Genomic DNA, 72089 nt, shown 5'->3' on the forward strand with positions numbered 1-72089 from the left:
TTGTTTTGTTAAGTACCTAAGTTTGGATGATATGTGTGCTATTAGTGAGGCAGAATGGAGAGAAGAACTCACTAAGGATGTGCTTCTGTGTGAAGTCACAAATTGCATTAAAAAAGGATGGCCATGGGAGAATACTGTTCATTGTTCTCTGCAAACATTTGTGAAGGTTGCACATGAGCTCTCTATTGAAGGAGGAATTTTAGTTCGAGGTGATAGATTAATTCCTCCGGAAGCTCTCAGAACTAGAATTGTGAAGGGTGCACATGAAGGTCATTTGGGAAAATCTTTAACCAAGAGAAGGGTCCGTGAGCATTTTTGGTGGCCGCAAATGGATATGGAAATTGATTTGGTCATTGATGAATGTGTGGTATGTTCAAGTGCTGAGAAGAGTTAAAAAATACGTTCTCCACCTCTTCAACCAATCCCTTTTCCTTGTAGACCCTGGGAGAAAATCGGAATTGATTTGGTTGGTCCGTTTTATGGTTTACCTTCTTCCTCAAGGTTTGCTATTGTCGTTATCGACTATTACTCTAAATGGCCAGAGATTTGGCTCATTGGAGAACCTAACTCTAAAAATGTGATTGATTTCCTGAAAGATTTGTTTTTACGTGAGGGTTTCCCCTCCTCTTTAGTGAGTGATAATGGGGTGCAGTTTGTGAGTAGTGATTTCAGTCTGTTTTTAAGTCAAGGTGGCATTAGTCACTCTAGAAGTGCCCTCTATCATCCTCAAACAAATGGTTTGGTCGAGCGTATGAATAGGGTGCTGAACAGCTGTGTGCAATGGGCTCTGTCTCAGAAATGTAATGTCCAAAATGCAGTCAGGTCCATGTTATGGTTCTATCGCACTACACCCCACTCTTCAACTAAAGTTTTTCCTTATGAGCTTCTTCGCGGGAGGAAACCAGGTTCCAAAATTTGTCCTGGATGGATGTCACAATGGGTGAAAACTAATTCTTTAGGAAATGTGTACGACGTAGTGAGACACAATGTTTCTCAGGCTCAAAACAAACAGAAATTGCTGTTTGATTCTAGGAAAAGAGCCATTTCACAACCTTTTGACGTTGGGGATGAGGCCCGTATCAAGATACCTTCTCATAGAAGTAAAGGTGTTTCCAAATTCTCAGAGATTTTCACTGTTGATAAGGTTTGTGGAAATGCTAGAAGAGTGAATTTTAAGAATTGGTGGAATGTTTCTAGGGTTGTAAAAGTTAGCAAACGTCCTGTTGATTCTATCTCTTCCGATGTTGTTCATCAAAAAGATTCTTCTTGTTCTTTTAATTCCGGCTCAACGAGGTTTCCTTCTCCTTGTAATGTTGAGCAATGTTCAAATGGTGGCTTACGCAGAAGCACTCGACAATGTCATGTTCCTGCAAGATTTCGCTGATTTTGTTTAGTGTTTATTTTTCTCAGTTTTCACATCTGTGTTTTTTTGTCCTTTTGTTATTTTGTTTTATTTTTCTATTATAAAGGGAGGGGATAATGTAGTGTTCTAGTCTTTTAACAATGTTTCCTGTTTGTTCCATTGTATGGTTCCATTGTAATGTTCTAAATGGAACTGTATTTTGAATGTGTCATTGGGCAGTTGCTGAAGCTTGCTGCTGGCTGCTGGCTGCTGCGCTGCACTTGTGTCGAATAAACATCATCTTATCAACTTCTACTATGTCATGGACTTAATCACTACACAGAGCTGTACTGTCAACTCAGACCTAAAAGGGGCCTCCTTCCATGAGCTGACCAACCGTCCAAATTTTGCGGACAGTTTTGTAAAAATGGTGGCATTTTTACAAAACTGCAGATTTTGCGATTTTTTTGCAAATCGCGAAATCCTGGAGGGTCTGTTTAGGGGTTGTGGAAATGCCCTGTGTGTAGTTGTGCCTTGTGTGTGAGATGAGGTGGGGTGAGTACCCACTGTTTAAGGGTGAGTAGTACCCTGTAGTTGCTTTGAGTGTGAGGCGAAGTGGGGAGGTTAACCACTATTTGAGGGGTGATAGATGTTGTGAGGCAATACTCTGAGAAGGGAGTATTTTAGGTTCACTTTATTGAAGACTTGAACCCAGAAACAGCATTGAGGAGACAAGTACAGACACCTCCTCACAGCCTGGTGATCTCGCCTCTGGTGACCTCATAGCATTCAACAGCCCGAGGAAGACCGGAGCCCTGGAACCCCATGAGCTCACCAGCAGGCTCAAGCTCACAAACACAATAGATACCCTGTGTGTATTGTTGTGCTTTTAGTGTGAGTTGAGGTGGGGTTATTACCCACTGTTTAGGGGTTGTGAAGATGCCTTGTGTGTAGTTGTGCCTTGAGTGTGAGGCGAGGTGGTGTGATATACCCACTGTTTGAGGGGTGGGAGATACCCTGTGTGTAGTTGTACTTTGAGTGTGAGGTGAGCACACACTGTGTTAAGGGTTGGAACTTTTATTTTGTGTTTTTCCTAGATTGTAAGTGCATGTAGTTCTGATGAATTATAGTGGACGTGTTGTTTGTGCATTTTGTCATCTTGCATTCTCATGATTTACTATAATGTTCTTAAGGGGAGATGTGTTATAATCTACTTGCTAGGATAATGCATTCTCCCCATTGCTGTTCTCTGCCTTGCTGCTCAGCCAGTGGTGAGGTCATTAAAATGCTGGAGTGTTTGTGCTTGAAGGAGGTGAGTCAGTTGGAGTATATGGGCATTACATGGAACTTACCATCTTCCTATAACCTGAGACCATTGCATACTTCTTTTTAACAAGCTTTCTGTATCTTAATGCTGGCCGTGCATTAACAATGGTAACATATATGGTTCTCTGGAATGCCCTCCCTATAGCGCTGCGCCACATTGAGGACTTAAGATGCTTCAAGAAGCTCCTCAAAACTCACCTTTTTAAGCAGGCCTACTAATTCATTTTCTCTTGCCATCTGTTTACTACCGCACCGCGCCAGTATACTCAAGAGTAGTTGTGCGCGCTACAAATTCCAATATAACATAACACACACATATAGTATATTGTGCACAAGCATAGTATCATGGTGCTAGAGCACAAACGTAAATAATTTTGAATACACCATAGTTCAAGCAGGCTCAGAGAAGAGAATTAGATCAAGTGAGCATGTTAAGGTATTTTCTAAGGGTATACGCTCTCCCCAAATGTAGGATTTATAGAATTTTGCCTAAACCTGTGTTTTGGTGAGAGGTTTGGCCAATGTGAAATTTACTACATTCGTTCATGTTTGTTTATATTGTCTGCATAGGACTCGGTAAACGCAGCTTGTAGTCCATCGGTAAGGCCTCATATAAGGAGTTACCTAACAAACGCAGTATATAGCTTTATTGCAGCTGGCACCTCTACTCTGTTGCGCAGCTTGCTGTGCGAGCCTGCCATGCTAACCAATACCCACGGCCACTTGCTCAATTCGGAGAGCTCTGGCCCAGTCTTCTGGTAATTTGCTCTCAATTGCCTTTGAACCATGAATGGAGCAACGGCCCCGCCCTTGTCTCCCATATATGGGTAGTCGCTTCTGGTTTGGAATGTAAACCCTAGTTGTGACTGGCAGCTCGAGACTGATTGGCAGAAGTGCTGCTTCTTTCTAGTACGTGTGGGGCGGGGTTTGCGATGAGTGGCAGCGGCGATGACTAGTGGATACTCTGGGCGGTGCTTCCTGCTCCCAGAGGGCGGAAGTCCGTGGGTCCGCGAGGTTGCTGGATAAAGATACCGAGCTCATTGTGTGCGACTTAAAGGGACCGCGGCCGTCGGAACGGAGGCTGGAAACCCGAAAGTGCGCTGGGCCTCACCCGGGGAGGAAGTGACGGAAACAAGCGGGGGAGCCCCGGGATCTGCTGGGAGGTTGAGTCGCACGAGTAGGAAGGAACGGGAAGCTCCCGGAGGAGAACCACGGGAGTCCGGGAAGAAGACGGAGGAGAGCTTCAGGGAGCACCAGGCCGCTCCCGGGGAGGGGAGCAGGAAGTATCTGGGGGACCTAGAGCTCGGGAGAGCCAGGGTACCACAACCCCCGGAACTTGGCAAGACTAGGCCGCAGCGGAGAGTGGGGAAGCGGGCCTGCATTCTACAAGAGCCCGGGGATCTGCGGGGCAGTAGGCCGCGCCCCGGGGAAAGAGTGAAGCCGGAGGAAGAGCGGCCGGAACGGTGCCAGGCCCGCGGGAGACGAGCAGCCTGACCACCATGGAGCCCCCGCCTTGTAAACGGCGCTGCCAGGGGGGCTCCTCGGAGGTGAGGGGCCGGGGGAGGCTGGAGAGTCTCCTGGACCTGAGTGCCCAGAGCGTCGCCGAGAGCTGGGCCTACGAGCAGGTGAGACCCAGGGTGCAGAAGCTTGATTACAAGGGGGGGGGGGGACATAGGGTCTGTGCCACGAATTGCTGCGACCCAGGCAGGGAGGATGTATGGTGTACATGGTCCGTGCTATAATCGGGCGAGTAGTGTGTCACGGTTCGGGCTGCAACCTGGTGTTTTCGTGGAGATTTGACGGTGAGAGAGTAAAATCGCTCTGTTTTAACTTGATGAGGCCTGGGGTACAGGACATGTGCTATGAGACCCGGCGGTGAAGAGGGCACCGGGCAGACCGGAGGGTTACAGGAAGTTACATTTTTCAGTGTACTCTGAACTAGGCTAAAGTAGCGACTAAAGCTCATACATCACTGTTTGCTTCATAATACACGACGATCCCGAAGGGGAATCCCAAAGAGTCTCGTGAGCCAGGAATTTGCCACTACTCTTAGGCAGACGTAAACCCTATGGGAAATGAGCACGAGCAGAGGTCGGCAATCCTCTGACTACACAAATATCTACCGACCCTATCAGCTGATGGGTCCCTTTATGCTAGACTGCAGACCAAGCAGCAATAGAATGTTGTATTCAGTGATGCTTTCAACTTAAAGGGCTTCTAAACGAACATCCTATACTTAAATAAAACTAAAAGGTTCGGATAGTCGGTCCATGAGGTCTGAGCACAAGTGGGGTGTGGGTGGGGGGGAAGTGGGCACATATATTGGCTTTTCTGTAAAAAGTATATCATTATAAGAAATCTTTAGCAAAGAAGTAGTGCCTAGTTGGGAACTAGAGCGCCTCGCCTACCGCACAGCCTGGGAACGGTAGCCCTCGGTCTAGGTCGGAAGATCCATAAATGACGTATTGGCAATCTGCGGACAGAGATAGGGGTTCGCCTAAATTGAAATAATCCCCATGGCATCAAAACGGAGTAGTGCGTGTGGCATTGTTTGAAGGGGTGGTTTTTATGAGTCTTCCCTCACTGACCCAACTGAATAGAAATGTGTGTAGTTTGCAGCATGCTCACGTCACAGGCTTCGTGTATGTTCATATATATCCTTCGTTCTTGCAAGATACCATGTCAGATGTTACCTGGAATTTTATGGCCAGTATTCCACCCTGGCTACAGTTACGGACACTCGGTGTGTGTGTTTTTATGTTTTTTATAGTGACTGTTGGCATAGCTGACCTATAAAACCCTACAATGCCATGAACGGGTGCTCGTTATTCTATAAAAGTTGCTAAAGATCAGTAAGAATCTTTCTTGAGCACTTATTAATTGCTGTTACCATCAAGCGCTGTAAGTCATTATTCCACAAGACTATTCAGCCCAAACACAAGAAATCACATGTAACCAAATATACATCTTAACACAGTCCATATTGCTAACTGTGCTTGTGTAGTGTAACGCCGACGGCTAGACTACTTTGTGTTTACATCAAATGACAAAGATCTTCCAATCCCCCTTGTTTTTGGGAGTGCTCAGGTTTTCAGTGGTGGGCGCTTCTGTTTCTATTTAAAGTATATTCCTTGTGATTCGTTGTGTTATGCACGGCTCGGCGGGTTGATGCTGGTGGAGCTCTCCCACTTAGGTTGGTGGGAACGTGGGTGGTTGGCTGCACAGAGCAAGATAGATTTACAGTGAGTGGTTTGTTTGGCATGTGACAAGCTCCGAGCTGCTAAAGCTTTGACCATTCAGCATGAGGGATACTGGAGCTCATTGTCTGGAAGTTGGAAACTCCGCTTAGAAATGGTTTAGCTGTGTGTTAACTGGTTTCATTCATCCTCTGAATTTCAGCTCTTCCTTGAGTGCTGTTAGCCTTACTCATAGGATGTCTGGTACCTGATGTCACCCATGGTGCAGTGATGTCATTTACTGTTGCTGAGCCTGTGTTAGTGGGTAAAGGACTACACCATAATATAGACCCAGTGAACCTCAGTTGCTGCATCTAAGTGCTTGTCCAGATGTCAATTTTTGTTTGTAGACCTCGGTTCCTGAACTTTGAGTGTAGTGCCAAATTCAATTCAGCTATTGCTTAATCATACACATTCTACAATCAGAAATTGGTTGTATTGCTTTTGTCTATAATGTCAAATAATTATTTTCTTTTACCACAGAAAAGGTTCTCCTTATAACGACCTTCTTTTTCCAGATAAACTTAGGGAATGATCTACTCAAATCAACATCCAGGCAAAGGTCTGTTCTTTCCTCCAGCCCTGAGCAACCTTACCCAGTGCTATTCTGTTGGGTGGTCATGGATTCCATTGACCTAAGTAAATGCAAGTTACATTTGCTTTGTCTACAAGCATTCTTTGTGGTACCTGTCCCAGAAGTAGTATATCTGGTCACCTGGTGGGTAACCATTCTTGAGTATATTCGTTGGTGCTCTGCTGGCTCTTTTAGGATGTTATAGGAGTACTTTGTTTCTGACCTACGTGTTGCATCTCTTTCTTCACTTACAGGTAGAGGAGCGGTTCTCCCGCGTCCCAGAGCCGGTGCAGAAGCGCATTGTGTTCTGGTCCTTTCCACGTAGCGAGCGGGAGATCTGCATGTACTCGTCTCTGGGCTACCATCCACCTGAGGGTGAGAGGGATGCCCGCATACCCTTCAACCGCGGCCTACAGCTGCTGCAATCAGGTGCCGTTGGCCGCGTCCTGCAAGTGGGTAAGTCTGAGCTGGAGTTATTTAAGCAGTTTCAAGTGATAATGCTCCATGCTTTAGGTGGGCATCGTCGCTAGATAGGATACCAAGATATGATTCTGCTCTCTGGATTTCTTATATTCCATTAAGTATTTCTCTCTCCTGTAGGTTTGTGTGGATGACTCCGCCAATTGTTCCAGAGAAAATGTGTCTAATCTATTATTCCCATGTTTCTGTATTGCACCAGCGTGTCCTCTTTTTATTACTTTGGTGCATCAGGGGTGCTATTACATATAGGGATTGATAAAGACCAGATTTGGGTTGCTATGTTCTGTAGGTTAAAGTTTGTCTCGTCCCTGATGGAGGAGTTTTGGAATTGGCTATGAAGTTGGTTGGGGTATTTTGAAAGTTAAACACTTTTTTATAAAAGGTTTGTATTTAAGAGCTGAATGATATGTTAGTTAATAATTCACCTTAAACCTCACAGGGTCAGCCCTGGACCGAAGGTTGGCAGGTGTGAAAATTGTATTAGGTGACCTGCTTCACCCCGTAAAATGTTTTTTTGGTTCTTTGATACCTAGAAACCTTGCCCACATGCAGTGTGTTTTCTTAAAAAAAAGTTTTATTATGGTTCAGGCACTTGCATGCGTTTAAAATCCCAAGTGGTTATATTCAGTCAACTTGAGATTTGCATGCAAATGGTGAATGTTAGTGGTGAACACGATAACCTTAGTGGTCCATGATAACTTCTGGACGAGTCTGTGGATCATTTTCGGATTAACCGAGCCTAGCCATACAGAAACAAATGGATCTTATCCAAGTGTGTGAATCCACTTTATTTTTAAGAGTTTTTGGTACGATGTTGTTGACCCCAAGCTGCAGCTTGATGCTACTTTCTCCCTTTCATAATGAGCTTCAATGGGTCTCTAAACCATGGCAATTAGTTATGTCATTTGTGTGAATTGGCAAGTTCCTGTTATCCTCTGACGTTGATCCAATATCTGTCTGTGATGCCGTATTTCAGGGCGAACTATGTGTTCCTTCGTAGTATGACCATCACTTGCCTCAATCGTAGGGGACGATTCGCCCCCACCCCCTTTTAGGGATTTATTTAAGTGTGTGATCTCGAGTGTGAGTGTTTGAGCAACTTCCTTGACGACGGGATGCTTTAGAAAACCCAATTAGTATGGATGAGGCTTTCATCTTTTTGGCCCACTTCATAAATACTGTTTGCAACGTTTTGAAGGTCGAGAGGTTTGCATATATGGAGTGTTGAGAGGTTTTTGGGTACGGGAGAGATTAAGGCATTTTTCTTTATTTGTTGCCTTGCCAATGTTGCTTGCTTAATTCACCTTTTTGCCACCTTCGCTTCTCCGTGGGACTCTTTCCTCAAGGTCTTCTATCGCACCTTGTCTTTATTGCTGTGGTTCCTTGACATAGTCATTCAAGCTTTCCTGCCTTCTTTTTGGCATGCTCATTAACCCACTTGTTTGATACTGCGCGTCCTTATGTTTTTTTGCTTTTATTGGGAGCAATTCTGATTATTTGACATCATATGGGAGCGTGTGCTGTCAATTCTGTTGAGTTGCCTGCATCTTATGTTGAAGTTGTAGCTTGAGCCGAGGATGGTATTCCTGTTTAATACATGGGAGGTGATTAGGAGAAGAAATTGCCATATTTTTAGATATTACGGTATTCGTCATGAAGATTTGGCTCATAACCGAGTCATGTCCCCTTCAAGGCTTTGGATTGGATTCAGTTTGTACTGAATAGAATGCGTCTGTCTAGACTTTCTGAGTGGGCGTTGATTAGGCCGTTTCTGATATTGGAGTTTCTTTGGGCGTGTGGAGCGTAGTAGTTTGTTAATGTTTCTGATTCAGCCAGCCAAATGGAACTAGATATTACTAGACAGGGTCATTTGTGGGCTGCTAAGGAGTTTTTAAGCAGACGCGTTAAAAACTCTGCCGTGATTGCTGTTGGGCGAGGAGGGTTGTGAACAGTTACTTTTGTTTAAATGCATGTTACAACTCCATGTGAGGAAGCCGCTGCTGCAGATACACATTTGTACCCCTAGAAAAGAAGACATCATCTTCCCGTTTCTCAAAATTCCCCAACTGCTGTTTGCTCTTTAACTTACCTGGTGGCTCAGCGTGCTTTGTTCCACCTTATCATGGCACTGGGAATGCTAGCCGTGCTGGCTCTGAAGTTTGTCTCCCCCTAAACTCGATGCTTCTTGCTACTAAAGCGATTGCTGTTCCGTAGGAGCTGGATCCTGGTGTCTTACATTTTTATTTGCACTTAAATCTGGTCTGTAAAGATTTCTTCGGAACTAAAGTATACATTATATCTGTCTACCTGGAAAGTAATTTCTTTGACTTGACTTGGCTACTTGCGCGTTTGCCTGATGCCAGCTAGTTGACATAATTTGTGGGTTGCATGTGTGCACCCTGTGACCCAAGGCTTGCATTGTCCTGATGCTGCCTGTAAATTCAAATCGCAAGTTGCTAGGTGGCCAGAAGCTAACCTTCCCTTTCAGGAAGGGACACAGTATACTGTTGACTCCCTCGCTTTCCCATTGCTGCTTGAGTGTTTGGTGACCCATAGGCACGTTGGCGTGGAAGGTTCTTCTCACGTTGGGGCTCCTGCCCACAGGCCTGGTGATGAGTTTCCTGCTGTTGGGTTGTCCTGCTAAAGGTGAGTAATATGATCTACCCTCTTCGCCTCAGGGGGATCTGCTACAGCGGGTTAGCATTAACAAGCCCATTCTGACCCTGTTTGAAAGCTCGGTCCCAAGATTTGAGCACTGTCTTTCTCTGCTCCAACGTATTGAGATTCCGGCGTAAATTAACCCTAATAACTAGCAGTGAAGAAACTTAGAAACGGTGGTAGTGTGTATTAGAGTCTTTTTCTCATGTACTTTAACCAGTCGTATTGGTAGCTGATCTGGGAAGATCTGCTCAAAGGTTGGTTAAAATCTTGCAAGGGCAGTTGTTTTTGTAGTGCTAATTCCCCTTGAAATTAATTGTGGCTGCTTCTGGGTTACAGGTGTGATTGGATGGTGTGAAATTACGCTGTTCATGTGCTGCCATAGACCATTGTCATCCTCATTGGCTATTGCCCGATGTGCTGCTTCTTGATTATGGAGCAAGCACTTGTGGTGTGCAGAGCTCTTGTATCTCTCAATTTTTACACAAACTCAGTACTGACTGCACAGCTGGGACACTATTGGTGTTGTGCAGGATTCTGGAATCTTAGTTGAAGCACAGGCTGTGTTGCTAAAGCTTAGGATTTCTCATGGTTGAGGTGCAGGCCCTGTGTTGGCCACGATGCGGTATAGCTCAGTGGTGGTGCACGCATGGACACGTCTTGGTGGGCTCCAGGCCTCTATATCCACCTGGTTGGGTGCAGGTCTGTGGGCAGAGCTCAGGGTTCTCTTGGTTGATGTGGAGGCATCAATAACCTGTGGAGGCGTCAATAACCTCCTGCTGGCTGAAGTGCAGGTCTGTGGGCAGAGCTTGGGTTCTCTTAGTTGAGATGCAGTCCCTGTGTTGTCAGAGCATGGACACATCTTTTTGGCAGTTCTGGTCTCTATAACCGCCTGGTTGCGGTGAAGGTCTGTTGGCAGAGCTCTGGGTTCTCTTGGTTGAAGTGCAGGCCCTGTGTTGGCCACGCTTTGGTATAACTCAGCGGTGTTCCAGGCATGGACACGTCTCGGTGGGGCTGCAGGCCTCTATAACCTCCTGGCTTGGGTGCAGGTCTGTGGGCAGAGCTTGGGGTTCTCTTGGTTGAAGTCCAGGCCCTGTGTTGTCAGAGCATGGGCACATCTCTTTCCCGTTGCAGGCCTCTGGAACCTACGGGCTGGGTGCAGGTCTGTGGGCAGAGCTTGGATTCTCTTGGTTGATGTGCAGGCCCTGTGTTGGTAACGCTTGGTCATCACTTGCTCTGTGTGGAACGCCTTGTACATCTCGCGGGGGAGAGCTGCTGGGCCTTGTGTTGGCACGCCTCGGTTATCTCTGTGTTGAGAGGCCCCTCGTTGCGGGTAGAACTCGGGCGCCTCTCACTTTGAGGTCCTCCAAGACCTCGTGGCGTCGGGCGATTTCGAGCCTTTTGTCGTTGGCAGACTCGGGGCTCGTATTACCCTTCGGGTGGGTCGTATTTGCTGGGGGGTTTGGATTCTTTGTGTGTTCTGATCTGGACACGCTTCAGCTTGTGTTTGAGAGGTTCAATGGGCATTGCATGGTCCCCGGTCGCTCTCCTCCCCCCAGCGCATATGCACCTCCTTCCTCGCCCTCTGCCCACTCCCTCCTCACCAGTGCACAATACAAACAGCCCTTCCCCTGGGGTGCCCATTGTTCAGAATCCATCCATCACAGAGGCCTCTGTCTGCATTATTTAGGAAACAAGCCCCTTTCTGTTGTTCCTCCCCCACCCCGGAGCGAAAACCAATATACCGTCTTTTGCCGCAAGCGAGATATTTATTTTAAGGAGTCCCTAGCATCTACGCGTAGGTACACGTACTTGAGGGCAGTCTTTCTCGTCCCAGACAAATAGCACGGGCCAAGGAATCCCGAAAAAGGCAATGTGTTTTTTTTTTTTTTTACACAACTGATATACATACCCGTTTTGAGCTCCAGCCGCCTCAAGACTGATGAAATTTCACCGCAATACTAAGCCAATTGCAGTGTAATCTGCGATCCTGTTCAGAAGAAAGGCCTTGTTACGCGAGTCGTGACCCCAAGATAAAAAGATGCATCTACAGTTTAGTAAACGGTCAACAAAGCGCCTCCAACCACGCATGCAGATGCTGCCTGCTGGTGCATATTGAAAAACGTTCCCCGAATTTAATGTTCGCGGCGCTACAGAAAGTACTGGCATTTGAAAGACAAAAATACCCCAGGAGACTAGTGAGAGCCCTAAGTGTAGGCAAGGAGTGAAACTCGTTAAAGTATGGCCAGTAATGGCTTCCTGCAGAGCCGCCTGCCGTGAGCAAAGCGCTGTTTTGGAAGCAAGGAGGGAAAACTTGCGTTCAACGCAATACATGAATTTGTAGAGCTGGTTCCCACCATTGGATGCCCCCAAGCTCTTTCAGAAGCATGTGCCCGACTGGAGTAGGCGATGTGCTTATATTGTGCGTCAGTGTACTTCCTGTATGTGAATGTATAGAAGCGGTGCTCCGTACACCGATGTGTTGGCAGCACTTCGTTGAATCATGCCAACGACCGTTATTGAGAGTTCTGTCTCTGCCGCAGGTGTGGCTGCGTGTGCTTCTTACTGGCCAGGGTGCTAAGGACTCGTTCTGAGACCAAGATGGCCGTCCGTGCTTCTCACCTCTCGGGCCTAGCGTGGACAAGCAGTAGAGGCCTCCCTCGTAGGCTGGTTGCGACTCGATGCAGAGTTTACAGTTGTTGCAATGCCTGTAAACTGGCCTGCCCACTTATGTGGCAAGGAAGCTGGCATTGCTACTGCCGGCGCCCTATTTGTGTTGTGCAGATGTCCGTCACGCACCTGAGGGAAACCTTCTCTGCGTCGCCTGATGTGTGGTTTATACGGGAATTCCCTGCTAGTCGTGAACATATATCCTGTGTGTATATTTGTGTCTTTCTGTACTGCTGCCTGTGATGTACCTGTTTATTCCTGTGGAATGTTGTGCTGCTTTTGCCGTGCTGTGGCGCTTTGTGTGAGGAAAACCCGCACCACTACTGCCTGTGCTTCGTTCGTTCTGAAGAAACCCGCCCTGCTAATGCCACCGTTTTCCATGTATTACTGACGCTTGAGAAACCCAAAACCTTATTATTATATAAAACCCCGAAGCATTGTCTGCTCGGTTGCATTGTGCCTTCCCTTTCTTCTTTTGTATTGGGAATGGTTGTGGTGGGTGGGGGCTGCGGGTAGTTCTGTGTAAGCACCTTTTGTCATGGCCTCCATGTTTAATGATGCTATCTCTCGGGGTGTGAAAGGGCGCCAAGCCCCTCAGCGTTGAGGTGTGGTCTGACAATAATGGCAGCGGGTGGTGCCCGGCTCTGCACACTGAGGGGCTGGGACTCGGGCCTTGCATTTAAGCCCAGTCACAGCGCATCCTATTGATGTGATGGCTGGTCTGGGTTTAGCCCCCACTCCTTGTGTAATGTCTGGGAGGTTTCAAGATTGTGCTAGATTCCGCCTGCTGTGTGTAATGTTTGTCCCCCAGAGAGGTGTCGGAGGGACTCCTCCCTCCCCATCCGTCCTTCGTCTTGAGGGGAAGCTGGCAACTAAGTCTTGCTTATTGTGCCCAACACGGGATTTAATATCAAACGTTCTTGTGATGGGGGTTGCCCTCTGCTGATGGCTTAGCGGATTAACTTGTTTGGGGGATATAGACTGCTCCGATTTCATCGTTTTAGTGAAGTACGCTGTTTTGTGTACCACGGACAAATGCCTCTTGCGTCGATGCGCTTTACAGTAGTTTGGGGATGTCTTGTTTTAAAAGTAGCAAGGAATCCAAAGGTTAGCACTTTTAGGCTGCAAAAAGAAACTGTTACAGCAAAGAAATAATTTATGGAATGCTGACAACGCAAACATTCTCCCCAGTCAAAAGATCTGGGTTAAATCCATCGTTCTTTTGCCCACTACACCACCCCAGTTTGGACACAGCCATATACAAATCAGACTTGACCCTGTGCCTCATGGGAACAGTCCAGACCGAACTCCCAGGCCAAGTCCTCCCTGGACCGGAAACACGCATCCCAGGACCGGTTTCAGGGTAGAAAAAAAGAAACTGGACATATAGTATTTATTGCCAGATGGTGATTTTATTAACGGCCTAAGAAACATGCCGTTAGAATGGGTACGGTCCTCGTTTTCTGTACTTGGGTACAGTGGAGTGCGGCGGTGTGTTTGTAGGTGGGTTTTGGGACCTGCTTAGCATAAAGAGCAGTGTCATCACGGAGAACACGTGGGACTCTAAAACCCGCCAATCGGTATCCGTGTCATTGAAAGGGGGCGTGGACCTCTGCACTGTCTGACATGCCTCCGTGCCAGGCCAGGCCTGGTGGGCGTCTGAACCCATCTTGCAGAGAGGCAGGACACTATAGATCGGATCGTAATGGCGTATGGTGACCACGCCTGGCTGGGGGGTATTTATTATTTATAGTCGAGGTTATGTATTGGGGAATATTGAGTATAAGACCCCAAGAAGGGTGGGCACCCTTCGCTGGTGGTGCGCCGAACAGTTATGCATGGGAAAGGGTCACGTCTGCGCTGGTCTATCAGGCAAGCCCTGGTATGTTCTCGTACCATGTTTGCATAGTGTTCATACTGCGGCAGAAAGGCTCTGCACTGGTTTCTCAACCTAGCTTACTGGGAGCCCTCTAGTCCAGCTTGCACTTGTCTTTCCGATCATACCTTGCTTAGCGGGCCGTCAGCACTGGTGCTTCTCGTTATGTTTTACTTGAAGGGGTACGGCCCGGGGCGTAACAAGCCCCGCGGGGCACACCACTTCAGGGGCCTCAGACCTTCAGGGAACCTATTCAGAGCAAGGCGAATGAAAGTCAGCCCCTTCATTTCGTTCTGCAGCGAGGCACCATGATTTTGCGTTGCGCCACTGGGGACGGCGGGCCTGACCAGCCCGCACTGCTCAGTCTGCACCGCTCTGTGCTCACACCTTGCTGGTAGGGCACCCTCACCAGCCAGGGCCTGTCCATGCGGCTGCAGACAGGTTGCTGACTCCGCTACCTGGTTGCTGCCGTGAGGTATCCGGCAGGCGTGTCCGCAGTGAAAGTGGGTGCCGTGTGTCGCACGCCGGGACCTGTCTTGCCCAGAGGTGGCACGTGGCGCAGGAATGCTCCCCCGATGACAGGCTCCTGCCACTGGGCCTGTCCGGACCCATTTTCTGCTGGTCGATGTGAACGGCAGCTCTCGGTATCGGCCCGGCCCTCCTCGGCGTGTCTGAGTCTGCCTGGTCCGGTATGTGGCGGAGCCGGATAGAGGGAATCACACCAGGACTTACGGAGGTGTTTCTGTAGCTCGGATGTAGAATGTATAGATGCGGTACTGCTGAGCATTCCTACCCCTGACTGCCAGTCCTTCCCTCTCTGCTGCTTCGCTGGCACGCACGCCCCCCTCCCCACCTGGCCCTCTGCCTCCATTTGTCACCGGGGAGCTCTTCCCATGTGAGGTTGGATTCCCTGGCCCGTATCGGCGTAGGCCTCCAGCGTGCAGCAGTGGTGCTGCCATTAATATTCCGTTACTAAAGTCTCAGCGATTGTGAAAAATCCAAGCATCCTACCAAAAACGTCTAGCAAACATACCGGGACGATTCGGCAGGAGAGCGGCAAAGGTGTGGTGTGTAGCTGCTGATGCATTTTGAAAACAGTTGTGGTTGCACACCTTCACTCACAGGCCGCATATTTTCCATTGGAATGGGTATTAAATCTGCATAGACATGCGGTTTTACTAGTAAACTGCATATACAATATAATCGGCGGATATTTGTCATGTGCGTCTGTCACCAAGTAAACTGCCTTGATTTATTTTAATCCTAATAAAATATTTGTTTTATCACACTTCAGAATTGCAAAAAAAGTGTGCTTCGTTTGCTCTGTCCTAATTGCTGAGCTATTTTGAATCCTATGTATAGTCTATTTACATGATTTAAACGTTGTTGTGTGTTTGAAGGGAAACGCAGAAGGATATCCGTTTTTTAAGCTCTTGTACCCTAGCAAGATTGTCCTCTAAGTCACTTTTACAAATATCCTCTTTCTTTAAATCAGAGAATTATGTGTGAATACCAGTTTCTGAATTAGCAGAAGTTCGTCAGTAGTCATAGCATGACATCTGACCTTTGTTTTTAAACGCACAGCAAATGTGACCAGAAAAACAGAAATCGCTCCTTTACCTTCTGGACTCCAACATGATTATTTTTGGGCTGCTGCAGCACCCTTACTTCCAGAGCCCTGCTGTGCAGTGGTCCTGCCGAAGGTTGGTGGTTCTCCCTGGTCTAATACCTGTCCCTAATCTTCTGCCTGGCCTATGGCAGGTCGGGTGTGGAGGAATGCCAAGCCCTGATTCAGAATCCCCCCCCCCCCCCCCCCAAAAACAGAATAGGAGTGTGCTGGGCTAATGTACCCCCCTCCACCTATCGTTTCAACTGGCCTAGTATCTCTCCCAGTTTGTTCGCCCACCTGCAGCAGTACAGGCACGCGCAGCTCACCCACGAGCTCATAGACAGCAGATTGATTTCGCTGCCCCATGTACTGTGGTTTTGCTGGCTTCATTTTCCGTATCCATTAGCTGTCGTCAAATATCGTGAGCGTTCAGTATCGCAGGTGGATGGGCCCACGGCTCGGTAAGAGGCAGCTTGCACACCGCCCATAAATTAACACCATTCATTCATTTATCCATCCATCCTGTCCTTTCTGATTTGTGCGATCGTGCAGGTGAAGGCAGCTTGAACTCCCTCCGGACTCTGAAGTACACTGCCTCTTGTCAATTCAATTCAATTCAAAAGATTACTTTATTTGATATTTCATAACCATAAAGCATACGTATCCAAAAACAGTTTAAAATAGCAAACACATTAAAAATTCCTTTAGTTAAAAGTGTCTTTTCTCGTTTTTTCATTTACAAATTAACCCAGTCATTATCGGAGGTCTAGTTCTGTTTTTTGAAGCTGGATCTCTACAGAATTCATAAACTTTACCCCGCGGCATATCAAAATGTTTGAACCTGCTCCCATCCAGCTGGTCACGGCTTGCCTGCAGGTACGGATCTGTAGCATATGCCTCTTGTCATGTTGTGGCTTTATTCAAAGCTTACCACAAGGTGGACAATACTTTGAGAATGCGATTTCTCTTTGGGATATCTACGTGGCTGCGTTGCCTGGCTCCGCTTTGAGTTAGCAGTTGAGGCCCGCAGCGACTCTTAGTTGCGACATTAGTATAGAGCCTCTGCCCCTGTTTCAGGTGCCGAGCGCATGGGTCTTATCAGCAATCCATTTTTTTCTGTTGGCAAATCACTGGCGATGCCATAGAACTGGTCGGGTTGCATTCTTTGCTTTCCTCTGTCTATGGCTGCCTGTATCTAGGTAGAGGTCTGTACCCCATACATGACCTGGTTTGTGGCTGTTCTGCTGTGGCCAGCAGCGGTCTTCTGTTTGTCTGCACTCTGGCTAGCAGTGGCTTCGAGCGATTTCTGGTTTCCTGCGGTGTGGGTACCGGGGGCCAGTGCCTGGCCCTTGCCGCCCACACTAGTATGTGCTGTGCTCAGCCGGTATCCCTCGACTGTACTGTCATCCATACTAGACTCTGCATGGTAAGGGTAGCAAGACTCCCTTTGTGTTGACTCTGGTGGTTGCTGTGGTCGAGCAGTTGAGAATTGTTCAGAGGAGGTGTGTTTTTTCCAGATACAGAATAATACTTAAGATACTGTTGTTATTCTTTGTATCTTGCTGCTGTTTTGGTAGGTTCTTGGTTGTATGTATTGAGATCTGTTGAAACTTTGACCTCTTTGCCTGCCACAGGAAAGCAGTGGTCTCAGCCTCTGACCTGGCACTGATGCAGTGTTCTGGTCCTATCTATTGTGGTGTGTTTGTTGGTCTTGCTCAGCGGTTGTCTGCTCTGATGGAAGTTAGTCTTTGCTTGTAAGTGGCGATGTGAGCCTCACGACTGGGAGGGAACGGGGATGGGGGGCTCTGTACTGGGGAAAGCAACGGGAGGTGAGGACCGGCAGACGGTGCTGGGACACTGGGTTTTGGGAGCAGTAATTTAACACTGAAAGGGACACCAGGTACTGGAAAGACAGTGGTGGCCGTCAGTGGTGTCAGCGTTTCTGTACTTGTGGTGGCACTGATGCGAAGCCAGGGAAATTCTCCTTAGTGTGGAAACGACTTTGGGGGCATCTCTATTGGGTGCGCGTTTCCACCCGGGGGTGAGTGTGTGTGTGTGGGGGGGGGGGGGGGGGGTCAGTCCCCTCTTGGTACCTTGTAGGAAGGGAGACACTGGAAGTCTGCTTTGAGAGGTGGTTATTGTTGCTTCTGTACTAGGAGGGCCGCTGGTGGTGAGGAGGCAGTAAAAGCCTCTATTGGTAGAGGGCAGGAGGGGGGTAGCATGGGTACTGAAATGAACATTATGGATTTCCCTAGTGGTAACCGAGCAGTCTAGGGCCCCTCGTATTAAGTGGCAGCGAGGGGTGAATACTTTGAGAACTGTGGAAACCTGAGGACCCTTGGTACTGGGCGGACACTAGGCGTTTGGATAGAGGGCATCCGAGTACTGGCGGGGCGGGCAGTAGCAGCCAGCAGAGGGGACAGTGAGGCGCTTTGTGCTAGGAGGCCGATGGAGGCTTGAGGTAACCTTGATCCACTGACGTTATCGGGAGCCTCGACACTGCCAAGGCCTTGGACGCCTCCATAGGGAGTCTGCATTGGGAGCTCCTCGGGACTCTTTGAATGAGCTCCCCTGGAGAGTGAGGCTGTGAGGGGCCAGTGAAATCCTTTGTCTTGGATACGCGCGGGCACCTTGTTACAGTGGCCACTTTGGGAGCTGTGCCAGTGGGCACTGGGACGAAACACTAGGATTCTCTGTATTGGGAGAGGGGGCAATGCTGGCAGCTGCTTGGGAGCTAGTGGGAATACTCAGTAACAGGATCAGTATGGGAGCCTCTGGGGGTCGGCAGTGGGCGGCTGTGCACCGGCAGGGGGCGCTGGGGGCTTCCGTACGAAGCACCAATGCTCGACTCGAGGGGCGCAGGCCTTGAATGCATACGTATGCCTCTAGCAGGGAAGGAGTTAATGAGACCCTCGGGGAGGGGGGACGCGGAGAAGAGGAGGTGTATTGTGCAGGAAACAGAAGTCTTAATTAACCACAATCCTGTCCTGGGGCTGGAGATTGATTTCTTCATTAGGATTCATTAGAAGGGGCGGGGGAAGACGGCCTCGAGGGGGAAGGAGGAGGGAGGGGGGGATTCCCTCGAGGGGGCGTGGATGATTGAGCAGGTAAAGCCCTCCCCAGGAGCAGCCGGTCTGTGCTGAACAGATGGGGTGCCCGGGAAGCCTCTGCCCTGGGGTGTATAGAGTGTCTTCGCCCCCTCCCTCTTCGGCCCTCACTCCTCCCATTGTTCATCCGCCGATCTCTCGCCTCGCTGTCTGTCACTTGTTTCTATGTCCTTCGCTGTTTAGTTTGCGCTAGAATTTCCTCCTTTGTCGCTACTTTTATCTCCTACCTCAGCTTTGCTACTTTAAAAGAATGTGTGCAGTTTTTCGAAAATTAATATATATATATATATAATTAGCAGTCGAATGCAACTGGGGGCCTTAATAAGTGTGACACATTTTTTTATAATTTATTTAATTATTGGGAAATTGTGTCCGGTGTCGCATTTCTTACGTTTCTGAACCGCTGGGTAAAAATCGGTCGCACGTCGAACTCTGCAGCGCTCCCTTAGCCCACTGAGTCAATGACGGCTACTTTCCTTCTAGTGGAGAGGCGCTTGTGGGCTCGGCCAGTGTAGAGGCGCCCTTCTGAGTCTTGGATACGTGAAGACTACACTCCTGCTCTGTAACTTGTTTCTTACTCGCCAATACCCTTGGTGTTAGTGGTGCCCGTCAAAGCTTTTGATGGTTATCGGGGAGTGGGTGTAGTCCTATAAACACCGGTGTTGTGCCCTCCTATATTTCTTTTTACATCTAGTGCTAGCTAGGTAGGACATTTTGAATTTACTACAATTATGTATGCCTGTAAAGGCTTTCAGTCGGCCCTTTTCATCCATTGGTCTGTTGTCTTTTGCGCTTCTTTGTCTGCCCACTACAGCATACAACATGGAACAGTAGGTCGGCTCACTTCAGCCAACAGCTAATTTAATTGCAAGTGACGGCATTCGGCTCTTTTGCAAGGAGCAAAATGACCTACCCACCTAACACTCCGCGCCATGGAATGCCGATAGTGGGCTTTTTGAGACCATCCCAAAAAAGAATATAATTTTAGCCATTTTTTATTGGTGAGGACCGCTCCCCCAACGATAAGTTTTTTTCAAAAAAAGATCAAAGCAAGCACCAACAAAACCACTAGGGTTGCAGGCTAGCACCCGATCTATTGGCTTTGCCAGTGTTTGTTGGGTATTGATATGGAGCTTGCTTTAGTAGAGGTATCTGTGATTAGGTGATTTCACTCTGGTTTTGTGGATGATGGTAACAAACTTCATTGGCAAGCAGCATTGTCTGATGTACTGGTGGGGGTGGGGGGTCAGGGCGGGGGTCACAAGGTCCGTGTCTTTGCTTAACTTCAGTCAGATGTTGAGGAGTCTGTTTAATTTACTGGTTCTTGGTAATGTTGAGGTGGATGCCTCATGAGCCATGGATGGTCTGTGTGTGTGTGTGTGTTGCGTGCTGCTGTCGAGTTAGAGACCATAGATGACTTTTCAGGCTTTTAGCGAACACTCCACGAGGGTGAGTGTAGTCCCACCCTGCACTTGCCTTCATAGAGCAAACGCAAGGAGATGATGGACGGAGCACTGAAACTTTTCAGACACTCGCCCCCAGTCACAGATCTGGATTGCATCCATCATCATTCTTTAGCTCACTACACCACCCCAGTTCAGACCCAGCCATATGCAAATAGGTTTTGACCCTGTGCCTCATGGGAATAGTTCAGCTCGAACTTTCAAGCCAGGTCTTCATAGAGGCCTGCTCTACCTGCCCTCCAAAATGCTTGCTTGCTGGCCACAGAAAGAGCTATCATGTGCCATATGTGAACAGGCCATAGTTTTTCTAGCCATCCACTTGGCGACGGTTGACACTGTAGGCAAAGGCTGCTTTCCTGCTGTGGCAAGAACGAAGAAAGGTTGTGGTGAATTTGGAGTAGATTGGTGCCGTAAATTAATTGGAGAAGTTAGTCAGTGATGTTATTTGCCATCTGTTGATCAATCCTTGTAGGTTGTCGTGTTTTCGAAGGGACTGGTTTGCTACTTCATTTGTGATAAAGTGCCTTGTGTGCTTCTGTAGATCCGAGTCGGACAAGGTTGTCTGGAGTGGAGAAAGGCCGTCTTAGCCTTTGTCGCCAAGATAGCCAGCATGTTTTTTGTTTGCTAGTGAAATTGAGTGGTTGCTTTGTGAATAATTGTGCAAGACTGAGATGGTGTTTCTTTGTGTAGCATACTTTGTCTAGAGACCTTTTTTTTCAGTTGTGCAAGGATTGAAGCCTCTTCATACAACAAAGTATAGTGCAAACTTGGTTTAAAGTGCTTCATGATATCGTCCAGTAATAAGTACCTTTCATACATATCCTGAGTGGGCAGTGAGGCAGCAGGTAAACTCTGGTTGTTTCAGCAGGTGTTTTTGGACATGCTGTGACCAGTGGTTCCTTGTGCAGACACTCCCTTCCTTTTGCTTTATTTTAAGGACACGTCCCAGCAGGTGTTTCCTAAATAAAGATCTCGTCTTTGACAGCTATGGTTCCTAAATACCTCCGGGTGTCTGAGTATCCGAGTGACTCAGAGTATCACTGTGCAATGCTGTCCTGTCGCCCGTGCGACGTCATCAGATGCTTGGCATGTTGGCTCTTGCATATAGAGGTTTTATTGGACCATAGCAGGCATGGCTTGTGAAGGAATCTGACTGTTGCAGATTAATGGCAAATAATGGGCATTGTGTACAGTAAATGTCGTGGCTGGCAGAAGTAGCCAGTCCTGTTCGGCAGCATGGGCTTTTTCTTCAGTTTCACCTTTTGGAACCATAGACTGCTTCCTAGGCAGGTGCCTCACAGTTAACTCCTTGTATAAAAACACAGGAGTGGTAACCAGTCAACCTCGTCGGGATTGGGGTAGAGAACTGTATATATATATAAAACAATATCCCAACTGGTATAATTTGTAGACAATTAATAAGGATATGCATGCAACATTATCAAGCAAGAAACAAGGAGACTGTATATTTATCATGTGTGCTCAAGGCATCATTTACTCCATATTTATCTCAAGGGATCGGGCAAGTACAATTACAGTTAATATCAGCACTGCAATTTACAATTCAAACATAACAACCCAAAGTTGTACAAGGTGCACGAGTGAAGAGGTGAGTAACACTACGGCGACACATGTGACAGTGTGGGCGGCGCAAGGTGTTTGTGCATAAATATATACAGTGAATAAAAACAGTGGTTTCGAAATAATTTGAAATAGTCAATTTCCGTTTGTCAGACTTTGCGAAAACCACTGTGTGAGGGGCGCCTAGGGTCTTGCTGATAAGTCGACGGCATTTCGATCCGTAGAAATTAGGATCATCTTCAGGACTGGGTGGGTTGGTGGCAGTGCATACATTGCGTTTGGTAGGCCATGTGAGGGAGGCCGGTTCGTGGGAGTATTCCTCTTTTTCTGGGGAAGATGCAGGGTTCCTCCAATGTTGAAGGCAATGGAGTAACGCATAAGTAACTCTGATGGTACTTTATGGGTTATGGATCCAGCGAAGCGTGGTTAAGGTGCGTGGCAAAAACGGGACAAGTCCCGGTGCGGCGTAGTCCGCGATATTGTATGATCTCAATCAGGCGTGGCCGGCAGGGTAAGGAGAATCAATCTTTCCTCAGGTGCTGGACGGCGCGAGTGAATCGCTTTCCCGGCGTTGCTTGTTGCGCAGTTTACTCCAGCTGCTTTTGTCTCTCTACCTCACTGGCTAACAATAAATTGGAAGACTTTTTCAAACCAACCTCTGCTTCTTCTGCGACTGCCTCCGGATCTTATCGTTCAACTATTTTGTGATATATATATATATATATATATATATATATATATATATATATATATATATATATATATATATATATATATATATATATATATATATATATATATATATATATAAAATTCAAACACTTGTTTGGCGTTTGCTCCAGCCTCCCTCAGCAGCGGGCTTCCCGGCGGGATCGCCACTCCCCAAACATCCACACACTCCTGGTAGTTCAAGCTCATAAATCAGCAAAACACCAGAGCCGGGGCTATATATTTATTGGCACACGGACAAACCCTACGCGTTTCGAAGCTTGCGCCTCTTGCTCACGGGGTTTGTTCGTGTGCCAATAAATATATAGCACTTTGAACGAACATTTGGGCCCCGGCTCTGGTGTGTTGCTGATTTATGAGCTCGAACTACCAGGAGTGTGTGGACATTGCATGGTGCCAAACATTGGGAGAATGAGGACACCCACAGCGGTTTGGCACCATGCAATGTTCGTGGGCAGGCACTTCAACTACCAGCATGCCTTGCCACAGCCCACATGGGCGGGACATGTTAATATGCAATAAAAACAGGTGCGTGTAATGAAGCTTTGTCCTCCTTTGGTGCAGCCATTGATAAAGGGCGGAACCTATGCCCGAAACGCGTCTGGCAAGTCAGAGGGTCTGGTGTGGGCCACGCTGTCACACTACCACCGGCAGCAAGTGTGTGTTAACCTTCTCGAGTGTGGCTTCCTAACTTGGGCAATCTTTTCTGGATATATATATATATATATATATATATATATATAATCTATCTATCTATCTATCTTTGGAAAGTTTCGGGTGATCTTAAGCGGAAGCTGAGAAAAAGAGAAGGGGAGTGTCAAAAAGTGAATTCCCCATGTTAATTCCTATAGAGATTTTAGACATGACTACAGCCCAAACTGCAGAACGGAATTACACTAAATTTTGCAGAAAGCTATATCTTGGTCCAAAAAGAGTGCTTTTTGTTATTTGATGAGAGCAAATTTGTATATCTAGTTGCGCGGACCTCCACAAATCCAACAGATGTCGTGCTGAGATCTGATTTGCTGCCAACACTTCAACCATGATGTGTTGGCAGCCATTTTGAGACTCCTACTCAACAGGAGCTAATGTCCTAGGAATTCTCTTTTTTGACCGTGCTCCCACTATAGGACTGTCGCGCTTAAAAAAAAATTGTATCTGCCTTTGGGGGCTAGTCTACGTTTTATCTCCAATGTCTCTTAATTTGAGTCTTAAGAGCCAATGACATTCATACACCCATTTCAATAAGTCTTTTTTTTCTTTGCTGTAAAGTGGTTCTTGGAACCTATGCTGGTTTCTTTCAAAATGATGTATCTCTTCTTGTTAATTAGCCCTTTAGGCTATCCTTTTTCTTTCTCTTGGACACTGTCCAGAAGGGTCACAAAGAACTGCTGGGTGTTTACGCACACCACTGAGCCGGCATATCAGTTGCACCGGTACGCCATGGGAGTGACAGGCTATCCTGCAGCACTCTATCGGAAGATAAGTTGGAAACAGCCCCCAACAAATACACAGGCCGCTGTGCGAGTGTGGCGAGAGGCGACAAAATTGTTGGAATGGGATAAAAAAAACAGACGGCTCAGACCCCTCTATGGGCCTGTCATGGGATGGGAAAGGTGGGACGCCTACAGGGCTTCTGTCGCAGGAGCCTAACAGGTATTGATCACCTGGGGGACGTCTGGCGAGATGGGGAAATGATCTCGTTGATGATCTAAAGACTGAATACAGATGGCAGACACTGAGCTCTTCTGGTACTTATAGCTGCGACACTTCCTACGCCGCCACTTGCCAGAAGGGAAACGGATACCAGAGTACTCTCCCCTTGAAGACCAACTTCTTCTGGACCAGATGTTGGAAAAAGCCATCTCCTATACCTACCGATTACTCCTTAACAAGCTGCTGGGCCCCCCGAGAGAAGCAGACATGGGGCTCCTGGAGGATGATGATTGGGTGGATGCACTTCAATGCCCTAGAGAGATTGGCATTCGTTCGCACTTTCATTTGGTTCAGATCCATATTTTTCACAGGTCATATGCCTCTAGAACATTCCAATATAGGTGCGGTGTCTGTGACTGATCGATGCGCCAGAGGGTGCAGGGAGGTTGGATCCTTCTTTCATATCATATGGGCCTGCCCCAACATAAAGTGTGATTAGGAAGGGGTGATCAGGATTATGGCCGCAGCCACAGGTCTCAAGGTCCCACTAGAAGCAAGATGGCACATTCTGGGGATTACAGGGGAGGAGAGTTGGCCCACATACCTTTGGAATCTGGCTAATGCTGGCCTCTAGGATTGCGAAGAGAAGCCTTGCTCGAGCTTGGAGAGCAGCGGTCCCACCGAGGGTAAGGCACTAAGAACGCGACCTGGACTGGTGTCCGCAGTCAGACAAGGTTATTTATCAAAACATGGGAAAATATCTGTGCCCATTGGGACTAGTATAGACATATTAAAATAACATCCGGATACAGGCTCTATGAAGGACATAAACCTCATGTGTGAGCGGGGGCAACAGGGGACGGAATGTTCCAAATGTAGAGACTTCTCACTATGTAATCATCCTCGCAATTCACAGACTGTTTTACACCTCTGTAGCTGTAAAAAACTGTAATGGTGTGCCGATCGACTATTTAATAAAAAGAGTTTAAAAAAGGAAGGGTCACAAAGAGAGAAGATTAGGTCCAGTGGCTAAGTTGCTAATTTTGTAATTTTGAGGCTTGGATCTAATTCCGGTTTTAGTACTAGAAATTATTTAGGGTTGTGTGTTTAAAAAAAAAAAAAGATAAACGAACTGTAGTTAGGAAAGGCGTGTTTGAGTACTATCCCATTTACACCGACCCACCCAATCCTTTTTGCATCCTGTTTCTGTAATCTGTTTCAGCCTCACCCTACGCATCATACTGTTCGGTGTACAGCACCTAGTTTTTGGGATGCTCACGCTGCTCTACAATGAAACGTGCTCTGTAAAGCTCTTGGTTGCTGCATCTTGGAATTAGATGTGCTTGACACTGCATACCAAAACTTGCGGTAACTAATGTCATCTCTAATAGTTGATAATAGAAGTGAAACCAATATATTCAAGTAGTGGTGTCAAGGCTCTCCAAACTCAGTGCTTGTTTTAAAAAAAAGAAAACAAGAAGAAACTGGTTGTTGAGTAATGCTTGTGCTTCTGACTGGCAGGTAAACTAGCCTGTGATCTCCGCTGTTGGCTTTACAAAGTTTCTGTAATAGACATGTTTATAAGTAATCTGTATGTAGGTCTGCCTGCCAGAATGGGAATGTGTGTGTTCTCTTTATGTGGCACTCATTGGTCTTTGCTTTTTGTCCTTGGTGTTTCAGGATTCCATTTGAGTGGTAGTGTCACTGAACCTCCAAGCCAGAATGATCCAGAGAAGGTCTATCATGTATCTATCAGCTTTGACCGCTGCAAGATCACATCAGTGAGCTGTGGCTGTGACAACCGTGACATCTTCTACTGTGCCCATGTCGTTGCACTCTCACTCTACCGCATTCGCAATGCTCGGCAGGTGGAGCTACGCCTACCTATCTCGGAAACTTTGTCCCAGATGAACCGCGACCAGCTACAGAAGTTTGTACAGTACCTGATTAGCGCACATCATACTGAGGTCCTGCCCACTGCCCAGAGATTGGCCGACGAGATCCTTCTGCTGGGCTCAGAGATCAACCGGGTACACGGTAAGGAAGACTTACAATGGGGAGGTATAATTTAATTTGGCTATCTGGATTATTTCTGGTGTGATGCCTCTCAAAGATCTCCAGGTTAACCCACAACTGAGAAGAGCAGCTCTCTACCGTTCTCTTCATTCGGCTTGGTATCCACGTTATCTCGGCAGAAAGGGTGAAAACTATCTTGTGGTTTGTAATAAATAGCTTGAATTTGACATTTCCCAGAGTTCCCACAAATAGTCATGGTTGTTGTCCAGCTGGCCCTGGATTTGTGTACTCCTCCAGTTGGACAACATGAGCCACCGTGTCAGGAACCAGTAGTCACAGATTGATCTCCACAGTTCCATTTGGAGTAATTGGTCCCAAAACTAATCTGGTAATGTTGTCCTCTTCATCAAATTAATTTCTAGGGCTATTTGAGTTGAGTGGTCAGTACTTATCTTTAAGGAACGCACAACCCACCAGTCCACCCTTAACAACATGTCTCCCAGAGTTTGTGCCTTAAGCACCATAACTCAGTCTTTATTTTTTGATTACGACAATTTGTTTTTCATTTTCGATGCAGTCTGTGTACTGTTCATCTAAATACACGGGAGAGGTTATGGCAGCCAGAAGGAAAGGGATGTTCTTTTTGTCATCTCATTCGAACCGATCCAAGCCATTCCACTGGCAACAGAGGTTTCGTTTACACAGCCATGCTGCCTATGCCAGGGGTGGAATTAATAAACTCCTTTTGCTTCTTAAAATTCCTATCTACCCTTGTAAATTTCAAGTGGCCTTCTACCATGACATGATCTGTTATAACTTTGTTCTCTTAACATGGCGTGCTGCAGAGGGCAACTGTACTTTTGCCATGCCTTTATTTATTTTATTTATTTATTTTGAAAGTTTTATATAGCGCGAACAAGATCTTTGCAGATATCAGAGCGCTTTACAAGGTCAAAAGCATAGTTACATAGGTAGGTCAAAAACAGGAGGTAGATCATAGGTGAGGTAGTGTCAGTAAAAGGTGCATAGTCAATCTGTTGCGCCAATTATATAAAAGTACAAAAAGTAAGCATATACTTATTTAAGCGTGCTGCAAGTGATTTTGGAGCTAACATAAAGGTGGGCATAATTGAGGTAGATGCGCGCAGGATGTATAGTCTCACAGGTGCATCAGTAGTACAAAGTATGGATGGTTGAGATGGTGTAGGTATAGTGTGCAAAGTCAGACAGGTGCGTCAACAATACATCAAAATACAGAGAGGGAACAAAAACAATCAGATAAGTCATAATACCAATAGTGCAAGTAGTACAAAGAGGGAACATATACCATCAAATAAGTCATAATACAAGTAGTACAAGCACTTCATGCTTGTACTACACTTCAATTCAGACCAGCCCAGGGAGGATGCTACAATAATCTAATATTCCTGGAATAAAACACAAGTGCCTTTTGGAACAATTCAGTGAGTTAACTAATTACAGCACCATTCTTCTATCAGAACTCTGATAAAAGCCTCCAATTATGCAATGGCTAGAAATATTGGGTTATGTATCTAGACGAGGCTCTGCTTTTGGTACCTTTCCACTAATCTACATACATGGGCAGGTAGGTCAGAAGTGCTGCTTTTTGGTTCGAATGCCCGGTGAGCCCGAACACCCACAAAAGTAAATGTTTATGGCATTCAGCAACTCGTCTCTTTTCACACTGAAAAAGTTTAGAATTCTACCCCACACAAAGCCAGGAGGAAAAACTTCAACAGGGGGGTAAAAGTGCTGTAAACTGAGCTGCAACAATATGCAGATTCTCACTTCCACAAATACACACATTTGCTCATGCAAAAATTGAAATCACAAAAGTTAACTCCAACTTCAGCAAATCCCTAGTCATATCTGAACCTATGCAAGAACATACATACGGCCGCACTTATGACAGACTTTGGCCATTGAAGTATTTTCATGGTACCCTAAATGGTTTAACACGCATTCCATATTTTCTTACACACGTGTTAAACATATTCACTAAATATATCAGAAATGGCTTACGTTGCACATGTTTAGCAAAACATACTTTTGTCTGCACACATTAGGAGCCTTTCATTTAGTCTTAAGTTGTTTTGTTAGAAGTAAACGTGTACCCTTTTACACTGAAACTGCCAGTCATACCAGCCTAACTCGGTTCAATGCATTTGTTTAGAATGTGTCCTTTTCCTAAAAGCTTTGCTAAAGATGCATATATACAAATCTTAATTAGAGAAGGGGGGGGGGGGGTGTCCTACTTGTTCAATTAACAAAAACTTGTACTTTAGACCTGGCGATACTCCAGGGACAGAGGCGATACAGAGCCAAGAGTCCGAGCATTTAATGATATGAAGGTGCAATACGCTAGGACCGTCAAATCTAAGCCAGTCCGGCATGCCCCACTTGCTTGTGACACTACCTCAAAATCCTGTCAGTGGGTCAAAACATGAAAACTCATTGAGTCATGTTTAACTGACCTGTACCTGTGTAGATCGATTCAACTCGGATAAGAGGGCCACACGCCCTGGTAGATTTCCCCCATACAAAATAAAATACGCCTCTTATCTTAAGCAGACTTTAGTGTCATACTGGAGGATGAAAAGGCGTGTAAGGCAGCCCAGCATATCTGTCAAACTCTACAAGAGTCCACATCAACTGGCAGCCGGACTCCATTATCAAAAGGCCTACCCAACAAGAAGTACCTGCGACTGCATGACTGAAATCTGTATAATGGCTTAAACCGGAGATCTGATCCAATGTTTGCAACTATAAGAGGCTACAATTGCATAACAACTAAAGGCACTTGCTACCTTATCAGACACGTTCTCCCCATCCGTAGTTCAGGCAGCTTCTATGAAGTCTTCCTTTACTGCTACGAATAATAAAGTGTCGACCTTTCAACCCCTGAAAGGCTCTGCCCACTCCTGGAGACCACTGCAACATTTATCCTAGGAAGCCCCAAATACATGCCCACGACACAGGAGAACCTCCACTTTAAGACCGTCAAATCGATTAACATAATGTTTAGCGAGGTTACAAAATTAATTCTTACCTTGAGGCGCTTTTGGGGTAATGGCGTAAAGCCTCCCCTTGGTGTAAAGGATGGTTGTCTTGAGTTGCCTGTGTCCCGCCATCCCTAACCCTAGTGTCCAAGTCCATTGATAATTTTTTTTTTTTTCCATAGACCCGTCTCAAGCACTCACTCCTGAATGTGGATAGCCTCTGTTTTCTTGTTTCTGGCTCTCTCGCTAGCATCCCTCCCTTTGAGCGTCGTAGACTTTGTTTTTGTGTGCTGGTGTCTATAGCAGTCTTTTTTCTTTGCTTTTCTTCCAGGAGCGCCTGATCCTACGGCTGGAGCGGGTATCCAGGATGATAACTGCTGGCACCTGGACGAAGAGCAAATCCAGGAACAAGTCAAACAACTTCTGTCAAATGGTGGCTACTACGGAGCTAGCAAACAGCTGCAGTCCATGTTCAACAAGGTACGGATGCTTGGACAACTTCCGCTCTAGAGCCAGCGGCTCCTGCACTAACCCACGTCCCCAAGGCAGCACCACATTCTGCAGCCCTTAAGGATTCAGCCTTCTCTGGACAGGTCAAGAGACCAATTTTCCTGACCCCAAATATGAGAAGACTGCATCTGCTGGTGTCTGTTTCAAATGCCGGCTCATTTGCTTTTGTGTTTCTGCCCGCATTCCCTACCACATTGGCTGGCAGTCTGTTTCTATATGGAGTCTTTCTCATTCCCTTCCTTACCCCTCCCACTGAAGACCCATTAGAGTCCAGCTACTTGCCTTCTTTCCTTATTGTGGCTACATGTACCTATCTAACACCTTCTCCCTTCTGCGACAGGTCCGTGAGATGTTGCGTATGAGGGACTCTAATGGTGCCCGCATGCTCATCCTGATGACTGAGCAGTTTCTGGAGGACCCCCGCCTGACTCTCTGGAGGCAGCAAGGAGCTGGCATGACAGACAAGTGCCGGCAGCTCTGGGATGAGCTTGGTGAGTGTGCAGCTCATGCTGCCTGAATGAGGAGATTGCCTTCTGTGATGCTCAGTTGAAGAGCGGGTAGGACAGACCATCACAAGAGATTAGGGAGCAAGGTGAGGAGGTCAGCTTAAATTATTGGTGTCTGATGTAGGATCACTACTGGAGGGCAACATCCTGTACAGTCTCTGATAGGTTTGTCAGGAAAGAGGAAGGCATCCTATATATTGTCCTTTAATATAGCTGCCATCTGTAGGGCGAGTTGCCAAAAATCCTTGTCCTACTTCCTTTGTTTGTGTGTGGTGTTGGAGTAACCAGTGGATAGACCTGTTGAACACTACGTGTTGGGAGGTGTGGGGGGGGGGGGGGGGGGGGTATTAAATTGGCAACCAGGCTTTGAGCTAATAGATTAGTCAGGAGAAGGAACAAATTCCCCAATCCATAATACATTCTAGCCTCAGTCTGGCTCTCCTGCTTAAAATGTCTTTCACTTCTATTTTGCGTGCTAAAAAAGCCTCCACACTGTTGGTAATGGTAACTTTTATTTGAGTAAAAAAGAAAAAGCTACATTCGTCAGTTTTGCTACGTCTTGCAAAAGTTACCAAGTTCTCATTTTCTTTTATAAGATGGTGGTATATTTTTAAAGCTATTGTTGCCTGTGTGCTGCTTTAGCAGCCATTTTTGATTGGTGTTCTATTATGTTATTGAATGATACATTCATGCCCCTTAACGTGCTAAGCAGTTCGTTTGTATATAACACAGTTTTGTATCCCTACACAACAGGTTCCATAACGTAGGCAGTTTTTAGTCCTTGATCCATCTTGTCCCAAATTTTACATTTCAGCAATTTCTTGACTTTCAGAAGAGGGGAATCCCCATGTTGTCCGACCATTAAACAATTGTAATTATATAGCACTACCTCTGACGAGGCATTAAAGCGATTTTCTGCGATTAGCATGCTACTCCGGGTCACAAAAAGGATTAGTATAGGGAAATATAAGTTGTTAATTTGATCGGTGAACAGGCAAGTCTGTTAGTTGGCTTTAATAGAATAAATGCAAATATTTCAAAAATCAATTTTATAAACAGATTGGTATGAGTGATGTTCTTTAATATACATCCTCACATGCAAATTAATTTGTCTGAACAATCAACAATTGGTAGACATATATATAGTCTCCGTGTCAATAGGAGAAAGGGGACAGGTGAGGGAGGGGACCGTGATTAGGATAGTGTGGAAGTAGAAGACAAATTATAAGAGCAATAGCAAGTGGTCTTATATACATTCAAAATTCAGTACCACATTGACATATATACATCGTCATAAATAAATAAATTGTGCATTGGATAATCCTATCCCACATGTATAGTAACACAGCCACTAAATGTTCTGTTGTTAGGAGGGTAGGACTAGGAAGGTGTGTCGACGTTTCGACCCCCAAAAGGTGTAGGCTAGTTCCTGCCCTACTGCGGGGTCTTCTTCAGGACAAGTGGGGGAAGTGGGATGGTGAAGAAGGGCACCTAAAATCCACAGCAAAGTCGTGTGGTACCGTCTGTTGCGGAAGGTGGGCCAAAAGGCTCAAATGAAGAGGGAGAGCGTACGAACCTAAAGTTCATAAGCTCGACCCGGGCTTCTTGGGCGTTGTTTCGATGGAAGGTGTGTGTCAGGCAAAACTTCAGGAGTATTGGTCGGGCCGCATTTAGTCGGTGCGTATGTGCAATCAATGCATTCTCAGGGGTCCATGAGCATCTGTCTCCGAACCGCAGACAATGCTCATCCATCGAAACAACGCCCAAGAAGCCCGGGTCGAGCTTATGAACTTTAGGTTCGTACGCTCTCCCTCTTCATTTGAGCCTTTTGGCCCACCTTCCGCAAAAGACGGTACCACACGACTTTGCTGTGGATTTTAGGTGCCCTTCTTCACCATCCCACTTCCCCCACTTGTCCTGAAGAAGACCCCGCAGTAGGGCAGGAACTAGCCTACACCTTTTGGGGTCGAAACGTTGACACACCTTCCTCGTCCTACCCTCCTAACAACAGAACATTTAGTGGCTGTGTTACTATACATGTGGGATAGGATTATCCAATGCACAATTTATTTATTTATGACGATGTATATATGTCAATGTGGTACTGAATTTTGAATGTATATAAGACCACTTGCTATTGCTCCTATAATTTGTCTTCTACTTCCACACTATCCTAATCACGGTCCACTCCCTCACCTGTCCCCTTTCTCCTATTGACACTGAGACTATATATATGTCTACCAATTGTTGATTGTTCAGACAAATTAATTTGCATGTGAGGATGTATATTAAAGAACATCACTCGTACCAATCTGTTTATAAAATTGATTTTTGAAATATTTGCACTGTTCACAAGTGTTATGTGCATCTAGTATGTTGTTTCAACTGGGACCACTTTATATACAACATTGATTACCCAGGTCCCAGTGCTATTGGGTTAACCCTTATTTTGTAACATTAATAGAATAAAGGCGGGAAGATTCGAGTGTTATTAGGTATATAATAGTAATAAAACGAGGTTTGGGGTTAATCAGAGTGGCGGTAGAAGATGTATTGAGAGAGGTATAGGATGAGAACTAGAGTAGTGCATTTGAAAGGGCAAACCTAGTTTACAATGATGTGTACACATAGCATGCCATTACAACGCGGTCCTTACAACTACTGCGTTATTACATTGTATGCCATAACAATGCAAGCTGTTACAACGACGTGCTGTAGGGGCCAGACGATGTTGGATTTTAAATCCAACTCCTTCCATACTGTTGCACAGACTGGAGTTGGAATAGTAAATTATACTATTCCAACATTCAGCACAACAGCAAGTCTTTGTAATGACTTGCGTTGTAATGACCACGTTGTAATGGTATGCGTTCTAAGCACCTTCGTTGTAACTTGGCATATTCATTGGAGAGAATTGAAGGCCTTTTTCCCCCTCTGCAGTAGGCAATCAATATATAGATACATAACTACATAGAAAGTGTTGCATGTATATGGAAAATAATAAAGAGATATAAAGTTACATTTTATTGTCCCATATGTGCAAAAAAGACTCAACAGTTGCTGTACATAACGTTTATTTGTTATATATATATACTCTCTTTAGGCTGGTGGGGTATGCATTTTTGTTTTATTTTGTGTTTTCCCAGGTATTTCAGTAGTGAAGCACTTATAGATACAATTATTATGATTATATATACACATTGTGATAGAATAAAAAAAGCAGACTCCTAAGCATATAATCAAATAACTTTGCAGTGGCCTATATTCGTGTTAAGAATATATTTTATTTATATATTTTAATCATAAGTTATATGCATTTGTTGAGCAGACCTACAAGTATCTATATTAAATTATAAGTAGTATAAATATTTGTACTAAAAATGCACACATCCAAATACATATAATCAAATTATACATGTATATGCTGTACATTTGTTATTGGGGTATGGTGGTCACATAGGAAAGTGCCAACTCTTGAGTACTCTTCTGAAGATAAAATGGTTATCTGTGGATCTTATCTGTTTGGGGGTAACTAATTCTATAGTCTGGCTGCTTCAACAGAGAAAGATTTACCACCCATGTTTTTTTTCTTGTATGCTGGTGTTTTGAGATGAGGTGCCAGTCTGGAGCGTAGATCCTTTGTATGTATTTGATTATTGTATTCCTGAAAAAGTATTGAACAGTTGTTATTAAACAACTATTAAACAATCTCAGTGGCAGCCATATTAACACAAAGAGAAATGGGACCTGTTCTAAGACCTGGTGGATGTTTAGCATTGGCTGATGAATTAAAATCCGTGTCGGAATGTTAGGGTATCTTCGTGGTGTACGTCTCCATGCTCCTAGTCTAAATGTGACTCTTTACTGTGGTTATTCTGAAAATGTGTCATGGAACTGCATGTTCGGATCAACTGAATATATGCACGCCCACGGGCATTACTAAGGGTTTAGTGCTTAAATTACAAATGCGTGTGATGCTAGATTTACAAAGTAGCACCCTGTTTCTATATTTAAAACTGCAAAAAGTTAAACAAGGGCGTTGGGGAAAGAAAAGCAGACCAGATAGCAAAAAAAAACAGAGGCTAACCATGGCTGCTACTTTGATCCCAAATCAAGCACTCTCTGTTAAAGTGCAGTCTGCCACTGGCAGTTTTCAGGGAGGATCCTTAAAAAGATTTGTTATCAATTTCCACATACTAGTGAAACAATGTTGCATTAATCTGTGAGCCCCAACACTTCCGGGAGCCCCAAGTTTCATTTATTTTTTTGTAATACCCCTTGTTATCGCCATGGTTACTAGATGGATGGGCGACATTCAATTAATAATTTACCTAGATAATCTCTCTAAGCAAAATTATTTTGTGTGCCTGAAGTGACAGGTTTAATGTGCAAACATCTGGTGTAATTGCTGTAGGTACATTTTTGTAAGCACCGCCATTTTGGCTGGCTTCTGAAGTGGCTTTAAGTTACTGGTTTTGGTCTACCATATGAGCCCACTAACAGTCTGTTTTAGGCATTCTATGTTGGCGAGATTTTGAAGCGAGCGATAGGTATGCATTAAAACACTACGGCAGATCCTAGTAAGAGGTTGAAAATGTGGCTATAGTTTCCTGTGGCTAGCTTCGTAGTGTGCCAGTCATGGCTGAGTGTGAGAACTGATTCAGTGCTGCCTTGACATCCGTAGCATTGTTTGGAGGGGGGTCCGTTGTTTCTTACTTTGGTTGGGTGGTGGGAGACTTACCAGTCATCAGTTTAGGACTGATACGCTGTACCCAGAATAGGTTGGGTGCACCTACCCATTGATTGGATTGTGTCTAGCTTTGGGTAGGTGGCGGCAAGTGTCTGCTTTCAGTTGGATGATGGCAAGCTGTACGTTGTTGGTTGGGGGTGGCTTTGGTTGCATAGAGTGTGCTTTCTTTTTAACCTCCACCCTGTCTTCTTGGTATCCCTAGGTATCTTCCTTGTGTGGTATTTTTATCTTTGTCGGTGTGTTAATCTTTCATCTCTTACTACAGGTGCTCTGTGGGTGTGTGTTCTCCTAAACCCTCACTGTAAAGCCGAAGAGAGAGCAGTGTGGCTCGAGCTTCTCAAGAAATGGAATAACATGGATGTTTGCCCGCTAGAAGAAGGAAACTACTCTTTTGACGCTCCCGGAGCTAGCTCAGGCTTTCAGTTCCCCTCGAACCAGCATCAAGGTACAGTTACAGTTGACCGATGGAAAGAAAAAAACGTAACCTTGTCATTTGACCTCGGAGTGAGAGGTTTTCTCTTGCCTCCTTTGTTTGAACTATAACACAGTTGAAAGCCAAGTGCTTTCCATCTTTTTCAAAGCTAGGCCTAGTGTAGTCGTCAGTTCCTTGTTTATGTTTGATTTGTGATGTATCCACTCCTTTGAATTTAGGACATGAGCGTCCATGCTGACACTACCTTGAGTACTATTGACCTCTAGCACCTATGTTGACACCTTGGTAAAGTAGCCTTTAGGATGCAAAAGCTTTCTTGACCCATTGTCCAATATCTCACTGGGGTCTGCTTTTTCTTAATCTCTTGCTGCAGGTGGTACCCGTCAGACAGTTTTTGGACGTGCCATTAAGGCAGGTGAACTACGCTGGGGTGATGCCCACCTACAGAAGATTCTGGGCAGCGAGTATTACAGCCTGGGTATGAAGAGTTGTGGTGACAAGCTGTCCTTCGACCCACAAGGCCGCCCGCTCTGGTTGGGGGACCACTTCCCTATGGCTTGTGCCCGTGTGGATGCCCTGCGCTCTCATGGATACCCCAAGGAATCCCTGCGGCTGGCTGTGGCAGTAGTGAACACCATGCGGCTCCAGCAGCGCCACCAGCTGGAAGCATCCAAGCAACAGAAGAAAGGTGAGTGAATAAGAACTGGAATATAGATGGGCTATTGTTACTTGCATGGTATGGAGAAGGGGTTTGGAGGTGACTAGTATGGTGAGTAGGAGGAAACTATTGTGCAGTGAGTCAAAGTTGGTTGTGTGGATGGATGTCGAGGGAGTAATGCACTGTTGTAGGAAAGAGGGACATTTAAGATGTTCTTTGCTTTTAGAGGATGATGGCTGTGCACCAGATATTGGCACCGAAAGGGACCCTAAATCTTGTGGCCATTATTGCAGTGCAGTATCCCTTGCATGGCTACTCTTGGAGCTTAAGGAGAGAAAGTGTTTCTCCTATGGAGTGAGGAACCAAATTAAGGCTGACTTCTCTTGTTTCTTTGTAGAGCTTCTGCAAAAAGGTACAACAACCATCACCAACCTGGAGGGTTGGGTTGGGCACCCTCTAGATCCCATTGGGTGCCTGTGCAGAACTTTCCTTGAGGCATCTCGGGCAGATGAGGAGGGTCTTGCACTGTATGCTGGTAAGTAGTCCTTGTCATGCGGGGTGAAAAGCAGCCAACTTAACTTGTGCATGTGGGCGTCAGGAAGTCTCGACTCTGTAGAACAGGCCTGTGCAAGGGGGAGATGTTGCATGCTAAAGAATAATTGTGGTCAGGAGTGTAATGTCTAGGTACGGGGGATATATTTTCTGAATCTTTTCCTGGTTGGAATTTGACTTTCCCTGGTTGAGGAACGCTGTCTCTTTTATGTAAATCTTTTTAGCAGTGCATGCATTAAGTTTTCGCTGTGTACTAGATCTAGGGTGTTCAAGGCTGTCCACCAGAGCTAGATACATGTAAGATAAATATACATACAATGAATCCAATTGGAACTCTTTTACATAACTATTTCTAAAGTCTGTAATGGATCCAGTCCTTCTGGCCCTTCAGGATCATGCCTGTAAAAAATATTTCCGTATTTATAGACATTTGAAGAACCCATGTGCCCTGTTTCCTTAGCATTGTCTTTGTGCTCCTTCTGTTTGCTCCATTCACATTTGAGAGAAAACATTTGGTGTTTGTGACGTGGACTGTCTCTTGCCTCAGATTCCACAGTAGAAACAAAGAAGGTGGTGTACCAACATGTGCCAGTCCCTTCCAATCCCAGCTCTGGTGAATCCTACTTTAGCCTGGCTTTGGAGGTGGCCCTCATGGGCTTGGGGCAGCAGCGGGCTATGCCGGAGGGACTGTACGCTCAGGACAAGGTGGTGCGCAGCGAGGAACAACTTCTTGCACTCCTGGCTGAGATGGAGCTGGATGAGAAACTGGTCCAGGTGCTGAGGAAGCAAGCTCTTCTGCTGCTGGAAGGTAAGTGTGGTGTGGTAGAACTTGAGGTAGATCTATATTGGAGAGGCTGAAAAGATAAATGACAGAAGTAGAAAATGGTGGAGTTCCGGTATTGTGCATGTAGGGGAGTGGTTCTAGCATATCGGGGCAAGTGAAAGATATGCCTCTGCTAGTAATTTAAAGTATCCAAGGGGACACATTCTATAATGCATCGAATCATCCAATCATCAGTTTGCTACCCGAGAACAGTTGTCAAATACCTCTGGCTGAATGAAAACACATTCCCCAAACTCCTCCAGTAATTGCTAATTTTGATGTGGATCCTCCTGACACCCAGAGATATTCCATCAAGTAAACAATTTATTTCGAGGATGATATTGAAGATCAAAGAAAGGGCCCATTTGTAAAGGTTTGGTGTAATGTGTGATAGCCCCAAGTGGCTGTGCAATTCTGTGTACACTTAGGATGTATATAGTTGCTTTGTTTTAAAGCGGGCACTCTGCATCGGCAATGATTTTCTGACTTTATTTTGCTTTCAAGGTGGGCCTTTCAGTGGATTTGGTGAAGTGGTCTTCCGGGAGAGTGTACCCATGCACACCTTTGCCCGATACCTCTTCACTGCTCTCCTGCCACATGATGCTGATTTGGCTTACAGGGTCGCTCTTCGAGCAATGAGGTAAGTCACCCGTTGCCTTCTTTTCTGAATGTCCAATTTACCTCTGATGCAGTCTCAGAACCCCTCTGCTGTATGTCCTGTGCTCTGTCTTTTTTCACTGCTTTGAAATCCTGTGTTATCATGGCCTTTAATTCTTCTTTGCCTTTCAGACTTCCTGTGCTAGAAACCGCGATGAGGGCTCCAGATCTGCTGCACCACAACCCCCTAGATTCTATGATGGCGAACCGCTTTCCTCGATGGTTCATCCTTGGCCACTTAGAAACGCGTCAGTGTGAGCTGGCATCTGCCATGCTCACCACTGCCAAGGGTAAGGTTGGGTCTCTGTCTGTCTGTCTATCTCTGTCTGGAAAGCCTTGGGTTGTTCACCAGCTTACATCTTTAATCTTCTTTCCCCCAGGGGACCCAAAGTGGCTGCACACAGTGCTGGGATCCATCCAACAGAACATCCACTCCCCTGCGCTGCTCTTCAAGTTAGCACAGGATGCTTGCAAGACCGCCACGCCTGCTAATTCCCCTCCGGACAGCAGCCTCCTAGGCATCTCCCTAGAGCTTGGCCTTCAGGTAGGAGTTTGTTGTGTGGTGTCTTCTGCAGCAGGAATGTCTGCTGGCCGACTGTGTTTAGTTAGAATCTGAGCCTCTATCTGGACATTATCTGCCTGTATGAACCTAGATGAAGAGCAAGGATGCCTCAACAGTGGACATATGAGATGTGATTAAAGACTGTTTATAATGAGGCAGGTGATAGTAGGTTCTTGTGTAGGTTTGTTGTACTCTTCGAAGAGATGTCTCCATTTTCTTTCTAAATTCCTGGATTATAGGAGCTGTTCTAATGTCAATAGTGTGCTCACCCCTTAATCCATAAAAATGGAACCTGTGGTTGAGACGGAAAAAGGCACAGGAAAGCAGACACTGAGCTTCCAGAAGTGGAATGTAGAAACATCATTGATGTGTAGAGCACTGCAACCTCAGAGATATTGGGGACTGGGAGGGGGCTCGGAGGGAGTCTCATTAGACCATACCACAATTGCAAACTTTTGAAAGAAGGAACTTTCTTAGCCAACAACTAGCTTAATAAAGGGCAACTTGTGCATCATGCTGGGGAGAGCAGTGGTAGTGCTGCCTCTAATATTATATAGTGCAGTGTTAAAGGAGGTTGCCCAATTCAGTGGTCCCATCAATAAAATGGGAGGAGGGTGTCTGGTGTGTTTAGGCTCTGCATTGATGACAAGAGCTTCCACCCTCTGACAAATTGCAAAGAAGGCTGGCAGTGTTGCCTCCTAAAAAATGTTTTGCCTGGTAATCCAGTAACAACATGGTGCTCTTTGTAATGTGTGTTGCTTCTCTTCCAGGTGATGAGGATGACTCTAAACACTATGACATGGCGGCGGAGGGAGATGGTGCGCTGGCTCGTCAGCTGTGCAACTGAAATCGGTAAGAAAGGGAGAGAGGATGCCTCACAAGCTCTAGCACAACATCAGTTTGCACCCACTGACTGGGAGAGGAATTTGGGTGGTTTTCAGGGTTCAAGACTGGATTTGAGGGAGGGGAGGTTTACTTTTTTGTTTTACATACATACATGCATATTTCATTAGGAAGCAAATGTGCATCTGTTTCCGGGTACAGATAGTTGTCCAGTTAATGCTAGTAGACACATTGTCTCTGTAGGTTAGTCTCTGTATTTATTTGCGATTTGTTGTTTCAATAATTTTATCTGTACATATTTCTTATGTTTATGAAAGGTTCAAAAACAAGTTTATTTAGGCAATTGTCCACATTAATTAAAACCTTTAAATTAACCCCCCTCCTCCCCATCACATTTCATTTTTTGAAATTCTGTTTAACAGTTCGTAAAAACCGAGCAATCCCAACTGCCACATCTAAATATCGCATCTCAGACAGTAACTCCACCGCTTTGTTCCCATGAAGAGTGTCATATTTCCAAAAAGAGGGTCTTAAAAACTTGATCCGATTTGCAAGATAAAAACCACAGTTCATAAGAATATGCGTAATAGTACATTTAGCTTTCAAAGGGCAAGGACAAAGACCACTATTATTCTGCACCCCAGTCCTATATTAGTGGGATAAATAGATTGGATTACATCCCACCCGAATCCTTAGGATTTCTTTTCTCAAACCTGGATCTGGTAACTGCAATAAATAAGGGAAAACACAATCCTGGCCAAATGAAGCAAACGAGAAGCTAATCGATTTTCTTCTTTAACCTAATCGCTGCGGTGCGCATATTTTTGCGCTACGCGGCGCGTTAGATGACGAGCTCAGCATCCGCACACGCACACGCACAGCTGAGCTCGTCATCAGCATCGAAGGGGTTAAATATAATTAATCACATTGTTGTGACACCATAGCTGCAGAAAGCTGCAGATGCTCTCAATACTCGTTTGCCTGGGAAAGTGAGCCAGGATGTGACTGAACCACTATTTAAGTGGAGGTTCTTCATTGCAGTTATTCTAGTTCTAACAGCCTTTGCCCAAATCCTTTCACTGCTTTGGCTCTCTTCCCAACACAATTTGGAGACTTTAACCACCTCTTCATTCTCCAGCAGGGTATTTAAGTATTTTAGAGCCTGAGCGGCGGCCGCCATGTTCTAAGAGACCAGACTGAACTCTCTCCTTATAGCCTGAACCATGGTACCTTGTGGGAGTGATAGAAATGTTTTAAGCACTACCCCTTCCAGTCTGTCCCATTCACAGGTTGGATCAAGAGAGAATACCTCTCCCCCATACAGGCCTAGTGGTGGGATCTTCCCTTCATAGGCCTTAAAAAGTGGGATATGGGATAGCCCCCTGAATCTGCCATTGGATCCCAATAAACAGCTTGCCTGCAATAGGGCCTTCTGCCTATGTTTATGAAAGTTTTTTTCCTGTTGTTTGCTTCTTTGTGTCACTGAAGCAGTTGTCTTCCACTTTTTGTCTTGTCTGCTTCAATCCCTCCTTTAGTCAGTTTTTCTTCACTTTGTGTTTGTAATTGGGCCACCTTTCACTCTGACTGCCACTGTTCATTCACTCTTTTCCTTTGTTGATTTGGGCCCCTGCTGTTTAGCTCGAGCCTGGGTATCACATGCACTGCTCTGCGAGGCATGCTGTATTCACGTATGGACTTGAAGCTTCGCCCACTCTCTGCCCATATTTGTCATTGGCTAGTGAAACTGTTACTTAAAAATGCTGGCTTCAGATTCGTTAATAGGCTTGTTAGTCCCTCCTTAGTACTGCCTGTAGGAAGGTACATCCTGACTATGGTTGCCCCCAACTTTTTGCCCTGTGTTTTAGCTGGTTTTGGACATAGTCGACCTGGGACCCTGCCAATCAGGACCCCAGGCCTACTGCTCTCTCTTTAAAATGGATTCCATGTACCCTAGGTACATTTCCAATTGGTACTGGGCCACCTTATCAGACCCTGTAACTCAGGGCATAGGTGTACCCAGGGCTGCCAGGGGCTGCAGCATGTATTATGCCACCCCTGGCTGGCCTCCTAAATTTGACACAACTGGCTGCATGACAGCTGGGGCAAAGTCGTGTAATCACCCTTTGCTGTAGGTGTAGTATACCTATACCTAACCCTAAAATGGACACACAGATTCCTATCAGTCACTCCTATGGCAGGCCTTGACAATCCTGAAGGCAGAGTGCTTGGAATCGTGTGAGATGGTGCTCTGGCATGAGCTGAGCCTGTCTGCAGCTTGCGGAACCAAGTCCTAATAGCTGTTCCATGATATCGCATACCATATACTCTTAAGTGCATTATAATCCTCGCGGTTAAATGCTAACTTTGGTATTGCTTTATCAAAACATGTCGAGTAAGGTGTCATACGAATTGGAATACTAACCCCTCGCCAATTCTGGCGACGGGGTTAGCATTCCACCCTTCTAGAGGGACACGACATGTATGTAACTGTGAACCCCGGTTAAAGTTAACTGAAGCCTCAGCTCCACAAAATGGATGCTGCCACCACAGACACGAGTCTGACCTCCTGCTGCTGGGAGTCCTTCCAGCGAGGGAGGCCTGGACAAAGGGTTTCCTGTCCGGGGCGGTGCTAGCACCGTCCCAGACATGGTTTTGTGTATCCTGGGTAGGCAGGGCTTTTCAGGAAGGTGACTGCTGAGTGGCACCCCGGTGCTCACTACGCATAGGCCAGTCAGAACCAGTTCCAGGGGCACACCAGCCCCTGGCCTGGGGAAGTCCGGCAGGGGAGAGGGGTGTAACCACCCCCCTCCTGGTCCCACCCATAGGCAGGACCTAGTCACCGGGTCAGCCCCCTTTTTTAGTATAAAGATGGGAGCGGGCCCCCTGTTAAAATTAGATCATCTTTGGAATCAAGATACCACTTTCTTCGAAAGGACTTCACGATTTCTTCTTCAAGATTCTCCCTTGTGGCTAAGGAGTAGTCACCCTGCATCCGCAGGCACCATCCTAAAGAACACTGCGGTCTGCTGCAAGTCCTTCATCACGAATCCGACGACCCAGCTCGACGAGACCCGGCTTCCCTGGCACCTCTGACCTCTACTCACCTCTACAGCCCAGCTGAGAACCGTGAGTGCGACGAGACCTCAAGGGACCGACGATCGCCAAGACTGCACGACATCTTTACTGCAAGCCCACCGTGTCCTCCACTGGTGAGTGCTTTGGGGTCCGAGAAGCCCCGACCCTGCGCAGCTCCAGCACCCAAGATCAGCCCCCCTGCATCTCCACGATCTGCGTGGGGCCCTTCTGCTGTTTGCTGTGCACCGCGTTGTTTGGCTACTAGCCGGCTGGCTTGTGGCCCTCTGAACGACGCCCAACGACTTCACGACTGCTGGTCTGGTTGCTCCAGGCTGGCCTTTGCTTCCTTCTTCAAGAGAGGCACCCCGGACCCTCCTGGTCCACTCCAGACGCCATTTTAGGTCCACCGCGTGGGCTTGAATTTGCCAAGGCTTTGTTGCCCAATCCTGGGTCCAGCGACGCCGACAGCTTCTATCTTCGTGGGACAGCTCGATCCTCCATCCTGGTCGCCGACAACGCCTCCTGGTCCGTGAGATCTTCGAGTCAAGCGTCACCCACTCACCTAGTCGAGGTGGCTACCATCCGGTGCCCTCCTGGTGCCCACTGACTACTGGCTAGTAGTCTCGAACTTGGTCCCCTCTGCTTTCAGGTGTCATCTATCTTCAAGATCCAGGCTTGGATCCGACTGAACTTTCTTCACTGGTCACCGGCCAGCATCTTTTCTTCCGGCTCCTGGTCCGTCTACGAGGATTCCCGACGTCTTTTCAGACCTATGCAGCTGCAGCCCCTGGGCTAGGTAACTTCGGCATTTCGGTGCCCCAGCATAGCCTCACTATCCAAGGGTCAGAATCTACTTTCGTTTTCTCCCTACCAGGTCGGGTTCGCCCGAGAACACTAACTTTCTAATTCCTAGCTACCATAGACTTTTGTCCCGCATCTCGCGTGAGAGTGCACACACTGCACCCGAGTCCCCTAGGCCTCCTAGACATAATCTAACGATTCCCTAGTCAAGTCCTAGCGATTCCAAAAGCTATTAGTACTGTACTTACCTGCTAGGAATTTCGCATTCCACTTTCAGAGTATATGGTTTTCCGTGCCCCTCGGGCATTTGTATATACTGTGCTAACTTAAGTATTTTTGTAAGAGTTTTGGTTTGTGCTTAGTACCCTGTCCTCATAAAGAGTACAGGGCTGTTGTGATCTTTAAATAAATAACTGTTTATTTTCATAACACTTGTGTGGTGTCCTTTCACTTGGTATTAAAGGGGTATATGTGTGGTAAACAGCTGGCTTAACGCGCCCTCTCGAGTCTTTAGCCTTAGACTGCTCGTATCCACGCTACTAGGATAGCTGGTCTATAAGGTTGACTTACAACCAATCATCAATAAGGGTTGCTGGACTGATACATAGTGTTCACTAGAATAGTGAGCACTGCATATCAGGCCACCTTCTCGCATTGGTGAGCAGCGGGTGGGATTTGAGCTTGCTGTTGTTTTACCACACGTATCCTAAGAATATCTTGTTGAAAGATCACATAAAGGACTGTTAGGTACATATAACTAAAGCTTAGAATACTCTGAGTTCTACTGAACCAGCTGTTGTAGCTCCTCAAGGCTTAGCACACCTTGGCTGCAACTCTTAGCAAGGGATCAGTAGGTAAACACATAGTGTAGGTAGGTGCATCACTTACACCACACTAGAATCAGCATGTCAGACAAAGGAGGAAACTCTGAGTATCCCCTTGTGTCAGTGGACCTTCCACAGGTCACTTCTAAATATGCTGCTCTTAGCTTCCATGAGATGAGACAAGTGTGTACTCTCAGGAAACTAAAACAGGGGTCTAACCCCACCACTTCCTTTCTGATTGGTCTCTTAGAGGCTTATGATGCCAGTAGGGCTGGTAACCCAGACCCTTCTAATCCAGAAGGAAGTTTGCCCTCCTTACAGGGTCCCTTTGATATCCATCCCCTCCATGAGGCAGATGATGCTGAGGAGGAGGATGAGTTGTCTGGGGATGAGGCAGATAAGGGACAGGTAGAGGTCAGTAGACTAACCCGGACCAACTTAAGCAGACATGAGAGGGACTCTAGGGGAGCCCTGGGGCCACTCTCAGGTCAGCTTAACATTGGGAATGGACGAGTTAGGTCTCTATCTAGAGGCTCTAACAGATCCCTTCATACCAATGGCTCTCAACGTTCCTCTCAAAGGGGAATGACATCTCCCCAGAGGAGAGTGTATGAGGCAAAGGAAAAGGCAGCCAATCTGAGGATTGAAAGGGAAGAACTTGCCCTGGCCAAAGAAAGGCTTGCCTTTGCTAGAGAGCAACAATTGAGTGGGGCAGTCCCCACTGGTGGCAGCAATAATCCTAGCAATAGGGAAAGGAGTTTTGATAAAAAGCACCTGAATAAGATAGTGCCCCCCTTTAAAGAAGGGGATGACATCCACAAATGGATTACTGCTTTGGAGAGAGCCTGCACTGTGCAGGGTGTTCCCCAAAGTCAGTGGGCAGCTATCTTGTGGCTCTCCTTTGATGGTAAAGGTAGAGATAAGCTCCTCACCACAAGGGTGGAGGATGCTAACAATTACCAAATCTTGAAGAATACACTGGTTGATGGGTTTGGTTTAACCACTGAACAATACAGGATGCTGTTCAGAGACACCCAGAAAACTCAGTCTCAAGATTGGACTGACTTTGTTGATTGTGCCACTAAGGCTTTTGAAGGCTGGCTACTGGGTAGTAAGGTTACTGATTTTAAAGGATTGTATAATCTAATTATGAGGGAGCAAATCTTAAATAATTGTCAGAACCAGTTATTACATCAGCACCTGGTAGACTCTGATCTGACCTCTCCACAGGAATTGGGTAAGAGGGCAGACAAATGGGTCAGAACCAGGGTTAGGCCTAAAAACCAGGGTGGTGACCAGAAAAAGGAATCAACCAAGCCTCAAGAGAAGGGTGGGGATAAATCCTCAGAGAAGACTTCCCAAGGGCCCCAAAACTCCAACAAGGGTGGTGGGTCCCAGAACACTCCTTCAGAACAAAAGAAACCTTATTGCCATACCTGTAAACAGGTGGGTCATTACAAAAGTGATGTCAGTTGCCCTAAAAATGGTAATAAGGGAAACATACCCCCAGGTAATACTCCTAAACCTCCTGTTACCACTAGTGGTAATCCCCCAGGTGGTGGGAGTGCCCCCAAGAATGTGGTGGGCATTACTTTGGGCAATCAGGAGGACTATGGCCTAGCCAGGTTCCCTGACCACACTCTTGTCTGTGAGACTGGCATGGGGTTTGCCAACTTCACTACTGGACCCCACATTTTGGGAAAGTATAGACAAGAAGTTTTAGTGAATGGTCGGAAAGTTGAGGCATTCAGAGACACAGGGGCCAGCCTCACCATGGTGAGTGACCATCTGGTCCCCTCTGCTCAACTGACCCCTGGTTTTACTTATCAGGTGACAGACATTCATGGAGTGAAGAGAAGGCATCCCATGGCAGTAGTCAAGCTCAGTTGGGGTAATGTCACAGGGCCCATGAGAGTGGCAGTGACAGATAACCTACCTGTAGATTGCTTACTGGGGAATGACCTGGAACTCTCAGCATGGGCTGAGGTGGAGCAAGAAACTCACTCCAGAATGATAGGCCTATCCAGACAGGTTAGTGGGGCAGTAATAGATACAGCCCCAGTCCAAGCACCATTCCTCCCTGAAAAGGTTGGAAGGGCAGTGGTAGCCACTGCCCAGGCTCAGACAGACTTTCCAGAACAGGATAGGAGGGCTGTGACAGTCACAGCCCAAACACAGACTGAGTGCCCTCCTGAAAAGGTTGAAATGGTCTCAGCCTCTACTCAAACAGATAGTGAGGTTGTGAAGCCTGAAACAATGGATCACTCCACTCAAACAGAGAGCATTGAGGAGGAAGAAGAGTCTTCCCCCTCCCAGACACTAGGTGAGAGCCAGCCTCCTCAGGGAACTGACTCTACCCCTGTTGAAGGAACTGCCCCAGAGGTAGTCAGGCCTAGCCTGGCAGAGCCCCTGATGGCAGTGGACCCTTCCCAGGTGGGACCCAGTCTGGAGCAGGTAACCTGCACCTCTCTACCCTGCCTCAGTCAGCCCAGGGCTGTGGAGGTCAGGGAGGCCAGTGGTGGACCCAAAAGGGCCCCCTGTCCAAAAGAACCCCTTAATCAACAGATTAGGATCACTGAAGCTGGTAAACCTAGCCAAGTGAAAATAGAACAGACTCCTGAGGGATCCCCCTTAAAAGTAGTTAGGGAACTCCCACAGCTGGACACTGGTGGGCACAGCCAAACATGGGGCCTAAAAACCCCAGACCTGACCTGTACCTCCAGTAAGCCAAACAGAGGGACTCAGCCTCCAGCTTTAGGTAGCCAGAGGCTGACCCTGAGAGCTCAGTGCATCTCAGCTAAAGAAAGAAAGGCACACATGATGGATGGTGATTGGAGGAAGTTGAGCCCAAAGGTAGAGGAGCCTCACTTCAGTACTCCAACCCAGCATCAGCCTTCTTCTTTCCCAAGACACACCAGAAACAGAGATTCCCTATGGTGGAGACCCTCAGATACCCTTAGGGTGAGGGGTTGCCTAGTGGACCATGACACAGGGGGAAACCAAGCCAGAGCTGGTCCTTCCTTATATGGCCACTTAGGTAATAGAGGCTTACCTGGGCAAGGATAGCCTTATCTCCTTTCGTTTGGGGGGGGGTTGTGTAGGAAGGTACATCCTGACTATGGTTGCCCCCAACTTTTTGCCCTGTGTTTTAGCTGGTTTTGGACATAGTCGACCTGGGACCCTGCCAATCAGGACCCCAGGCCTACTGCTCTCTCTTTAAAATGGATTCCATGTACCCTAGGTACATTTCCAATTGGTACTGGGCCACCTTATCAGACCCTGTAACTCAGGGCATAGGTGTACCCAGGGCTGCCAGGGGCTGCAGCATGTATTATGCCACCCCTGGCTGGCCTCCTAAATTTGACACAACTGGCTGCATGACAGCTGGGGCAAAGTCGTGTAATCACCCTTTGCTGTAGGTGTAGTATACCTATACCTAACCCTAAAATGGACACACAGATTCCTATCAGTCACTCCTATGGCAGGCCTTGACAATCCTGAAGGCAGAGTGCTTGGAATCGTGTGAGATGGTGCTCTGGCATGAGCTGAGCCTGTCTGCAGCTTGCGGAACCAAGTCCTAATAGCTGTTCCATGATATCGCATACCATATACTCTTAAGTGCATTATAATCCTCGCGGTTAAATGCTAACTTTGGTATTGCTTTATCAAAACATGTCGAGTAAGGTGTCATACGAATTGGAATACTAACCCCTCGCCAATTCTGGCGACGGGGTTAGCATTCCACCCTTCTAGAGGGACACGACATGTATGTAACTGTGAACCCCGGTTAAAGTTAACTGAAGCCTCAGCTCCACAAAATGGATGCTGCCACCACAGACACGAGTCTGACCTCCTGCTGCTGGGAGTCCTTCCAGCGAGGGAGGCCTGGACAAAGGGTTTCCTGTCCGGGGCGGTGCTAGCACCGTCCCAGACATGGTTTTGTGTATCCTGGGTAGGCAGGGCTTTTCAGGAAGGTGACTGCTGAGTGGCACCCCGGTGCTCACTACGCATAGGCCAGTCAGAACCAGTTCCAGGGGCACACCAGCCCCTGGCCTGGGGAAGTCCGGCAGGGGAGAGGGGTGTAACCACCCCCCTCCTGGTCCCACCCATAGGCAGGACCTAGTCACCGGGTCAGCCCCCTTTTTTAGTATAAAGATGGGAGCGGGCCCCCTGTTAAAATTAGATCATCTTTGGAATCAAGATACCACTTTCTTCGAAAGGACTTCACGATTTCTTCTTCAAGATTCTCCCTTGTGGCTAAGGAGTAGTCACCCTGCATCCGCAGGCACCATCCTAAAGAACACTGCGGTCTGCTGCAAGTCCTTCATCACGAATCCGACGACCCAGCTCGACGAGACCCGGCTTCCCTGGCACCTCTGACCTCTACTCACCTCTACAGCCCAGCTGAGAACCGTGAGTGCGACGAGACCTCAAGGGACCGACGATCGCCAAGACTGCACGACATCTTTACTGCAAGCCCACCGTGTCCTCCACTGGTGAGTGCTTTGGGGTCCGAGAAGCCCCGACCCTGCGCAGCTCCAGCACCCAAGATCAGCCCCCCTGCATCTCCACGATCTGCGTGGGGCCCTTCTGCTGTTTGCTGTGCACCGCGTTGTTTGGCTACTAGCCGGCTGGCTTGTGGCCCTCTGAACGACGCCCAACGACTTCACGACTGCTGGTCTGGTTGCTCCAGGCTGGCCTTTGCTTCCTTCTTCAAGAGAGGCACCCCGGACCCTCCTGGTCCACTCCAGACGCCATTTTAGGTCCACCGCGTGGGCTTGAATTTGCCAAGGCTTTGTTGCCCAATCCTGGGTCCAGCGACGCCGACAGCTTCTATCTTCGTGGGACAGCTCGATCCTCCATCCTGGTCGCCGACAACGCCTCCTGGTCCGTGAGATCTTCGAGTCAAGCGTCACCCACTCACCTAGTCGAGGTGGCTACCATCCGGTGCCCTCCTGGTGCCCACTGACTACTGGCTAGTAGTCTCGAACTTGGTCCCCTCTGCTTTCAGGTGTCATCTATCTTCAAGATCCAGGCTTGGATCCGACTGAACTTTCTTCACTGGTCACCGGCCAGCATCTTTTCTTCCGGCTCCTGGTCCGTCTACGAGGATTCCCGACGTCTTTTCAGACCTATGCAGCTGCAGCCCCTGGGCTAGGTAACTTCGGCATTTCGGTGCCCCAGCATAGCCTCACTATCCAAGGGTCAGAATCTACTTTCGTTTTCTCCCTACCAGGTCGGGTTCGCCCGAGAACACTAACTTTCTAATTCCTAGCTACCATAGACTTTTGTCCCGCATCTCGCGTGAGAGTGCACACACTGCACCCGAGTCCCCTAGGCCTCCTAGACATAATCTAACGATTCCCTAGTCAAGTCCTAGCGATTCCAAAAGCTATTAGTACTGTACTTACCTGCTAGGAATTTCGCATTCCACTTTCAGAGTATATGGTTTTCCGTGCCCCTCGGGCATTTGTATATACTGTGCTAACTTAAGTATTTTTGTAAGAGTTTTGGTTTGTGCTTAGTACCCTGTCCTCATAAAGAGTACAGGGCTGTTGTGATCTTTAAATAAATAACTGTTTATTTTCATAACACTTGTGTGGTGTCCTTTCACTTGGTATTAAAGGGGTATATGTGTGGTAAACAGCTGGCTTAACGCGCCCTCTCGAGTCTTTAGCCTTAGACTGCTCGTATCCACGCTACTAGGATAGCTGGTCTATAAGGTTGACTTACAACCAATCATCAATAAGGGTTGCTGGACTGATACATAGTGTTCACTAGAATAGTGAGCACTGCATATCAGGCCACCTTCTCACACTGCCTTGTCTCCATTTGTAACCTCCCAGTAGGACTGACCCTTTTACTTCAGTTATTACACAGTTTGTCTTATTCAGCCTGTGAGCGCTATTTTTTTGGGGGGAGTTTCTCCTACTGCAGGCACGACCTGCTTTCCTGCAACATTCAGCGCGCCATGCATACTTTCCCTTTCCAAGCAGCCTGGGTCAATGGGGGCCACTTATTTGAAATTAAATGGGTCTCGCATTTACAAGAGTTTGACTTATTGACATTGTAAATGACCATGCCTTTTATTTGTGTTAATTATCAAAATTGATAAAAAGCATTGTCATTAAGAATGCCAATAGCTTAAACTCTCAAATGCGAGACCGCTTGTTTTTATAGATGGGTAGTTTGTGGTAGTACTCATATTGGTCATATTAAATATTTTTTGTCTATGCTTCCCTATCAGTCAGTGCTGGCTCCCCTATGTCCATGTGTCTTCATTATGTGTGTCCTAGTTTCAAATGTGTTTCAGTGTTTCCTTACTAGTTTCCAGTGCCCCATTTTTGAGCCAAAGCATAAGAGGCTATGTAGGGCCTTCTTCAAGGTTCCATGTTCTTTCACGAGTGTAAGGAGCAGCGAAGCAGGCTTGATCTCCATAAGGTTGGTGGGTCCATGTGCCATTCGGGGCTGTGAATTAGGTGGTGTGTAGCTTCCAGACCCGATGGGGAATGGTTGCTCTGCTGTGGGGCCTTGAGTATGTCTCCTCCAGCACAGTAGGCTGGTTAGACTGTAGAAATGTAAGACACATGGTCATTCTCTTCCTTAACATTGTGTTTTGTCCTCTAGGTGTGCAGGCCCTGATGAACATCATGCAAAACTGGTACTCCCTGTTCACGCCCATCGAGGCCACGACCATTGTGGCTGTTACGAGCACCACGCACTCTACGCTGCTGCGGCTTAGCTTGGACTACAGCCAGCGAGAGGAGCTGTGCAGCTGCGCCCGCACAGTGGCCCTGCAGTGCGCCATGAAGGACCCCCAGAACTGCTCGCTGCCGGCGCTCACACTGTGCGAGAAGAACCACGCCGCCTTCGAGGCGGCCTACCAGATCGTCCTGGACTCATCTAGCACCAGCATGGGCCACTCCCACCTCTTCACGGTAGCCCGCTACATGGAGCACCGAGGCCTGCTGCTCCGGGCCTACAAGCTGGCAATGCTGGCGCTCTCGCACCTCAACATCGCCTTCAACCAGGACACCCACCCTGCTGTGAATGACGTGCTCTGGGCCTGCTCGCTGAGCCACTCGCTGGGGAAGAACGAGCTGGCGGCGGTGGTGCCGCTGGTGATCAAAAGTGTGCAGTGCGCCCCGGTCCTCTCGGACATCCTGCGGCGCTGGAGCATCCCCACGCCCGGCCTGGCGGGCCTTCCCGGACGCAGGACTTCCGGCAAGCTGATGGGGACGGAGAAGGCCCCCCTCTGCCAGCTGCTAGACGCCGCCATGACGGCCTACATTAGCACCACCCACTCGCGGCTCACGCACATCAGCCCGCGGCATTATGGGGAATTTATAGAGTTTCTGTGCAAAGCCCGGGAAACATTCCTTCTGGCCCCTGACGGACACCTGCAGTTTGGGCAGTTCCTGGACAACCTCAAACAGACCTACAAGGGCAAAAAGAAGCTGATGCTGCTGGTGCGGGAGCGCTTTGGCTGACGCCAGGCCTTTGTGTGGGACCCCTGCCTCGCACGGGCTCTCTTGTAAGACGATGGGACTCTTGTGCAAATTGGTGCCCGGCTCACTGAAAGCCACTCTTTCCTCCGTTTTTATTTTTATTCTTTATAAAAGGGTTGATATTTAATTTTATATTTATTTATTTAACGAAGAGGAGGGGAGTGCTAGAAGGACTTGGTTTATGCTGTGGTCAGTATTACTCTGCAACGCAACTCCAGCAAACTGAAGGATAACCAAGAAACTGTCACACCGTGTTGTGGCCTCCATGTATTCCATACCCACCATTGCGGCATACCTGATCCAAGCATTGCCGTACGTGTAGACTTTATTCCTAGCATATTCCTGCACAAGTGGAGCCTGCTGGCAACTTTGAGGCACACGTGGACTCCCTTGCGAGCATAGCTGGGCTCCGCACTGAACATTTCTGCACCCGCACGCTCTGCCGCCAGTATCTGCGTACCTGTGGATCAGCCCCAGTGCCCCTTCACCTGTGGACCCCGTGCACAGCTTTGCAGATTGGGGCCGGCACTCCCAGCATTCCTAGTTGTGTGTGTTCCGCTCCAGGGCATTCTGCACGGATGGAGTCTACGCCTCACCGTCTGGCCCAGGCAGACTCTCTCCCGCGTCCTGCACGTTTCCACTCCAAACATTCCTGCATGTGCTTAATCATTTCTTGCCGTTACTCGGAGTGCTCTCCCATTTTTAGATGCGTTGTGGCAGACCGCAGTGGAGTCCATTATTTTTTTAATTAAATTCAATGGAATTGTTTATGGTTTGCTTCCGATTTGGACCGTGTGGTCCCACTTCGATGGCTGCTCCTGGTGGAAGCTACGGGCTACTCGTGGCTATGTTTGAAGTGAGACTCTAGAGGCGTAGACTGTTGAAATGGGCAGCTTCCAGTTGCTGTCATATTGGACCCTCTGCCACGCAGTGGCTGCCTGACCATGGGTGTTTACGGACAATGAAGCAGGAAGCCCTGGACCCTTCTCTTCCTAATGTGTACCTTAAGCTGCTGGTTGTCAAATGGAAGGTACTGCAGGCCTTTTCCGGGAAAAGGTGGAGAGATAGTACATTGGTGTCATACCGGCTTGGCTGTCGGAGTGGAGGGTCATCCCAGATCTATCATTTTTGTGTTTTTAAGATTTGAGCATAGCACATCTTTTCGTGGATGCAAACGGGCCACTTGCGTCTTCTCATCATGGTATCATTTATTTTAGAAAGTTATTCTCTCCTATTCTGTTTGTGAATGATCCCAGACTCGAGCCAGTACCTCAAGAGAAGCTGCACTGACCACTGCCGCCACCTGCAGGAGTAGGGTTCTCCCTTAGTGGCTCAGTATTGCTCAAGAACAGGGACAGTGAATTAACCCTGGATGTGGTGCCCACTTTGGCATCCTCGCCCCTTTTGAATTTGAATACTCCGGTTTAAGACATGAAGCTGTGCTTGATGCACACTTGTTAATACTCCATTGCCGCCTCACAATAAGGTGCTTGGATTTCATACAGCCCTTGCTTAATGTTGTCCACTTGAAATAAATCGCTAAGCCCCCCTGTTGCACATATAGCCTCCTAGCTTTCTGCCAGTATATCTGCCCTCTCACCCTCATGCCTCTGGATTCGTACAGCTGGTTCCCTTGAGGCTCTATGCCCTTTAGTCTACATTTCTTAGCGTATCGCTCTACATCTACAGGATAAAGATATATACTATAATACACTTGGTGCGTATATGCCATTGCTCTGATGTGATGTGGAAGGCACAGCCTACTGTCCCGCTTGACTTTCTGCTTTCCATGTACTGACTTGGTTGTCTCATTGAAACTGTCACCAATTTTGATCTCCCACTGGATTGACTGGATCCCCTTTTGTCTCCACTCATTGGCCGGTTATCCCAGGCTTTGTCTTGCAGTGGCCCACAATGTACCCCTGGGCACCAGGACTTTTCAAGTGTTCTGTTTGTAGAAGCACTTTAGAGACACCTTCCAAATAAAGCAATAACTTTTCCACCCCGCTCAGATATTTTGTATCCTGCTTACCCATAACTTAATCTTGGAGTTAAAGTAGTGCCAAGAAGGACTGCGCTCTATGGACTCTAAACCTCACTAGGGCGAGCCCTGCAAGGCTGATGTTTGAACTTGCCCAACCCCAATTGTGTCCACTTCTCAATGTCCTTTCTATTTCATGCGATTGTTCTGGAATCGAGTCGCACATCTGGCCTGCTTGTTGAAGCTTTTCTTGGTACGTTTGTTCCAAGCCTTTCAACTTTATCATATAATTAAGCTTTTGGGAAAGTAGACTAGAGTACTTTGGCCCTTCATATATTCCTCTCGTTTACGTTGCGCAGGCCGTTTACATTTTATCCATCTAATTTTTTCACTGCACTGGCCCTGCAGATTTAAATTGCGTATGTTAAAATTCGCTAGCTTCATAAAGTTCTCCTGTCAAAAATACAATACGCTAACCTTGCAGATATCTCTATTTAAGTTATGATACAAGAGCCTTAAAGATTTTGGCCTTAGTTTTAGATCAAAGGACCATGGCAACTTTACCCTTTTAAGTTACGATTCATTGGCCACTGCAGGTTTCACTAATTGGTTTTCATGATTCACCTTTCAATATTTTGTATTTTGATGCACGGGTCTTGAAAATTACAAACTTTCACTCTTTGGAATACAATCCAATGCACTGCAGATTTCACTTTTAGGTTTGGATGCAAAGCTTGTAGACTTTGCAACTAGGTTTCCACAGAGGGACCTTTTATATTTTACTTCTCTGCATTAAAATAAATGCCCCCTGCACATGTCACCTTTTTAGATTTGGAATCACAAGCAGTAAAGTTTACTTTTCTAAATCGGGATAAATTAACCCACTGATGTTTTCTTTTGAATTATGAGTCATTCGCTCGATAGAATGACCTCTTTTAAATTGTGAATCATTAGCCTTGCAGGTTTCACCTTTTATAGCTTTCGTTTCATGAGCATTTCAAATTTCTAGAAGGGATCTTAGATTGCCATATCAGTTATGTTTGGGGCTTACCTCCTATCTATTCCACCCCTTCCTTCTAATATTTAAAGAGCGCAAAGCATTGACCGCCACTAACCATGGAACAGTGTTGGGGATGGTGGGGGTTGCCAGAATATGCTTGCTTTTAATACATCAAAATGTGTTGTTTACCTCACAGGCATCTGCAGCACAGAGGGGACAAGCCCTTACTCACAGGGGCATACCTCATGCCTCACCTGCCCCTTGCCACCTGAAAAAGTTGAGGGGTTTACCTCATGTTGGCCACACCTCTGGACATGGTAGGGGCCGCCCCCAACCCTGTGAAAATTTCTTGCTGTTGCCTCTTTCTCCTGCTCCTCAGCATGTGGTTTGCTGAGTGCGGCGTAGCTGGCTGGGTCCCAGTTCCTCAGCCGCCCATGCCTCCAATTTCCCTACACTGTATAAATTCTCAGGAACAAATCCGGAGCGCCCAGCTCCTCGGGGTCCAGAAGCTTGTTATGAAGTCTGATATAATGATTGATTGACCTATTAAATATATGGACTGGGAAAGATTAACCTTTTACTTTGCAATATGATGTTCAGAGAGAGGGGGGGGGCTGCTTGCTCACACTAACCTGGGTGGCATCCCCCCACACTCCTTACTTTACTATAAAGTTTGTTAATTTTTGTAATTTTGTTTTCTATTTATTGAATTGTTCTTGTGTTTTTGTAAAATATAACTTGGGAGAAAAATAATTGTGGTCCAAATTTTTTTTGGTGTGAGTATGCTTTACATTTTTGTCTCGCTTTTGCGGTCTGTTTATTCTCAATCCTCTTATTGTTCTCCTCTAATCTATTGGTTCAATATTTGTTGCTTTTTCAATGATCTCTTCTTTGCTTCTGCACTCTTTTGTCCGTCAACCTCCAATTTATTTGTTTTTATTTATAAAGTTTTTTATATAGCGCTAACTTGATCCTGAAGAAAAGGAATTATAGAGCAAGAAAAATAAGGATATTAAAGGTATCCATGGAATGACAAGACGAGTAACGTAACTGTTTAAAAGTGATTTTGTCGAAGAGGAAAATGTTAAAATACAGAGAGGGTTAAGCTTTTAAAGTCTGAGACATTAAAAACAATTCATGTACCCATTGAACATGGGGCTCACTTACGTGACCTATATTTGTACTTCCTTGGTATGCCCATGCTTACCAGTCGTTCCTAGGTATCTTTCCATTTTTGTTTCTCTCCTTTTCCTCTTCATCACTAACTTTTGTATTCATGCCATGCCCTGCCCTTTCTCTTACATGCCTTCTCTTCCCCTGCCCTCAACTGTCTTTTCGTTAATCTTTCCTTAACTGAATGTCACTTTACCATTTTTCCCTATTTATTTGCCCTATGGCCTCTTTGTGGTTTTCTACTTGTGCCTCTTTTCTTGCTTGCCTCTGTGCTTCCTTTCCTCTTGGTCTTAAACTTTTCAGTATTGTCTTTCAGTCATTGCTTTGGTTTTCTTTTCTATTTCATCCATCTCACCACACACTTCTTTGATTCTTGTGTCTGACCTTGCCTCTGCTCCGCTTTTAACTCCCTGTATCCTCAATTTAAAGGCAGCTAACCCAGTTGTGCTGTCACTCAATCAATGAATGCATTTATAGAGCGCGCTACTCACCCGTAAGGGTCTCAAGGCGCTGTGTGTCCCTGTGTTTACCCTAGTATTAAAACTAGGTGTTCATGACGTTTTTGTGATGGATGTGTATTCGCCACCATGCAGCATGCACAATGTATATCTATTACGTGGCTCAAAGGAGACTGGGATTGATATTGGTGCTTTACAACTTTTCATTTCAAAGAACATTGGCTGGAAACCTGAATGCTCAGCTAGAGTGAACGTTTTGACTGGCTAGAATCACATGTTCTGGTGGTGTTTGAAAATTACATATGATCACATATACATATGATCACTCTACTCCACATGCTGATCACTATTCCAGCATGTAGTGGATGGATCTGGAACTGTTTATTTAGAATGCTGCCTCCTGGGTGCCTTACTAGGACTTGATATGACTATGACTGTAAGCCCACTATTCCCTATAACAGAACCATTATTACTTTTTTATTTTTTTTCTTCTCATGCCTGTGTGTTTTAGGTGCATCAAGAAAAGGCAAAACTTAGTCACCTAAGAAAGGATGCAGAATATTTTGAGATACATTTTGATGAATGTTGAAGATTGACCCTGAACCGAGGCTTCATGTGTTTCCTATATAGTCTTTGATTTAGCCAGGAAATGATTTATAGTGAGGTGGTGTCCCTGAGACTGCTTGATTTCATTTGTAGCACAAGCTTACTTTTCAAGTTGTCCCTGAACTGCAACTGAAAGTTTTGCTATAAAAAATGCACGCTTTGTATTCTTCATTTTTCAAACCAAAAACTTTAATTCAATGAGCTAAAATCATGTTGTCACAGTGGATATGGTTTTTTTTTTTAGTTTGAAAGAAGGGGACCCCTATATATCTTATAGACTCGCTATACATAGGGAAAAGAACATGGTAGGTAAAGGTCTATAGCTCAGTCAGACTATTGACATGAACAACTACAGGTCTGAAAAAATTAATGTATGCCACCCCAACTGGTTGACCAAAAATTACACCCCATAAACTAAATTTAGTCAAAGTTAATCATAATTCATGTTATTTTATTAAATGATAGTTTTTTTCTTTTTTTGAGAGTATTATATATATTATTAATCTCCTTTTCTGATTCCATAGAGTATATCATAGTTAAAAGTTCATATCGACAATTGAAGAATATAAAACAGTACAAACAAAACAATAGACCTAAATTGATGGAGACAAGGGGGTAGATGGAACAAGGCGGTAGGTAGGACTACGCGCCTTTCGGCGTTATCGCCTTCCTCAGGTCACCGTCTTATTGCTCTGTAAACTAAATGGGACAGAACATAACTATTAGTGTATTATATGGAGGGACATCTAATTTGTATTTATGAAGACCTGAAAGGAAATTGTTCATACATGAAACAGACATATAATTATTATAAAACTTATATTGTGTATAATACATATTGGCTCCAGTGAAACAAAATTGGTGATGTGTGTGTGTGTGTGTATGTATATGTATATGTATATGTATATGTATATATATATATATATATATATATATATATACAGTGCATTACAGATAATGGCATAACACAGGAAAACATGTACACCTGATATATTAATTATATGTACAGTTCATATTGCATTTATCATAGCATGGAAACATATATGACAGCAAATGGAAAACTTTTATATATGTATGTATATATATATATATATATATATATAACATTTAAGACAAAGATTGGCAATAATACACAACATTTAATATCGCAATTGTAGCGAAGCAGATCAATTGTATATGCAGATGAATAGTATAGATAGTAAACTAATGCTGGGGAATCACAAATATATTTGAAAAGTGACACTGTCCAGAAAAGCCACAAGATAGACAATAAGGGGCGCGCAACACATTACAAACAGTACGTCCTAAGGTCATAACGTTAGAAAGGGGTTAAGAATGATAGGACTTTGTGAGAATTATCCCAGAGATATTGTATATTAGTAGGAGCATCTATATCTATATTTTCAACAAAAAACTAGAAAAAGTTCTGTGACTGTTCTCATTAGCTCAACTGTGATGTACAGGAACATAGTTGGGAGTAATTACCCCAGGATATGAGAAAAGGAGTGTAGTTTTTCACTTGATCATGAAGCAAACATAGGCATCTTCTATGGTAGATCTATATACATAAAAGTAGATATCAGTATTCAGCACAAACATCAATTTACAGTTCGGATAATGGAGCATATGTTTATGTACAAAGTGGTTAATAATTAATCCGAAAAAGCAGACCTAAACCAATCGCAGCCGCGATGGTATACGTTCAATATTCAATCAGATAATAGCCTGATCCTAGGGTATATCTGCATTGAGACCATTGTTCACAGTATCTAGGCAGAAGATCTAGTAGACCTCCCGTTTCTTTCTGATTTTATCTGTACAGATCCCTGTCTTAGGGGTGATTTTTTTTTTTTTTCCCCTAAAATAAACCATTTTATATCCTCTGCGCAATGATTATGTTCAACAAAGTGCGATACCATAGGTGAAGTGAGTTTTCTAGTTCTAATGGCCGATCTGAGTAGCCATCACTATTACAAAACATTATTTGCAACCACTTTGCATTGCACCCTTCTCCCTTCTGCCTTGCACCATTCTCCCCTCTACCTTGCACCCTTCTCCCCTCCGCTTTGCACCCTTCTCCCTTCTGCCTTGCACCATTCTCCCCTCTACCTTGCACCCTTCTCCCCTCCGCTTTGCACCCTTCTCCCCTCCGCTTTGCACCCTTCTCCTCTCTGCCTTGCACGCTTCTCCTCTCTGCCTTGCACGCTTCTCCTCTCTGCCTTGCACGCTTCTCCTCTCTGCCTTGCACCCTTCTCCTCTCTGCCTTGCACCCTTCTCCCCTCTGCCTTGCACCCTTCTCCCCTCTGCCTTGCACCCTTCTCCCCTCTGCCTTGCACCCTTCTCCCCTCTGCCTTGCACCCTTCTCCCCTCTGCCTTGCACCCTTCTCCCCTCTGCCTTGCACCCTTCTCCCCTCTGCCTTGCACCCTTCTCCCCTCTGCCTTGCACCCTTCCCGGCCCCCCCTTTCCACCCTTCCCACCCAATGGAGGGGGCTGCCACCTGGAACAATGGCACCATTTCAAAAGCATGATGGACTCCCGTGCCTAAAAATGAATGTGTCCGTCTGTAACGCAACTGGCGCTAATGTAAAGCGCTCCGATGCTTTCTGGTGGAGTTTGCGCTATATAAAACTGCAAAAAAAAGTGCTTGGTAGGAGGTCTTGTGCTGCTTTTGGGGAGCACTGAATCAGATGACGTAGTAAAATTACAAAGATCACGGCGCAAGAGGCTTTTCACATCATAAATTCGTAAACAGCCTCTGACCCCGCACACACCCACCCAACGCTCTCCACCAGGCCTCTGACCCTCTACCCACCCAACACACTCCACCAGGTCTCTGACCCTGCACCCACCCACCCAACGCTCTCCACCAGGCCCCTAACCCTGCACCCACCCATCCAACGCTCTCCACCAGGCCCCTAACCCTGCACCCACCCATCCAACGCTCTCCAACAGGTCTCTGACCCTGCACCCACCCACCCAACGCTCTCCACCAGGCCCCTAACCCTGCACCCACCCATCCAACGCTCTCCACCAGGTCCCTGACCCTGCACCCACCCACCCAACGCTCTCCCAGGCCCCTCACCCTGCACCCACACACCCAATGCTCTCCACCAGGACCTGGCCCTGCACCCACCCACCCACCCACCGCTCTACACCCACCCACCGCTCTACACCAGGCCCCTCACCCTGCACCCACCCACCCAACGCTCTCCACCAGGCCCCTGACCCTGCACCCACCCAACTCTCTCCACCAGGCCTCTGACCCTGCCTGCTTCTATGTGGGATAAAGGCGATCCTATGGACTCTCCAGACATCCCCTTGTGGGCGGGTGCAGTCAGTGCCTGTACCCCCTTGCAAGAGGATCAAGTGCACCCCTGTGAATGCTGAAAGGTAGTAAAGCCACACAGAAGTGCAAGTTCACCTTCGTGAATCGGGCCTCCAGTGTGTCCACACGTAGAGTGTGTCAACGGGACCACACTCTTCCTGGCTGGACTGTAGACACTGCACCCAAGAGCCATGAGGCGCCTAGACGCACTCTCTCCCACCTCCCAGCAGCGCACTCCTGGAGTGTGTGATCTTGGCGTTCATTCAGCACATAGATGAGTGAGGACGGAGGCGGCTCCGAGGCCTCTCTGTGGCTTGGCCGCTGCACCCCTCACCGGATCCCTAGGGCTGGCCTCTCATTCGTTGTTGCTCGTCCTCCAAACCAGGAGCCACATCTTGGGGTCTGTGATTACACCCCAGGCGTCCTGGTCGCTTCAGTGTAATTTAAGATTTACCTCTGGAAGTCCCAGGCGCACATCTCTGTAATTTACCCTGAATAAAGTGCAGCTCCAGAGTTGTGTTTCCACCAGCCAGCTATCGGCCTCCGACCGCCACTAAACCCTGGTGCTTCCCAGGGCTGTCCAGCCACAGCCCCACTCACAGACCTCTCCGCCCTCCCAAGACTGCGGGGCAATGTCTGGCATGTGTGAGGCTTTTTCTGTCAATCACTCATTGAATCTACATCCTGCGCTGCGTGCGGCTCCCCTGGCTTCTAATCACGGAGCACCAGGGTGTTGCGGCGCACACTTTGGGAACCACTGCCCAAAAGGGATGCTGTTCTTTTGTTTCATTGGATGAAAACTATCATGGTGTAATATAGTATTACGTGCCATGGGTTTTGTGTAGAGATCTACGTATATTTGGCCACATTCATGTTTGATGGTTAGATCTAAAAATTCTATCTGCAAGTTGCTGCAATGCGAGGTAAATTGCAGATTGGGATTGCATAGGTTAAGCCACTTTATATATTCTGTTAGATTGTCCTCATTGTCATCCCATATAAAGATGACATCCTCTATATACCGTGACCAGTTTAAGATGGATTCAAAGAAGGGTGCTACTTCATTGAAAACAAATTTTTCCTCGAAGTGGGCCACATAGATGTTCGCTATGGTAGGGGCGCAAGACTACCTTCGTCTGCCTAAATGGTTGTATGGTGTTACAATGCAATCTTTTAGATCGCAGTACATCACAACGCATCTTTTACAAGGCAAGTCGTTACCACGACTTGCGCTGAAGGGTGCTGGACTTAGGAATAGTAAGATTTACTATTCCAACTCCAGCCTACGTTCAGTAGGGAAGGTGTTGGAATAGTAAATCTACTATTCCTTAATCTACAGCGCCCTCGAGCGCAAGTTGTGGTAACGACTTGCGTTGTAAAAGACGCATGGTAATGGCAGCGCGGTGTTATGGATGTTCCCTGCCTAAATAGATCCCCACGAAATTCAAACACATTATCATTTAACACAATGCTTAGACAGTCTATGATAAAGTTGCTGTTACAATCGACGTTGTATGTGTTGATGAACCATTTAACAGGAGTAATCGCTCCGTCGCAGGGTATGTTAGAGTATAAACTCTTAACGTCTAGACTACCAAGCCATTGTCTGTTATGATTGTAAGGTATTCCTTCCATCATGTTTATTACCTGGCGGGTATCTTTTATATATCCAGGAACATAGTGTATGTAGGATGGCATCAAGATATTTAGAAATCGGTTCAGTAACTGAGCCGATGGTGGAGACAAGCGGCCTAAGGGAAGGATTGTTCACGTCTTTGTGAACCTTTGGTGTTCCATATAGACAGGCTAATTTCGGATTGTCTGTTAAGGTAATTGAACTCTTTTTCGCATATGATGCCATTCTGAAAAGCTTTTGAAGTCAAACGCAATATCTTTGATTTGATTCTGTGAGTTGGATTAGTTGCTATTTTGGAATAGAATTGTGTATCCATTAGAATTTCCTCAATCTTATCAATATATGTGATGGTGTCTAGGATAGCAATTCCTCCCCCTTTATCACAACTTTGTATTGTGATATCTGAGGCATCTCGAAGTGTTGTGAGTGCCTCATATTCTTCACTGGAGATGTTATAAGGTGTTTTAGGTATATATTTGGTTGCAAGTGAAAATTTGTTATACACAACTTACTCAAATATTTTTACCTCAGGGGCAACTTGTTCAGTTGGTGTAAATGTTGATTTTATTGCCAAACCTGATTTGTTTATGTCTTGTGTAACATACTCCTTATCCTCAAAGAAAAATTAAAGGCGGATTTTAAGAAAAAAGGATATCAAATCGTTAAATAGTTCAAATTTGTTCAGGCCGGATTGTGGTACAAAAGATAATCCTTTTGACAATAAAGAGTAGGTAGCTTGATTTAAAGATAGCATACTTAAATTGAAAATTGCGATCTTTTTTATAGTCTCCAATATCGTGCATTCCTGGTCTCCAGATATTGATTTTGATTTACTTGTGGAGGGCCCCAATATTGTGGCTGATATTTAGCACGTTGCTGGTATTGTGCTTGCGGTTGGTAATGTGGCCGAAATTGTGACTGATAGCGAGGTCGCCAATTGCCTCTCTGTTGATTTCGCCTCCCTAAAAAAGGATTATAGCCTTGGTTGTATCTAGGGGTATATCTCTTGCCTCTCTGATCTTGCATATATGACCCTCCTTCGCTATCAGAATCTGATGTTTCAGAAAAGGTAGTCACCTTCTTATTATATGGTCTCATAGGTGGTTGATAAGACATGATGTCGTAACCTGATTCATCAGATTGTGTATAATAGCCATCTGCAAGGTAAGGATAGTTCTGTAGTAGGGGATCTCTGTGTATAGTCATAATCTAGTGAATTGTCCCGCCCATGTGCTTGGACCCCGGAGCAATCAAAAATAATCTCTTAAATCGTCAAACATTGCAGACCTGCACAGATACTTAAGAGAGAATTTAAAGACAGATAATGCAGCCTATATCCACAGGCTACACTGTCCAGTACTTCAACTAGAAATTCCACCAAAAACCCACAAACAGCACAGCCTGTCCAGTGTTTTCCACAGAGAAAATCCTTCCCCCCCCCCCCCCCCTACCAGCAGAAGCCTCTGGAATGATCGAGAAAGTGGTTGACAGACAAGCCCCATAGGCTGCCATTATGTGGCTCAGAACAGGATACTGTGCCTTTAAGAGAACCTTCCAGAACTCTCTCAGTATCCCAGAATGCACAGCAGGTCCCTTTTACTTTGTTCTTTTTTCCGACTCCTGCAAGCAAGACCCTGGAGCATTGAGCTCTCCCTTTCTAGGGTTTATTTACATATTTTTTCACTTTTCAAGTATTTTTGTGCTTTCATTTGAAGTACTTTGGTGCTTTCTTCCCTGTGTGTGTCTTTAAGCACTCTTTTATTTGTCACAATGCCTGCTTTGATTGACAAATGCCCAGAGTGTTCGAGGAAGAAGGCCAAGTCGGACCCACACGAGGTGTGCATAATCTGCCTTCCCTCTTCTCATGTTCCGGAGGAGTGTGACATTTGCCAGTCCTTCTCTAGCAGGACCCTGAGAGACAGGGTGAAGATCAGGCTCCAGGGGCTGGAAGATAGAAGACTGAAGGCACAGGTGGGTCTGGGCATGCTTCATCTGCCCATGCTGAGGCCTCTGGAGGGCTCTCCAGGGGCATGAAGACCAGCAAACGTCTGTTCTCCGCCGGCGTTGATAGCACCGACGACGGCCTCAAGAGGAATGATGGCAGTCTGTTCCCCGTCTCCCTCTGGGTCGAGACGACGTCGACAATCAGCGTCGAGGGACCGGACTAGACTGCCGTCGAGATCGCCGTTGACGATCTCTTCATCGTCGTCGTCGTCAATGTCGTCGAGTCATCGATGTCGAGAGGCCCGTCTTCGGCGCTCGCCGTCGAGGCGACACCCCCGTTGGCCTTCGGCGAAGAGAAGGTCATCGTCAAGGGGATCCTTGACGTCGAGGATGACGTCCAAGTCGAGGAGGCGTTTGCTGTTGAGACGGAGGCGTTTGCTGTCGAGACGAGGGCGTACAACGTCGAGGGAATGTCTGTCGCCGTTATGCCGGTGTTCTTAGACGCCAAAGAAGTGCAGAAGGAGTTCTGGCGCCAGGAGTTCCTATGGGACGCGCCGATAGGCTCTGCCTTGCCATCGCCTCCGCCTAAGAAGAAAAGAGTCACAGGGCTCTGTGTACTCCGAAGTATATACACCTCCTAAGCCGAGGGCACCTACCCCTCCTCCGTTGCCCAAGGACCGTCTGCCACGGAATCCCACTCTGCCTCCGCTACCACCACCCCCTCCTCATTTTCATCCTCTGCTGCCTCCTTCTGGACCGCCGGTGGTTCCGCCGAGGACGGCTTCACTACCACGGTACCCGACGCTGCCTAAGGGGACTCCTCAGCCGAGGCGCCCGGTCAGGCCGCAGTCGCCTGCTCCTGTGAGGCCTGTGGAGCGTCCTCAGTCGCCTGCTCCTGTGAGGCCTGTGGAGCGTCCTCAGTCGCCTGCTCCTGTGAGGCCTGTGGAGCGTCCTCATTCGCCTGCTCCTGTGAGGCCTGTGGAGCGTCCGAAGCCGAAGAGATAGCGTCCTCGCTCCGGCCGAAGGGGGAGATCGCGTAGTCGTCACCGGTCATCGACAAGATCAAGACAACGGCACAGGATGCGCCGATCCAGATCCCACACAAACTCTTCTGAGACCAGGGAATACTCGCTGACTTTGTCGGAATCCCCTGGGACGAGGGTGTCGCCTGTAGACGACATAGTCTCATTCCAAGATGTTCTGCTGAGGGGTGCGGCTAAGTTGAGCATCACGGTGACTGTGCCTACGCCCGCGACGTCCGTGATTTGAGACTCTACATAAAAGGCACCTGTCTTGACCGTTGCTACCTCTAGTACCATGATTGGTGGAGCCTGCCGAGGAGTTGTTTCTCACTCTGGCAGTGACGAAGGCGGCCCCCTCCAGGCCCCTCAAGAAGTACCGGGCTCCGGAATCTGACCCGGCCTTTCTTAGGATGGATCCGACACTTGACTCTGTCATAGTAACAGAAGCTAGGAAGCAGCATGCCACCACCCAGTCGTCTACAGTGCCTCCTGATAAGGAGAGCTGCTGGATAGACTCGGCTGGCAGGAAGGTCTGTGGGACAGCATCTACCACAATGAAGGAGGCCAGTGTTCCTCGAGAGAAGAAAGAAGACTTTCAGGAGATCCTGAATGAGGGGATGTTGGTGTCTAACCAACTCATCAGCGCGGCTGCTGATGTGTCCCTGCTGGCGGCGCTTGGGTACTGCCATGGTGTCAACCAACGACGCCACGCTTGGCTTCGACTTACGTCTCTCAAACCAGAGGCTCAACAACGGGTGGCCAAACAAGGGGGACCCAGCGGGTAGCTATGAACCATGGGTATCAACTGAATTCTTAGAAACAAAGGTTCTCAGCTTTTTTAAAGATAGAGCAAATACTATATAGAACACAATAGGCTACTATATGTTTGAACTTCCTTCTCCAGCCGGGCAAGAAATTTATTTGTCAACAGATATCAAGTAAATGGTTATGAGACATTTCTACAGCAGTAGCAAGACACAATCCTGTGCTGTACTAGGAGGAAAGAAGAAAATAGGAAAGAGTGAAAGGGGTGTTTTCAGGCAAAAGAAAGGAGCAGGCAGGGCACTGTTATAGGTAAGGAATATTGACAGTGTCGCCTGGAGTAGTACATACAAAACCAAATATAAATTATTTTCATGTATGACAACTCATGGGCGTTGACGTTTCGATCCCTCGCTCAGTTAATAAAGGGGATCATCTTCAGGACTTATGTAATTGGGTTTGCCTGAATAAGGAGCGCCTGTTGGAGATCTTCAAAAAAGCTGAGAACCTTTGTTTCTAAGAATTTGTTGATACCCATGATTCATAGCTACCCGCTGGGTCCCCCTTGTTTGTCTTATAAATACTTAAGTGCAATCACTAGATTGCAGGGTTTCGTTTAAACTCAAAATACCTCGTTCTATGAGGGTGGCCATCCTAGTGCCACGGTACGTACACTTCTAGTTTCCAAACTTGATTCCTTGTCCCAATTCTCTACACCTAGGAGATGTCAGACCCTGCCCCACTTAACACCGTAGATCACATTAAACATCTATGTTCGTTACCTTCACTATTATCGGAAACCCCAGATGTTCCGCCAGGTAGTGTTTCCAGCTTACCTGAACAGCTTGAAAAACTGAGAAAGAAACAGGTCCGCCTCCAACTCATGGTATTAATGTTAACGGATTACCTCAAATCTGAGGTTATACCGCTTGGCCTACAGGTCCGCAACATCCCAGGCATTTTTACGGACAATCCAAAATACATTTCAAACTTTAGCTATATTGGTACCACGTGCTCCAGACAATGGCTAGCACTTGGTATTGACATTGCTACTGAGACCCTTAAAGCACTAGAGACAGAAATCAGTGAACTCTTAAAACAGATCAATGACTCAGACCCCACTCCGGAGTGCAAGAAACTACTGGAACAAGTTGAAAAGGCAGTTGCAGATTTCCATCGCATCGAGCAAAACAAAAAATCAAATAAAATTAAAAAAGACATAAAAAACTACAGCGTTGAGAATACTTATCCCTATCTTAATAAGGATTTTTACACTAACAGACCTCGCTTTAACCCCCAGAATAGACCTTGGGGCCGTTACAACAAACGGCAAAATATAGTCGGATTCTCGGATACCTCTGAGGACTCGGATCCCGGTGAAGGAGGCAGTAACCCAAGAAGAGGAGGAGGAGGAGGAGGAGGAGGTGGTGCCCAAGGGAATTTTTTAGCCAGAGGCCAACCAGGCACCCCCCAGAGGGGGAGAGTGAAAAAACCCCAGAGATGGTTCAATGCCCCAGGCAAGCGGAAGACCCGGAACAACTTTTATCAATGGTAGCATCCCCTGACCAAAGTACCCCTGAGTTGATACCAATCTTCAACTTATCTAGTCACACTCTGCAACATTCCGAAATAGAACTTCTGAAGAAGGGACTGTCCTTTGTTCCCACCATTCGCCCAAACTTCATGGAGCTACAAACTGAATTACTCAGATTCTTCAGACTTATCCGCCTGAAAGCATTTTTTCAGTTGCACCCATCACCGGTTCCTAACCGCAATACACCTTTCAGTCCTCCATCAACCTTTTTTCCAACAGCCAGTATGATCCCATCTGAGATCATCACTTTTGAGAAGCTGGTTCTCAAAGACCTCGATGCACTAGAAAAGAAAAAGCTATTTGTCCCCTACAACATCCCCAAATGTGAAAAAGAGGCCATATGTACACTAAAAACCAATACTAGTGTCATTATAAAAAGTGCTGACAAGGGTGGTGGAATTGTCCTACAGAATATTGACTCTTATAAGAATGAAATTAACTGCCAACTGGGCAACAGAGAACACTACTTAAGACTTGGCCGTAATCCAACGAGTGAGATTCAAGACATAATAAAAAAACTTACCACGGATGCTCGAGACGAAGGGTACCTCAGTAAGAAGGAATACATCTTCCTCAATGTTAAAAACCCACGTCTCCCTGTAATCTATACCCTCCCAAAAGTTCATAAAAGCATCGAAAACCCCCCGGGCAGACCTATAGTTTCTGCCTGCGGATCAATCTTGGAACCCTTGGGTTCTTACGTGGACTTTTTCATTAAGGACTTTGTGCCCTCCACGTGCTGTTATGTACGTGACAGCATGGAAATGATAAACCTGGTAGAGCACTCCCCCTATGACCCGGGGATCCAGACACTTTGCACCATGGATGTAGAGTCGCTCTATACTAATATTCCTCAAGGAGCGGCTCTACTCGTCATCCGAAAAGTCTTACATTCTCGACCTAGACCCCACAGAGTACCAACACTCTTTATTTTACAATTGCTCGAACTTTGCCTGACAAGAAATTTCTTTGTGTTTGATGGGGTATTTTACCAGCAGATAAAGGGCACTTCAATGGGGGCTATTTTTGCCCCCCACCTGGCAATTTTGTTTATGGACGCACTCAAGACTGGCACGATCTTATCGGACGGGAATCCCTTCCGATCTGGTATTGCCATGTGGCGGCGCTACATAGACGACATCTTTATGATTTGGAATTCTGACGTAAATACTTTGAAATCCTTTCTTCATTGGCTGAACAATAACTGTGCTGACCTGAGATTTACCCTGGCCCATCATAAAACAGAGATACCCTTCCTGGATTTAACAATCTACCACGAGGAAGGAGAATTATTGACACGACTATACAGGAAGCTCACTGAACGCAATAACTTGTTGAGATATGACAGTAACCATCCGAGAGCCCTCAAAGACTCACTCCCATATTCCCAATTCCTACGGATCAGGCGTAATTGTTCATCAAAACCTGATTATTTTAGGGAGGCTAATATCTTGTCAAATAAACTAAAAGCCCGCGGCTACCCCAGCAGATTAGTCAAGAACGCCTCCAAAAGAGCCTGGTACTGTCCCCGCGAAGTCTTACTAGAACCCTGGACTCGGTAGAGAGCAGAGAGAATTGCATGTGTCACCACCTTCTCTCCGGTCTCGAATAAAATCCGCAAAACTATTCTGCAACATTGGCCAACAATAAATGCGGGCCAATTAAACTTAGATAAACCACTCTTTGCGTTCAAAAAGAGCAAGAACCTAAGGGACCATCTGGTCCGTGCTGCTTTGCCCGCTCCAACCCCGAACACTACAGTTGAATCCAATTGGGGACTACCACCCATCATAGGACATGTCAAATGTGGCTAATATATTGTCTGTGCCCTAACATTGGAGGGACGCACTTTTAGTCACAACAATGTAACTGTTGATATGAGACGTCTCACAAATTGCAATAGCACTAATGTAATTTATGCAGTTGTATGTCCATGTCCCAAAATGTATGTGGGGCAAACTACCCAAAAGGTCAAGACGCGCATATGACAGCATAGGAGCCGCATAAGATGTGGTACTCCCGAATGCCCCTTTAGTTGAACATTTTGCCTCCTTGAAACATACAGCAGACGACCTGAGGTGGACAATTCTGAAGTCTGTGAAACTACCACCGAGAGGAGGCAACCTACAACTTCTTCTGAACCGTGAAGAACTTAAGTCCATAATTCAATTCAACACCATCCACACGGGACTCAACCGGAGTGAAGACTGGACAACACTCCTGTGAAAGAACAATCTCCCGTATATGACTTAAGCTAAACTGAGCATTGACCAAATACACAGTGTTGCTGGGCCCAGTAACCTGTTGATACAGTTTTCTGATATTGACTGAACTGAGAATGATTTATATTTATTATTTTTTCACTTATGTTCAAACTTGCATATCACTGTCAATCCTGCATGTCACTACTCCCTCACGATTGCGATACCGGTTGAATCACCGATTTTATGATCACCACCATAGCCCCCGCCGCGTTCATTCCATAAACCAATGCAAATGGCGCCCAGCAGTTTCCCAATACTCTTCGAATTCTTTCAGCCCTTTAGCAGCACTAATGTCACGTTTGAAATATAATTAAAACGGTTAGTGTGCAGAATAATATCTGCTAGACTACCACTACAAGATGGTACCCATTACCACCCTCACGTGGCCAGGTGCGAGCCCTTACATGTGGCCGCGCCCAGCGTCCAAACCAGGAACCGGCAGTAGGACCAAGCACTCCGACGGTGCCCCGCGAGCTCGACTCTGACCCGGTAAGCACACCCTACCCGGCTGGCTAGCCAACCCTTTAAGCCCGTGTTTCTCCATGAGATAACCGGCACTCAATAGTTCTATATTTCATTTACAGCGGCCCATCATCGACATTGTTCGAGCGACGGCCATTGAGCCTCCCGCCCATGATCTATCCTAAGCGGAAATCACAAAACGGTCTGTTTTCAACCCTGTATCTTACCCGCTGTACCTAATCAGGCCACTCTCCCTAATAACTGCTTCCCATTGAACCCACAGCTCGGCGCCACGCCGCAACCGGCACAATAAGGAAGCCGACAACCCTGCACCTCCGCCCGTAATCTATCCTAAGCGGAAATCGCAACAAAAAACGGTATGCTTTCAACCCTGTATCTTATTCACAAACTCCCGCTGTACCTAATCAGGCCATTCTCCCTAATAACGGCTTCCCATTGAACCCACAGCTCGGCGCCACGCCGCAACTGGGACAATAAGAAAGCTGACAATCCTTCACCTCTCAATATACAATCAGGGCCACAGCTTTGCTATCTAAGGTACGCCACCAACGCGCGTAACTGTTGTGAACCCGGCAATACAGAATAATATATATGCCCTCCCATTCATAATTCCTTCATTACAGGAACAAGCTTCCTGGCTGCCCTGCTGCCACAAGCCCCGGCGCCATCACCTATAATCTGCTCACGGAAGCGTTAGGACCATTTTGCCTAAACCAACTTTACCATCCTTCACCTCTTCCTAAGAGGTATGTTCTAGGCAATGCTCAGGTCGCCGTTCGCCCACCACATCCGCATAGAATCCTGCCCCAGTATAACCATAGGCGCACATTGCTCTGCTCAATCACCAGATCACTGAGCCTCGAGCAACTTCTTAGTCACTTGTTCTGCACAACCCCAGACTGTCCACCCACAATATAAATGTCGCTGCGATTCCGAGGACAATTGCATATTAATGTTGGACCTGAATTAAAAAATTAAAAGGCTACCACTGTCACCATCACCTTGCACACACCGCGATTCCGAATGCTGTAATTGTTAAGAATGGTATGGACTGACCGCCCTCCAGGATCCTCGCCTGATAATTTCCCTCCTTTTTTGTTCTTCATTGTTTTTCCAACAGGCGCTCCTAATTCAGGCAAACCCAATTACATAAGTCCTGAAGATGATCCCCTTTATTAACTGAGCGAGGGATCGAAACGTCGACACCCATGAGTTGTCATACATGAAAATTTATATTTGGTTTTGTATGTACTACTCCAGGCGACACTGTCAATATTCCTTACCTATAACAGTGCCCTGCCTGCTCCTTTCTTTTGCCTGAAAACACCCCTTTCACTCTTTCCTATTTTCTTCTTTCCTCCTAGTACAGCACAGGATTGTGTCTTGCTACTGCTGTAGAAATGTATCATAACCATTTACTTGATATCTGTTGACAAATAAATTCCTTGCCCGGCTGGACAAGGAAGTTCAAACATATAGTAGCCTATTGTGTTCTATATAGTATTTGCTCTATCTTCAAAAAAGCTGAGAACCTTTGTTTCTAAGAATTCAACAACGGGTGGCCAACCTGCCTTTCTCGGGGGACACCCTGTTTGGCAAGCATGCGGACAACGAGATGGGCCGCATGAAGGCGGAGGCTGAGACCCTGACGGCTGTCTGGTTGGAGAAGCCCAAGGAGAAGACCTACCGCCCGTTTTAGAGACTGTTCGGGCGCAGGGCAGAGGGCGAGGACAGGCTTCGGGACAGCAGCAACAACAACAGCAGCAGCAGTTCCGGAGGCCCTTCCAGAAGTGCCAGAAGGGCAGAGGCGCCCAGCAGTTCGCAGCAGCGAACAAAGGCCTGGCCGGGTCTAGGCCCTGAGCGGTTACTTCCCCTGCATCTGTTACCCACTCCGGTGGGGGGAACCGTTCAATTTTTTCTGGCAGAGTGGAGAAAAATTACTCAGGACAAGTGGGTGCTGAATATTGTTTGCAATGGATACAGTCTTCGGTTCAC

At 46.6% G+C, this 72089-nt stretch overlaps 1 protein-coding gene across 1 annotated transcript; it reads left to right on the top strand.

Annotated features, from left to right (window-relative positions):
* Positions 1-3701: 3701 nt before the first annotated feature.
* ZSWIM4 (zinc finger SWIM-type containing 4) lies at positions 3702-55576 on the top strand. Its single transcript, XM_086963626.1, has 14 exons — positions 3702-4293; positions 6733-6934; positions 25988-26344; positions 29675-29823; positions 30194-30344; positions 35375-35554; positions 35916-36230; positions 36598-36735; positions 37300-37560; positions 38080-38215; positions 38365-38522; positions 38613-38776; positions 39565-39646; positions 50965-55576. The coding sequence occupies exons 1-14, from the start codon at positions 4168-4170 to the stop codon at positions 51825-51827; spliced, it is 3282 nt and encodes a 1093-aa protein (XP_086819752.1). The 5' UTR covers positions 3702-4167; the 3' UTR covers positions 51828-55576.
* The last annotated feature ends 16513 nt before the right edge of the window (positions 55577-72089 follow it).

Source organism: Lissotriton vulgaris, chromosome 1_1 (genome assembly GCF_964263255.1).
Source record: "Lissotriton vulgaris chromosome 1_1, aLisVul1.2, whole genome shotgun sequence".
NCBI lineage: Eukaryota > Metazoa > Chordata > Amphibia > Caudata > Salamandridae > Lissotriton > Lissotriton vulgaris.

What these genes read in the sequence shown, in the direction of transcription:
- ZSWIM4 (XM_086963626.1), top strand. Translation starts at nt 4,168, where the DNA reads ATGGAGCCCCCGCCTTGTAAACGGCGCTGCCAGGGGGGCTCCTCGGAG. An exon ending in GCAGCTCTGGGATGAGCTTG is followed by an intron (nt 30,345 to 35,374) that starts GTGAGTGTGCAG and finishes CTCTTACTACAG; the next exon opens with GTGCTCTGTGGGTGTGTGTT. An exon ending in CCCCTCGAACCAGCATCAAG is followed by an intron (nt 35,555 to 35,915) that starts GTACAGTTACAG and finishes CTCTTGCTGCAG; the next exon opens with GTGGTACCCGTCAGACAGTT.